The sequence below is a fragment of the Sphaeramia orbicularis genome, chromosome 4 (assembly GCF_902148855.1).
Source record: "Sphaeramia orbicularis chromosome 4, fSphaOr1.1, whole genome shotgun sequence".
Classification (NCBI taxonomy): Eukaryota; Metazoa; Chordata; class Actinopteri; order Kurtiformes; family Apogonidae; genus Sphaeramia; species Sphaeramia orbicularis.
Genome location: NC_043960.1, coordinates 10,532,805 through 10,604,893, shown reverse-complemented (window position 1 = coordinate 10,604,893; position 72,089 = coordinate 10,532,805). Strand labels below are relative to the sequence as shown.

The 72,089-nt window shown below is 36.1% G+C and overlaps 1 long non-coding RNA gene across 1 annotated transcript; it reads left to right on the top strand.

Moving 5' to 3' along the window:
• Nucleotides 1–16,022: 16,022 nt before the first annotated feature.
• LOC115417960 (uncharacterized) lies at nt 16,023–26,644 on the top strand. Its single transcript, XR_003935226.1, has 2 exons — nt 16,023–16,235; nt 26,587–26,644. It is a non-coding gene; the product is annotated as an uncharacterized LOC115417960 (long non-coding RNA).
• The last annotated feature ends 45,445 nt before the right edge of the window (nt 26,645–72,089 follow it).

Genomic DNA, 72,089 nt, shown 5'->3' with positions numbered 1-72,089 from the left:
GGGTTACAAAAAAATGTTTTTTGCAAGTTGTCTAGGTTTTTTCAACTGAATTAGGACCATTTTGCACCGCTAAATCCAAAAATGATATCTGTTTTTCTCAATCAAGTCAGGTTTTTTTTTTTTTGCTAATTTGATTTTGAAAAATTTGATCTTCTCACAAAATATAATAATTAATACCAAAATAAGATTGGTAAGCACACTTTATGAAACTTGTGACTTGATTCCTGTTAGGTACAATGGTGTATTCACCACAAATGTAGCAGAATATGTCAGGCTTATTTTTGCAAGATCTTCTAGTTGAAGCCATTTCATTCACCTGTAATATTAAAAAAAAACATTAATCATAAATTGGCAAAAGTCAAATCTTCAGAACTCATTTATTGCAAGAAATATGAAAGAATTTTGTATCATATGATGTGAAAATGCCCATAAATGTAAGCAAAAATGTTAAAAAGCCAACATGTAGCATAGTTCAGAAAGTTGACCTGATTGAGCAAAATTAATGTGATTTTTGGATTCAGCACACCAAAATTATCCTAAATCAGCTCAAAAAACTTAAACAATAAATTTGTTGTTGACCAGTGTTATCATTGTAAAAAAACCCAGTATCAGTATGTAAACCCAGGAGCAGAAGGGACAGACGAAAACTATCCTTCTTAGTAGGACAGTGGTCACATTTCAGTCTCCTGGTGAAAGCCTTTTCTGTCAGATCAAAAACAGCAGACACTGTGACCCCATGTGTTTCAAAGCCTCGACACAAAAGGAAGAAAGCATTGTGATATCAAAGAACACTGTCTCTGGAGACTGCATTGCCCAGAGAAGAAAGGAAACATCCAAGGACCTCTCACCACACAGTCCAGAATTTCCACAGGATAAATAAATACAGTCTAAATGAATAAATAAAATTACATAAATAATCCATGTTATTTTTTTTTTTTGAAAAGATCCTGTCAAGAATCGTTATATGGCAATGGTGAATTGTTTGTGTTGGATTTACTTTGAGAAAAATATCAAAAGTTTGCTGCAGAATCAGTGAAGTACAGTTCAAATAGATATAACTTCATGTTACACAAAGGCAAACAGGGCAGCGTGGTAGTATAAACTACTGATGTTTATTTAAGATCATCTGTATGAATGTGAGTCTTTACATATAGAAGGCTGAGTGTTTGATTAAAAGTTATTCTATTCATATGTTTAGCAGTTCTTCAACAGCTTTTCATTTAATTTGCCTTGAAAAATGTGTAATTTTGTTTAAAAAAAAAAAAAAAATACTGGATCTTCATCAGTCTTATCTTTATCAGATTAGGAATGAACGCATTTTTTCAGACATAACATACACAATAGATGCCAAAAAAAAAGGGTCTGGTAAAAAAGAAATGGGTCTTTCCATGAAACTGGGTTTATTTTGCTATCTGGCACTTTTCCTGCTTTTTAAACTGAATAATAAAAGAGAAATTTAGATATATTTCCATCCAGGATGCACCTAAAGATAACCTCAGATAAATGCAAAAAACATTATACTTTTGCTCTGAGCCATCCAGAAAATTAATTAATTTTTAATCAAATATTGGGGCCAAAAACAGGACCAAAATTGGGGCAGGAAAAGCTACCTAGGTGTCAGTGCATTTGATCTGGAAAACATGACTTAAAATGATCTTATATCCCGCTATAAATACAGACTCTGTGTTAAATTTGAGGATCCTAGTGGTTTTTCTAATCCAGACATGCAGGTTTTTCATGAATCTCAGTCTCATTCCAGGTTTTATGTGTAACCCATCGTGTCCACTGGCGTTACATGCAGAACCTACCCAGTTACACACAAATAAATTGCAAGTGATTTTGCAACAGCGGTCATTTTTGTGAAACACTCTGCCTTGCATATTTATTTCATTTCCCAAAATGCACCTGTGCGAGAATAATGAGATATTCGAAAAAAAATAGTAGTAGTGTTTTGTCACATAAAAAATAATCAACAGTCCTTTAAGCCAGTTCTTAACCCATGCCCTCCCTTCATTTACATTAAGTTTCATGAAAATCAGTGAATCTGTGCAGTCATTTTTCTGTAATCCTGCTGAAAAAACAACCAATACAAGTGGTTGCATTGGCTCCTTTGCGTTAAAATAAATATTTGCAGCTGAGTTGAGTGCTGCGTTTAGGCTTTACAGTTTCACATCTTGTAGGAAACCAAACAAGGAGAGCAACATGAGGCCTAGCAGATAGTTTGGCAAAAATATAGTTATGTAAGGGAGCAAAAATAATAACAACAAAACATCTACGTATGATGTTTCTACAGGAAAGAAAAGGAAACAAGTGGTTCCACGCACAACAAACCCCGCCCCTCACACCTATTTTAGCTCATTATGGCATCGATCCAGCTGATGTCATCGTGTCTATGCATGTGCTGATATCAGTATATCAATTGCCTCTATATATGTGTCAAGTTTGAAGTAAATTGAAGCAAAATTGATGTTTCTATAGACATGTGAAATTTTGCCCATTGTAAGTAAATGGGAGAAAAAAAAAATTTAAACAATAATAATAATACATCACACTTATATAGCGCCTTTTTGGACACACAAAGATGCTTCACAATCAAACAAAACAAAAAGAACACCAAAAAAAAGAGGCTCAAGAAAATGCAAGTTTGAACAGTTGAGTTTTGACTAGTGATTTGAAGTTTTGTATTGAGTCTGAGTTCCTGATGTGAGGATTTTTAATTCATAAAAAACTAGAACTTTGACCTACTTTTCCTAAAATGTAATCACATCTATTCTGGGTCACTGGCAATCTATAAACCCAGTTTGGTATGAATTCAACCAATAGTTTCACTGCTACAGACATGTGAATTTTTGCCCATTATAAGTAAATGGGGGGAAAAAAAATGAATTTAAAAATTCATAGAAAATTTTAACTTTGACCTGTTTTTCCCAAAATGAAACTGCATCTATTCTGGGTCACTGGCAATCTATAAACCCAATTTGGTATGAATTCAACCAATAGTTTTGCTGCTACAGATGTGTGAAATTCTGCCCATTAGAAATAAATTGGAAAAAAAATATTTGAAAAATTCATAAAAAATTTTAACTTTGACATACTTTCCCCAAAATGTAATTACATTTATTCTGGGTCACTGGCAATCAATCTATAACCTATTTTTGGTATGAATTCACCCAATAGTTTTGCTGCTACAGACATTTCAAATTTCATCCATTATAAGTAAATGGAGAATTTTTTTTTTTTTTTTTTAATTCATAAAAAAATTGAACTTTGACCCACTGTTCCCAAAATGTAATGCAATCTATTCTGGGTCACTGGCAACCTATAAACCAAATTTGGTATGAATTCACCCCATAGTTTTGCTGCTACAGACATTTCAAATTTCACTCATTATAAATAAATGGAGATTTTTTTTTTTAATTCATAAAATATTTGAACTTTGACCCACTGTTCTCAAAATGCAATGAGATCTATTCTGGGTCACTGGCAACCTATAAACCAAATTTGGTATGAATTCAACCAATAGCTTTGCTGCTAGAGTGTTAAAAAACAAACAAACAAACTGAACCTAAACAATACCCCCTTCCCTCCCCTTTGGGGGTGGGGTAAAAATCCATTTGTACAATATCTGTATCTGAGCAGTATCTGTTGTTAACTGAATTATAAATGTATGTTTCTTATGTCAAGTTGCACACCTCCTGTATCCAGTTACCTCACCTCTTGCATCAACACTGCTGCGTGTCATGCATAATGTTTGACTTGTCAGACAACACAGGTCATTTCAAGCATCAAACAAACCGCCGAAAAAACAGTCTCCAAATGGATGCCGGGACAGTGGACATACTGTTGAGTGCATGGTACGTAATGGGGAGGTGCAGATATGTTGCTATAATGTACATCCATGGGAAAAAACGACAAGTACCCCCATAATTAACGCCAGCAGCTCCGGAGCCGCCTGCAGATCGGCAGCGGAGTGCACCTCTCCAAGCCCCTTGACTCCCAGACAAATTGACTGTCATCAGCAGTGACATTGTGCTGTGGCATTCCCATCACAGGTCGTCCTCTCGCCTGCACTCTCCTTTACGTCCTGCGGTTGCACTGAGAGTCGTGCCCATCTACTTCCATTTGACTAGCAGAGATGGAGTTTGACAGACTCCTTGGCTCCCACCATTCGGCCTTCCAGCGTGTCCTCCTCCATCTGCCTCTCGCTCTATGACTGGCGCCCTCAGTCAGTCGTGAAGGAACTCAAACAAACAACAAAAGGCAGACAAGCTGTAAGTTAGACTCAAGGACAAGAGGGCTGCTCTGACTTTATGTAATGTGCTGAAGTTTCAAGAAGAAAAACAAAGGAGTTAGGAAGCAGGGTGTGTTTCAAACAAGAGGCTGAGCTGAATGTCAATTCACTTCAAAGGGAGAAATAAAAAAAGACACCGGGCTATGTTTCACGGCGCCTTTACACAAAGGCTTTAGCACCTTTACGCACCGACTTCCAAAAAGCAAGGAGACACCTTGGCAGTTATCAGCGAGACGCAGGGGCCATTAAGCTGACAGTGTTTTCAAGGGAGGTTTAACCGGCTCATCAGAGAGCATTTGAGTTTGTCAGGGATGTTAAGATAGAACATGCACCTGCTTAAATAAATGCACTTCGTAGCCCGTCATTTTAGACACAATCCAAGGCTTTTTCTAAACTATTCTTTTTCAAAGTGTTTTCTGTGTGCGGCATCAGTCAAGAACCAGAAGTCTCTGCTGATACTGTAAAATAGCCCTCTTTAACTTATCCCAATATTTTTGACTCACATATAAACATTTGGCAACAGATGAAAGGGGTTTAATCTACGCCTCAAGCTTCTCTCTCTAGGAAAGCTCCCATATGCCTACTCTGACTTGGACAGAATTTATGGCTTTTAAAGAGGTGAATTTGTGGTCAACTAGAAACAACTCTAGGGTACAACATTTTGCAGAAATATGAAACTGCATCTAAGTTTGTCAGATTCAGACGCCATTCTCATCCTTTTTATCCAGTGGTGACAATACAGTGACGTCATCCTTATTTATCATTATTTTGCATAGAGGTGGGTGAGAGATGAATCAGACTGATCTCATGAAATCGCGTTGTATGTCACACCAGTTCTTATGCTATTTGGTGTGCTATACGTATGCATTTTCATCCTTTTGCATGTTATTCAACACCATTTTAGTCATTTTATATGATTTTTTTTTTTCATGTTAGCAGAAGCAATAGGGTCTTTTAGTCTTTTAGTCTGCATTGATATTTATTGATTATTTATTGTTGATTATTTAAATGCATTTACTCATAGTTGCATTCAATGATCCTGTATTTGTGCGCTGATTTATTTATGTTTGTCACATTGCCCTTTGGATGTGGGCTGATGTTTGTGGTACGCTGCAAATGAATTGCCCGCATGGGATAAATAAAGTTTTCTGAATCTGAATCTGAATTTGATCGCATGTCAATGTATGCCAAGATCTCCAGTTTACATATCCATAACCGAGTGTTTTTTCAACCTTGGGACCGGGACCCCATGTAGGGTCGCCTGGAATTCAAACGGGGTCACCTGAAATTTCTAGTAATTGATAAAAAATAGAAAAAAACAACTTTACTAATAACAAATATATGGTGAGTTGACAGAAACAATCCCAATCCATAAAAGACATGACAAACTGTGAAGCTGAAACTGAAGCACTGTGGTTCTGTTTATCTGTCAAATGTTCATTGTGGTCGGTTTCAGATGCTGCAGCTCTTTCATAATTCGTAGTTTGAGTTCTTGGTTGTTCAGTATTAATTGTCAGCCTTGTAAATCCAAGCTGGACTGACTGTACATATCCTGACCAAGGAAAATAAGTAACCTCAACCTGGCTTTTCTGCCTCCGTCTGTAATAAAATACATAATATAGCCTAAATGTCGTCTAAAATGAACCTTTATTTGCAACATAGTATTGCAAATTATTACATGATCAAAAACAAATTAATTTTAGCAAAAAAAACCTTGCCATTTTGCCTTTTTTTTAATGTTAAAATGGGGTCACGAGCCAAAAAAGGTTGGGAACCATTGCCATAACCCCTAACCCTAACCCCTACCCGTTAATCGCTATTTGACGTGGCGTGAACATACCTCTGGAAAGCTTATAATGCGTACAGACAACGCGCCAATTAAAAGTGGCATTTTATCTGTACGCAATTCATGATATCACGTTGGATGAATAGTGACCATTTAATAAAGGGAAAAACACCAACAACACCAGCATTTATGTTAATTCAGGCGAACCATTCACCACAATGCAGTATCCTAAGAACTGAGGCAGACAGAAACGGAAAGAACAGACTATAAATAAAACAGTAATGAATCTCCAAGACTCGATTTTGGTTTTGTTTCCATCTCCGCATCTGCGGCAGAAGCTCTTTCCGCAGTTACATTTTTGCCTCTGTGATGTGATGCTTGATGACCTGAAGAAAATCCTCCAGGAGCCAGAAGTTGCCCCCTTATGGTCCATTTGCGCCGACAATTTGTGCTGTTGGTTTCATCATCTGCCTCTGCTCTCCGCTTCATTCTGCCTCCTTCCCTCTCATTCTCCCACTTTTCTTTTGCGAATATAATTACACAAATCCTTTATGTTTTATTGACTACCAAGCCACGCTGCTGTACAGTCAAATAACAACTTCTTTGTGAATAATTTTTTTTTAAAAGAATCGCACTATCAAAAGAAGGAACAGTGTATCAGAATATGTGCTTATTTTCAGAGAATAACAGTCCATAGTTTCATTTTGCATCATTTAATTTAACCTTGTAAAGCCTGAACCATTAAATTATTGACAGAACATTCCAGTTCTTTGAAATTGGTCCTTTTGAACAACCAAATACTTTTTTTTTTTTTTTTTTCAAATATCAATTTCCATGTATGAGTTTCAATTTTGTACCATATTTGACACATTGGGTCTCAATGCTCAATGTCCCATCAAGTCCACATATCTTTGTCAGTATTAACCTTGTAAAGCCTGAACCATTAAATTACTGACGGAAAATTCCACTTCTTTAGCCTTGTTATGTTCTGGTGCACCTTTTTTCCCCTTTGTCTTTTGTGTTCTTGTTTTTTTTTTAATATGATTCTTAATTTACTGTGCTAAATAATCATTGCTCCCTCCTCATTGCTATTTTTGCCTTTATAGCATTTTTATATTATATTCTGTATATAGTGTGTTTTTTGGTAAACAGCCAATTAGTTTCCCACCAACACAGAGATTATAAATTGGAGACTGGCACTAGGCTCGCCCTCTCTCTACCTCACCTCCTGCTCCAGCTGGTCCTTCTGAAGAACCAAAAAAAATTGTTCTTCAAATATCAATTTCCATGTATGATTTTCAATTTTGTATCATATTTGATACATCAGGTCTCAATGCTCAAATATCCTTTTTGAACAAAGAAAAACATAATGTAACACAAATATGTTTAAGAAATTGGTAATTCCTTTTCAAAATTAGCAAAGTTCTGCCTCCTGCCTCATTAATGACAATCTTGTAGTGTCACTGGAAAGGCCTCTGGTGAACGAATTCCTCCCCCTTGGTGGATTATCTGTGTATTGCATGTATCTAATCGTGTACATTAGGTTTTTCAAGAAAAAAATATCACACTGATCATGTAGAGGGCTTCAAAACTCATGTATCAAATATGATACGTTCAGTGCTATAGGGTTAAAGTTAATTTTATAAGTCAAGGAAGGCAGTTTTACGAGTTACGCGCAATTTTAGAGAAATGTAATTTCCTCAGCTTTGAGAATTTTAGATTATTCAAAAGCATATGTCTCATTTGTAAAACACTATATGGATTAGCCCCACCTCCTCTAGGAGATTTTATCAGACAGAAAAAACACCAGCGTTATAAAGTTAATTTGTCATGCTACGGTCAAGAAGAGCCATGTTTTATCTCTGATAGCGCCACACAATATGTTTGACACAATCAAAAAGCATGGAAATGGATGGTACAAGATGCAAGTGTGTTACAGTTTCATTAACATGGCAGTGTGTGTAGGTGTGTGTGTGTGTGTGTGTGTGTGTGTGTGTGTGTGTGTGTGTGTGTGTGTGTGTGTGTGTGATTAAAGAACAAAGCGAGGCAGGGTACTTCTTTGAGGTGACTTACAACACAAACAACACACACACCCCGTGGACCGTCAATGATCAGGGGACCTGCCATATCACACAAACTCATGATCAATGTTCTATTTAACATGTCTGGTTTCAGTCCAAATCAATGGAAGACAGGTGATCCCTGACCTAGACACAGCAGTTTGTTTTCTCGGCTGAATGAATTTAACCCTCTTTTGCAATTATACCTCACTGTGAACTTGGAGCTTCCACACGGGGCAGATATAAACCCCAGAAATGCTTTGTGTCTCTGGGTTGACTATTGATTTCAGGCTCCAGTTAATGAGGGCTGTTAAATAATGCAGCCACAGCAGTGCCATGTACACAGCTTTACACACACTCACACACTCTTTACATTACTGCCCCTCTCTCATATTTTGTTCAGTCTCCTGTCTTTTCTATTTTCAACTCTGCTTTCTCTCATCTTTCATGTTGAATTTGCATCATCATTTATTCTTCTGATATCTGAGCATCTATACCATAGGAAGTCTGCAGAAGGGCAAACCCGCTGCACCCCCCCTTCCCTCCAATCTCACCACCTCTGATCCACCGTCTCTAAGACTGGTGTGAGATTCAAAGGCGCCCCTTACTTCCAGAGATGAGATACCTGTGCCGCAATAATGGGAGAACAAGAGCACCAATTTAGCAGCGTCGTCCACCTCTTGTATCAGATTGGATCTGTTTCTGCAGGCTTATTATCTGTTTTTGTCTTTTCAGGCTGTTGGGAGCTTTTTTCCCTGAAGGTGTGGGTGTAGAACAAAGTGGAGAACTCAGGCTTGTGTAATTAATACAGCTTAATAGTTCTTGGCTTAGCTACCTTTCTTAAAACTGCAATTAAAGTCTAGCTCTTAAAAAACTCTAGGCGTAGCAACAAGGAAATAGTATCGAAATTTAAGCAAGTTATCCATATTGCAATCAAGACAGATGTGGAATTCTTATATCTTTAATTGATCTCACTCTTGAAATAAGGAAATTAATCTTGTTTTTTTGCTGTGATTTTCTGCAAGTCACTGTTAATGCTTGTAACTTGTGGATGAATCTCCTTCCTGTCATGTTTGTCGGTTCATTTCATGTTTTATTTTGTAAATTTGTCCTTTTAATTTATTTTCTGTCCTCATGTCTCTTCCCCACTCATTAGTTTCACCTGTGTCTTGTATGTTCATCAGCCCTGTTGTGTCTCACCTGTGTTACCCCACCTTTGACCTTGTTTCCACCCATACTCACCTGTTTCCTGTTCAATAGAGGGTATGCACATATGTCACTTTCCCCCTGGGCCACGCCCCTCTAAGTCAGACTGATTGGCAAAAACCAACCTGCTCAACATGACGGAGTATAGCAGTAAACACAGCCAGACCGGGAAAAATGTGGAATATAACATGACATTAAAGACAATTGGACTGGGCATGGATCCATACAAGCTACCAAACAACAAGTGGTCTACGAACATTGACATGTGGCCGGAAATCATCTATCCTGACATTTATATGTTCCTGATTTCAACGCTGGGAAAATCCACAATGCAAAGCCTGAAAACATACAAAAGCCAAAGAGTTGTTGACATCCCCATCATCGTTAATTAGAGGATTACAGCTGGTGAGTGCTTTCAATTCAACATACTATTGTTTTTGAGGTTTTATGTCAGTGCAGATGTATTTTCTTGGCGGTGATTGCCAAGGTAAAGGCCCAGCAGTAGTGCTCACAGTTCACTACTGATTTACTAGAGTTGAACCCTTAGTATTGACCCAAGTGAGTGGATGATCTACTGGTACTTTGGATATTTAAGTAGAGTTAACATCAAATACTTGATCCAACACAGATACAACAGCTTTGTGCTAGAGTACCCCCTTATTTGGAAAACTAGGTTAGCCTCAGTTTAAGCTAGTTTACAAATCATGTAGAGCACAAGGTTCAGAATCACACAACTGAAGACAAAAACGTTTCAGTTATGAAATATAGAACTAAATGACAGATGCTAACATTAAGAGCTTTACTAAGAAGGAATGTTCGCTAAAACAATATGTAATTTAAGGTATGATTTTACACAAGAATACAGCATAAATTAACGTTACCTGACACGAAATGGCAACCACAAATCCAGGTTTCGTTGCCTGGATTCCAGTTATTTCTACGAACTGCAGCGATCCATCTGCTTCTTCTGTCTTTTGCTTTAGGTAGCCGCTTTAACGATAGCTCCGAGTGCTTTTGAAACCTATTTGTGCAATCAATGGCACAAGAGCTCTTCCCCATTTTTAGATTGTTCTAAAGTTTTCGCAGTTTTCAAGCCAAAGCCGCTACTCATCTCCCCCTTCCTGCCACTCAGTGGGTGTAATTTCGGTGACTTCCGCAAGCGGTGACGTCACGTGCATACCCTCTATAATCACACAGTCTACATATACCACTCACTTTACTGTTGTTCTCTGTCACTTTGTCACATTGTGCTCATGGTCCTCATGATCCTTGTGTTGCTTTGTGGTTTCTGTTGTACTGGCTGTTATCTTTGTCAATTTAGTTTTGTTTGATTGATGGATTCTTTTTGCATCTGAGTCTGTGTCAGATGCAGTATTGGCTGATAGAGCCAATACTGGGGTTTATTCATGGGTGCTTCTATAAAACTGAGTTCATTTTGGTACCTGGCACTTGGCCAGCTTTTTAGACCCAATAATGAAAGATTTCCCCCCATTATGTACCTAATGATGACCTCAAATGCCAAAAAATTATACTCTTGCTCTGAGCCATCCCAAAATTAATGAATCTGTAAAAAAAAAAAATAAAAAAATATTGGGGCCAAAAATAGAACCAAAACTGGGACATGAAAAGCTACCTAGGTGTCAGTGCATTTGATCTGGAAAACATGGCTTGAAATGGTCTTATATCCCACTATAAATTCAGATACTGTGTCAAATTTGAGGATCCTAGTGGTTTTTCTGATCCAGACATGTGGGTTTTTCATGAATCTGAAGTCTCATTCCAGGTTTTGCGTGTAACCATCATGTTCGTTTGCATTACGAGGGCTGTTCAATAAGTTCTTGGCCGCACCCAGAAATACTGGTTGTTATAATACAGGATGTTACATTCTTTCGTGATGGGATAGTGATGCTTGAACATCGATGGACCAAGTGCATTGCTGTAAATGGAGATTATGTTGAAAAATAAAATATAAATTATCAGTCTGTGTTGTTCTGTTCTGGGTGAGGCCATGAACTTATTGAACGGCCCTCGTACATGTGGAACATGCCCATTTAAACACAAATAAATTGTGAATGATTTTGGAACAGTGGTCATTTTTGTGAAACACTCTGTTTTGCATAATTAGTTCAAGTCCCGAAATGTACCTGCGTGAGAGATTTTTTTTTTTTTAAATAGTAGCGCGTATATTTTGTGTCCTTTTGACCGTTACATGCAAATTAAAAATAATATAAAAATGTGCTTTTATCTGAAAAATAGTTTCTCTTTCATCTCAGTAAAAGTGCAAAGTGCTTCCAAACTTGCTTCATAACATTAGTCTACATCTGGTTTGAATTTTCAGCCCCAATGTCCTGTTTTTAGGGACCAGTTTCATAGAAGCACCCTCATTCATATGCATTCATGGCGGGGTACACCCTGGATCTGTCGCTAGTTCATCACAGGGCTGACGTATACACATGATTCACATTTGAACCTATGTCAACCTGTATAGTACAGATGGTATATGCATCTCAGTTTCCTAAAAATGGGGAATCTCAAATCATTTCTGTACAAAAGGGGATCATAATCCTTCTCCATACTGCACACCATTAGTGATGCCCCATTTTAGATCATGTATACATGTAGCCAGGGGTTTATTGAAACAGATATTTCCCAATCTCTGTTTTCAATGATAATGTCGTATATTATCAGAAAAGTTTTCATCTACACAAACCCATATAAATACACCATAGAGTGCTATCATGGGGTTATGGCTAGGATGGACAAAGGTCGCACACATGACATTGATGCATTTATGTTGCATACTGTGATGCACGGCAGCTGAAGACTTCGTTTCCCCCTGAATAAGCATCAACAAAATCTCCACTTTGGGCATAGTTTTCAGAAGTAATCATTGTCAGTGACCTAAACTGGAGTTTTCATGTGAATGAAAGGCAAAAACACATGAGAAAATATGTTTTTCTAGACATATGTATACATGGCATTTTGATTCTCTCACCACATCAACCCTGTCTTTTTTTTAGTCGACCTCCAAAGTACCTTTTGTTTGTTTTGTGTGGTCCTTGAACCAGGGCCCCTCCCTGCACTGACTCATGCAAGATTCTGCCGGGCAACAACTAGGAGATAGGCTAACGTCAGGATGCTTTCAATTCCTGCTCAGTAAAATGGGAATATTTTGTGTATAACTGAATGGAAGTCTGTCTTCATTAGCGAGTGACAAAGACTATGATCAAAATACATATTTAAGAGAAAATTGAAATGGTAATTGGGGTAGACCCGGGACACGCTGTAGGGATTATATCACTTAGCAGGCCTTTAAACCCCTTAGAGTCCACCCCACACACACACATACACACACACACACACACACACACTATCCCCAGGAGGATTTAGAGGAGGTGGTCGGGGAGAGGGGAGTCTGGGTGTCTTTGCTTAGGCTGCTGCCCCCTGTGATCAGGACCCAAATAAGGGGAGGAGGATGAATGGATCAAATAGTAACTGGGCATCATTAGGCATGCCCCTTTGCCAAATTGTGGCATTAACATTATGACTCCTCCATCTGGATAAAAGATTGAAAGAGCCAGTTCTTTCACAGGAAGCCCCTGACTTGAATACCTTCTTTTCCATGTATATTGGTATATTTCTGATTTTGCAGCCTTCTTTAAAAAACAAAACAAACGTGATATCCACGCTGTATTTTCCTCAATGAGATCACTTTTAAAATAGAGAAACATACTTGACGAAGAATGCAAATGTAAGAAAGCAAGGCCTTTTTACTATCTTAAAATGTCTGTTTTTTTGCAGTTCTGCAAAACATTGAAGTTTCAACAGTTTAAAAGCACTGCTTTTTTTGGTGCTAATTTTACATTTTTGATGGTTTGACCTAAATGTAAAAAAAAAAGAAGAAATTTAAAAGTATTTAGAGCACAGACCTCTGCCAAGGTCAACCCCCCCCCAGTAACAACATTTCCTGAAAATCTCATCAATCCTTCCATAACTTTGAGTTATCTTGCTAACAGACAAACCCCGATGAAAACATAACCTCCTTGGCGGAGGTAAAAATCAAACCTTAAAGGGAGGGTAGGAGATCCTGAAAAAAACAGTTCAAGCAAGCTACATTTTGAAAATCCACAGTTCAAAAGTCCAAACCCCTTTCTTCTGGATTGTACTCGCAGAGGGGGGAGGAACAGATAGCAGTTGAGTTTGATAGACATATCACCATTCAATCATTCTGATGGGCCGGTTAAAATGATTGGACGGTGTTTTTCAGTCCTGTCCCTTCTACATTTGACTAAATTTCTTAATTTTTGTGTTAGAGCATTTAATTACTTGTTTGCAGTCGGGGTATGATGGGGATTTTAAGCAATATAGTAAAAAGAAAGTGCTCCAGGAAAACATCTCCTACCCCACCTTTAATATCACTCAAACACACTATTTCTGATGAGGTCATAAACGTAGACATGTACTTTGTTTGGGCTTTAAATAGCAAGAGGAACATACAAATCCCTCTGTACCTGTTATGAGAGATTTGTTAGTCAGGAACTCGGTGGAATTTTGCTTACGTAGGAGGTGATGAGGTCTGTGGTAGCTTCAGCTAGGTCCCTGACAGATGCTTTGCAATGCAAATCACATCATTATGACAAAATGTGAGATTATTCTTGGATGTTTGTCGGCACAAGGGAGCTGTATTAAAAAGCTTCTAATGTCATTTTATTCCAGTGGGATGCACAAACTACACACACAGGCAAAATCTAATGCAGATAACTGTGAAAGTGCACACATAAAAAAAATAAAACCACAGTCCAAAAACATCAGATTAATTCGCTCACAGATGGCCTTGATATTTCTCTTCCCTGTCTTTAGATGGTAATTAGAGATTTTTAATTGACATTTTGCTTGAAATTGCATTTGACAAGCGGCAGTAAGATAGCAGGTACTGAGAAAAGATGAGAGGATGCTAATTGTAAGCCTGCTCATGTATTTGATCATGGTACATGCGAGGGAGGCAGGCAGAGGTTAGGTTTCTCTGCAAAAGCTGCATATTCTGTCCTCGCTGCTTCTTTCATCTTATAAAGCATGGTATCTTCTCGTCTCTACTCTCTGTCGACTGCCTGTGACAGCTGGGTAGAACGTATGGAGAACAGTTACTGGGGGTACATTATAGATGCTCTCACGCTTCACTGTTTCTTCCATTAAATCTACTCATGAATCAAATTAGCTTTCTTTTCTCGTCTGTCACTTTTTTCAAAGCCCACCGAAGGCGCTGGTCTCATACTGAGGCCTTGATAAAATTCCATAACAGACAGAATAAATGGAGTTTTACACAAATGGAATAAACAATAATAGTAATACTTAAAAAAAAAAAAAAAAAGCTCAGCTTAATCAGCATCTACTGTGGCTCCTAGAAAACTCATTTGCATAAAGAAATATGCTTTTCCACTTTATTGGGTCCTAATTGTCTATTTCTCTGACTGGATGGCTGCCTCTGGATAATGATGCCAATGCCATCCTCCATATGGGGACAGTCGGAAAGAGATAGAGGGGGGACACGAGGAAAGAAGTAAAGAAACTAAAACTACCATTCAGTTCTGTTCACACCTCCCCCACCAACCCCAACATCTCTCCCTTGACAGCTGAAAAACAAAGTGCATCCTGGATCCAGTCTATGAGGAGGAGAGACGAAATGGAATAAATATAGAATAATACATAACGGATTGGACATCACAGGTCTTTACTTTGAAGATGACTACAGAGACCTCGTATGCAGCTGCATGAATTCTTCCAACTCCAAAAAGAAATGAGGAAGTATGATCTATGACATGTGTCAACTGAAGCAAAACAACGCCGTGTGCATCCCACCATACAGGAAGCAGTCGATGCATCTTTTTATGCTTTTGAATTTAACCCTATAACGCCAAATGTATCATATTTGATACATGAGTTTTGAAGCCCTCCGCATGATCACTATGATACTTTTTGTCCTGAAAAACCTGATGTATACAATTACATACATGCAATACACTGATATTCCACCAGGGGGAGGAATTCATCCACCAGAGGCCTTTCCAGTGACACTACAAGATTGTCATTAATGAGGAAGGAGGCAGAACTTTGCTAATTTTGAAAAGGAATAACCAATTTCTTAGACATGTTTGTGTTATATTATGTTTTTGCTGCTTCTTGTCATGGGGTCAGAGGTCAAACTAAATAACAATTTTAGTTTTTTGAGTGTGTTTAAAGGTTGAGTTCGTGTTTGGGGAAAAAAGAGAAATAATTATATATACTCATTTCAGCACTGCAAAAACCACAAAGCTTGCACAGCTTGACATTTGCACAGTACCGTACATGACAAATATAGTAAGGAACTTTTTTTTTTCTATTTTTTTTACCAGTTACCTGTGGTGGAAAACATATCCTTGACATCAGAGCAGGCAAATAAAGTCAGTAAATTGGCATAAAAACAGCAAATGGATGAATCACAGACATGGGGAATTAATTCCAAAACACCAGAGGTCTACAGTTATACTAGTGCCATGTGAATAGAGTTTCAGATAACAAAAGTATTCTAGTGGTTAACCCTATAACGCCAAATGTATCATATTTGTTACATGACTTTTGAAACCCTCTGCATGATCAGTGTGATTTTTTTTTTTTTTTTTTTTGTCTTGTAAAACCTGATGTATACAATAAAATACATGCAATACACAGATAATCCACCAGGGGGGAGGAATTCATTCACCAGAGGCCTTTCCAGTGACACTACAAGATTGTCATTAATGAGGAAGGAGGCAGAACTTTGCCAGTTTTGAAAAGGTATTACCAATTTGTGAGACATGTTTGTAATATATTATGTTTTTGTTTGTTCAAAAATAATATTTGAGCATTGAGACCTGATGTATCATATGATACAAAATTGAAACTCATATATGGAAACTGATATATGAAAACTTTTTTTTTTTTTTTTTTTGGTTGTTCAGAAGGACCAATAAAAGCTCCAGTTTCAAAGAACTGGAATTTTCTGTCAATGATGTAATGGTTCAGGCTTTACAGGGTTAAAGACTCGTTCTACAACATCTCGAGACGCTTTATTTTCATGTCTAATGTCTGGCTTAACCCATAGAATCTCAATGCTACTTTTGCAGTAGTTCACAAATGATTTTTTTTTCTCTCTAATAAACCTTTCTTAATTGGTTTATCATTTATTTTAATATTATCCTCTACAGTTTGAATTTTTCACTGTAAATCATGTATTTTTCTATATTTTTTAAATATATATTTTATTGTTTTTCCATTTTAATGAACATATGATCATAAACACAACAATATAAACACTCCAAACAAACAAAAAACCCATCTAACCCCCCTCCTCCCCCCCTCAATAAGATCTACAGTGAATAAAATAAAATATTGATGATGATAATATCAGTATGTGCATTACATATTGTCCATACACACATTTCAGTGAACATTAATATGCATACAGACACATATATCAAATGCATCATAAGTCCATAATTCAGTCATCCTCTTAATTTCTATTTCACAATACTAATACTCTTTGCATATTTTCCTACATTTAATTTAGATATTCATGAAAATTCTGAGTTAATTCAAAGATTATATCAAAACACAGAAAACTGATGAAAAAGTGAGTTTTTCAGCAAAGGTATCATGAACTGAATGTCAAAATGAGCGTCCCCAACCACTGTCATTTATCAAACTCCATGGGTTTTACTGGTGAATCAAGGTTTTAGAGAATGATGGTGTTTCCACGGTAACTACAGGGCCTCTGTCATCTTTTCATGGTCATCAGATATGACCTATTTGGACGTTCTGACTGCATTTTACACCAATTATTTACATGTATCGATAGGATTAGTGGATCAACAGGTATTAAAAAGTTTAGATCAGTAGATACTTTTGGTCGCAGGTTGACATTTGGGTCTTTATGGGTTAAATCCAACTGAAACTAAAAATGTCCTCCATTCTTTTTCATGTCCAGTAGTCCGTTAAATCACCCTCATACAAGTATTTTTCATTAAAATTTGATGTAAAGGGAGTAGTAATGCTCAGAGCGGTTAAAACTAAAACAGCATGGTGCAAATCCAAAGGGCAACTGAAGTCTACTGAATTTAAAGTTTTTCTGTTTCCTCATGGTGATGCCTATTGTACAGCACATAAAGAGCAATCACACTGAAGATTAATTCAGTGATTTACTCTCAAATTGATACTTACTGTATTTAATAAATTAATTCAAATCAAGGTCATAACTGTATAAATGTCATTAAATTAATAAATACCTTTACTGAAGAAACAATGGAATTAAAGTAACCTGGGGCACATGAGCACAATCAGCTCTAAATGAATTTCCCATTGAGTTTTCAAGTGTCTAGTCGGAATATTTAATTTTCTGACTTACTTTTGTTTTAATGTATTTAAGGAGAAATTACCCTGACCTATGAAATGAAATTATCAGAAAAATATTAGAAAGGAAAAAATCTGAAATTTGTGTGATAATTATAAAATGGCAAAGATACAATAGGTCCATGATTAGAGGAGCGACCTTCATGTTTAGACGTCATAAAACACACCTAGTTCTCATTCCACCACTTTACATGTGATGATAATGAGCAGAGATAGTGGATGGAGTTGATAAGTAAAGTTATAAATATTAAATGAAGGAGAAAAAAAATAATTAAGATAGCTACCATTAGTGTCAGCCAACAAAGATTAGCTCCCACTGCATCTGTCAAACCAGATTTTTAAGGATTACCCTGATACAGAATAAGGCTTTCATGATGTATTTCACATCTTCACGTCACTGCACTGCTGAGAATGAAGTGATGCACTGTTGTGAACAACGGATGGGAGACATTTAAAATCTCACCTTATTGCAGGTAAAACACTGAAAAATTCCATTAATAGCTGTACTCTAGTGAAATAAATGAATTTAGCCCCTTCTGCACCCTGGTGCCTCATGCAAGAAATCATAGTGAAGGGACATAATAAGTTGAGTTTTTGGTACCCAGTAATGAGTTTTAAGGCACCATGATGTCAGAAATAACAGCTGGATAATGGACTCTATGCACAGCTCCACTACTTCCTGAACTTCAGGTGGGTTCTTTATTTCCTGTCTTTCATTATTGGACACACTGATTAATCCAGGTGCACCTAATTAACCCTTTCATGCACACTGGTCACTACAGTGGACAGCTGTTCAAAAGTGTTCTTTTGTATATTCATAGATTTGGTTGTTTTAGTTCCATATCAGCCAACACAGTGGACGCTTATGCATCATCCAATACACTGGCATTCATACCATTACTGTAACTTTGCTGGTCTAGATAAACCTGATCTGCAGTAAGATGTTTGAGAGTAAAAAAACTGTCAGTTATTACAAGACTGTAATTAACAAGTTTTTGGTTTTTTTTTTTTGCATATTATCTCCATGCAGGTATGTTAAAATGTGAGAAAACATCAGATTAGCAGCATTAAAAATGTTTTTATTTCATAGTTTTGACACAGTATATCAGTAAATACATGTTTCTTTGGTTCTAAAACTAAATGTATGGTGTCCAGCTGAGTGGACATTTTTGTAACTCCATAAAAATAGGCTAACAAAAATCAATAGAATTATTATTTTTATGCCTAAACAGGGATAAAAACACTCAGGAAAAAAAATAATGATTAAGGTTCTCATAATTCATGCATGAAAGGGTTAATGTTAAACTCTGACCATATTTTCAGGGGAAAAACACCTAAAAAGACATACCCAAAGTAAATGAAGAATTACTTCACAATAATAAGGTTCATATGGATGTTCTTGGTGTCTATGGACATTTAGAGACCTCACAGAATCTATTCCCATTGTCTAAAATATTGTATCTATTACTATGCCTGAGTAAACTGTAACAAACTAAAAGAGAAATTGGAATTTTTTTTATCCTCGCCTGTTTTTTTTCGGCTGGATTGATGATGATATGCATAAATTAGTTGTTGGTGTCAGAGATTTTTAATAGCGTATATTTCACCCCACAAAGATTAAAAATCATGTTTGAACATTAAAGGTTGCACTAAAATACACTTTTGATGTACTTTTATTGACATTAGGGTCTAAACTTTGAGCAAAAGTTGAAAAAAACATTCATTGTCCTGATTTATTATATTTTTATAGTAGATGAATATTAATATAATTTTTTCAGCCCACAGGCGGGCTGATAGGGCTAAAGGGGTTTAATCAGTAGTCACAACAAGAAGTAGCAGACACACCTGGATTAATCAGTGTGCCCAATAATGAAAGACAGGAAATAAAGGACCCACCTGAAGTTCAGGAAGTAGTGGAGCTGTGCATGGTAGTGATGGGACTTTTGGCTCTTTGAAGGGAACCGTTCAATCAGGAGCCGTTCACTGAAAAGAGCCGTTCAAAAGACTGACTCTTTTATGTTTTTTGCATTATTTTGAAACACCATTGTTTTAATAACTAAATAGGCTACATGCGATGATTGAAATTACATTTTAAAAGTGTTTAATTGGCACGGCAGTAAATATCTTACCGTAAAAAAGAATAGTTAGTTCAAATGTGTGGGCTAAATACATGGCATGAGAGGTGACATTAGGCAAATGCTGGAATTTGACAAAAAAACATCACGGTAAATTATGTGAACTAGTCTGTAGCCTAAAAATGAAGAAGAAAATAAAACATTTTCTTATGAAATAACATTTTATTCTCCTCAAAACAAGAACAATAAATGTGTGTAAGCATATGGAAAAAATTGCACAAAACACAACAGTGATTAATCACTGCAATTACTTAAATACGTGAACTATAGGCAAGGCAAGTTTATTTGTATAGCACATTTCAGCAACAAGGCAATTCAAGGTGCTTCACACAGGATATTGAAATATGACAGGGAAAAAGAAACACATTTAAAATATGATAAAAGAAACATGTAAAAGGTGATTAAAAACAGCAAGTAAGAAAACAACACATATAACCCAAAAATATAGAAACACACACATATTAAAGTAAGAGTCGCAGTGCAGAGTTTCAAAAGAGAATATAACATTTAAAAAGTAAAAAGCCTTTAGGTCAAAGGCAGCAGTGAACAGGTGAGTCTTTAACCTTGACTTAAAAGAACTCAGACTCTCAGCAGACCTGATATTTTCTGGTAGTTTGTTCCAGATATTCAGAGCATTGAAACTGAACGCTGATTCTCCATGTTGAGTTCTGACTTTGGTGCAGTTCTCAAGTTGCATGCCCATCTTTTCTTTCTGAAAAGTGCATCCAAATACTACTCCTTTTTCTTTGGCTCATTACTCACAGGTGGTCACTCACTCACTCTCAAACTTTTCTCCGGTTTCGACCAGTCTTCCAGCTCTGCCTTCTCGAGTATGCTCACCTCATGCTTGAAACTGTTGTTTTTTTTGCTAACTTCTTGCGCAAGCACTGTTTTTTTTTTTTCTGCTCAAACATTCTCCTCCTGCCCAGTGCCTCCCCAGTGACACTAAATTGACAGGCAATCAGACACTCCCTCCTTAAAAAAAAAAATGAATGGCTCTTTACAAAGACTCGGTTCCCATCGTTCATTTCAAAGAGCTATTCAGAAGATTGGATTCATTCGTGAACATCACATCACTAGTGCATGGAGTCCATTAGTGTAAGGTAAGAAGCTAACTATCATTAGCTTGTTTAACACAATAGTTGATAGCATTTTCATTTAAGTCATGCAAGTTAAGCATTTGTGAATCATTTGAGACTGTAAATATTGTACACTACGTAAAGATGAAAGTCCAGTGAGTCGTTTCAGTCATGTATAATCGCTGTTTGATAATATAGCTAGCTAACATTATATAGCTAACAGTAACATTAGTGTTAGTGCAGAGCAGTTGAAGGAGTTTCTATTTGGTTTTCTGCTCAATGAATTTCATCCTCGGGGTGGGGGGGGCAACCAATCAATGTAAATAACAGACAGGTTGTGACTGAGTTTTCTTACACCTATATCCTACATTATTGGCACTAACGTTCACCTGAACCAAACTGTCAGCAGGGGGGTGAATGTGACAAACTCATGGGGCCCAGCATTTGTGGGGGGCCCATAGAGCAGTGGAGGGGGTCCAGTGGATACAGGTTAGAAGTTGTGAAAATTTCGTGTAAGATCCGCTGTATAAGAGAGGAACAGAATCTGAGAGCTGGATGTTAAGAGTATGTCAAGTTTCACACCAGCATTAGTTACATTAGTCCCCCCCCCCCCTTTTTCATTTAACAAATCGCACGCTCGTTATATGCTTTAAAGTTTGTTTACAATTTACATTCTTTTCTGTCTACATCTGTGTTTTATAACTTATTACAGAAATATGATATTCTTACCTTGACTATATCTGATAAACCCAGAGGCGATTTCACATAGACTGCAAGGGAAGCCCGGCTTCCCCTAAAATTATGAAAATTAAATGGTTAAATATGTTCGGTTGTGTTGACATTTTATTGACTACAAATGTGTTGGAACACGTTCATCTCAAAGATTAGTTTGTTCAGAATCAGCTTTATCACAAATCAACAGGTGCGATGTTGTTCACTTCTCATCCATTCCAGTTGAGCTGTTTTCTCATACATCTCTGCTCAGTGCATTTGTCCGTAGACGCCGGGCGTCTCTGGGCTTCAATGGGACTGAGTGGAACAGTTTTTTTCATTGCCTCAAAACTGGACGGTAATTGGATAAATGCCACGATGTTGTCCCGCCCCCGGACGCCAGGCGTCTCTGGGGGTGAATGGAGCTGTGGGCGGAGCTCAGCCGGGCTGGACGCCAGAATCCCATGTGCTGATTGGAGGATCAGTCGAAAGGCTGAATCTCCTCCTTCACTGACACAGTTCAGTTTAATACTGCTGCGCATTCTGCTGTGAAATCAGAGAAACCACTACGAAATGACTCGTTCATTTCTTGCACTGTAAATAAAACACACTCATTGGACTTCCTTGTTTCAATTTAACATAATTTCAGCGATTTCTTGTTTCAGTTACATAATTTAATCATTTCTTGTTCGAGTTTAATATTGTTTTGTAGATAGTTAAATCAATCAAACTGTCGGCTAGGTCGGAGTGAAAGGAGCATCTCTTGTTTAAAAAGGCTGAAGTCCTACACTCGCTACACAATGGGCCAAGGCAATCTAAGCAGTCTAGCTCTGCTGGACATTGAGAGGACACTGGTCCAGTCCCTGGAAAAGACACCTACTTGGTATGATAAGGTCACTGACCATTTTCTTAAAAAGGAACGGAGGGCCGAATGTATGTTTAAATAACTTGACAATTTTTATATTCTTTTTGATGTAAGCCGACAATGAGCTTCCCCTGTCTGAAAGACGAGCAGCCGCCACTGGATAAACCATATAGCTTACTGATCATGTAGTTCCAGTAAAACAATGAAAATATATTTAGTTTTGTGCTTTTCTATATATTGCACTCTGTTATGGAAGGTAATTTAGGCCAATAATTTGTTTGATGCCCATGTAGTATCTGAAATACATTCACTAACATGTTCACAAACAAATTACAGCTTATCCAACATACTAGCGTGTTGACCCATGAGAATCCATGGGTTCTAGATGTGGTAGTTTTTATGCTGTTGTGTATTTGTGAATACTGTACTGCATTTGTCTAGCAGTCACCGCCAAAGCGTTGTGGCCATTGCAACATAATTGTAAGGCTAATGTATGCCAAATTTAGTAATATCTCCCAAAATATTGGTCCTATCAACTTACTGTTTTCACTACTGTCTTCCGTGACCAAAAACACATACGGTTGTCAAACTGCAGCAGTCAGCTCGTTCTGGATTTGTGTGAATACCCGGACACACACACAGAGGCCACTTGGCTTTTATAATATAGATTGTTACAAACTCTTACATTCTCAGTCTGTACATACATAAACTAGTCGCTAATCTTCAGCAGTAGAGTGGCTTTTAGCTTCAGTAAAGAAAAAGTAACATCCTCTAAAGCTAACATATATTGCTGTCAGACTTACAGGTTCCATCATAGATAAAATCAACAGTCATATACACTTGATAAACTTCCAGTGAAACGCTCTTTATATCCTTTTCACCTCAGCTTCCTTCTCTTTGCCAAAGCACACCCTTAGCGGCTTTCCGAGTCTATCCTAGGGTTAGTTGGCTTGAATACACAGACTTTGATGGATCCTGGTTAAAACGCATCAAAATCTCTTGCTAAGTGTGAGATCATGTGGGGTGATCCATATTCTGCCAAATAAAGAAAAAAATAATTTCATCATGATTTCAAGCTGTTTGAGGCAGTTGAGATGAGCTTTACTGATGTTCCAAGGTGCTTAACAGCCTTATTACTTTGACCACGAGTTGAGATCAAACACCTTTTCATCTCTCATTGGTTTTGATTATAGATTTAGAATTCAAAACTTGTTCAGCACCTAATATATCCGTACTTATAGAGATTATTTGAAGAGCTATATCATGCATATAAATGTGAACGTGTTATTTTCCCATATTATTTCAACTGAGGCAAAAAACCATGCATGAACCATTTTATATTCCCAGTAATTAAGTGATCTTACAAGGTGCACAATAATAAATTCCATGTTAATTTTACAGTCATTTAGCATGTTCTGAAATGACATAAAAATTCAACATGTCTTTGATTATTTATTAAAATCAATTCAAGCTCCATGTTTCCAAAGCGAAAACAGAGCGAGAGAAATTATTTAAAGCCCATTTCTACAAGTGCAGTTTGACCTCTGACCTCTTCATAGATGGGTCTGGGTTGAAATCTTCATGAGCAGACCCTCACACAGCACCTTTTAAAGATTTTTTTCTTTTTTTTCTTTTTTAAACGGAAGCAACAAACAGCTGAGCATCCACTGAGAGTAAATCCATCCTGAGAGGAATTTACCTGCTGTGAGCCGAGTCAAACAGCGGAGAATATATTTCATCCGTGTGCATCTGCTAATCTGTCAAGAAGACATTAGCATTTAAATAAAGTTTTACAGCTGTGTTGAGGAAGATATTATAGATGATAGATGTGGCTTATTTTATCAAGAACACAGCAGGAAGGGTGGGCTACTTCTCATCAGAAGAGACACGGAAAGCTATTGTTAGTGACAGGGTGTGTGTGTGTGTGTGCAGGAGTCAATTACATTATAGTGCAGAGTGTTAAACAGGCATTTTTGAAGAATTTCATCAACAAAACAAAGATAGAGCTGGAGTCTTATCTGTCAAATTTCATGTCAAAATGGCGTTGTTGGCATGACTATAGTTCTATTCACAGCCCTAAACAACTGAATTAATTGCAGCGGTCATCTGATTTAAATCCTTTGCAAATCAGACAAGTCTATAATTAATTAAGTCAAAATTCAGTCATCTGTCAGACTTCATTCAGACAAATTCACCAATTACTGGAAAAACTGGGTTGATTTTTGTAACACCATTAAGAGCTGATTTTACTTTATAATAGGAACGTACATATATGTATACGTATATGTACATGGGTCTATATATACAGGGTGGGGAAGCAAAATTTACAATATTTTGAGGCAGGGATTGAAAGACAGTGTATGAACAATTACTTTCTTGAAAGTCATGAGAATTTATTTGCCACAAGAAAATTGACATAATAGAAAATGTTTTTATTCTATGTGTCCTCCTTTTTTCTCAGTAACTGCCTTCACACGCTTCCTGAAACTTGCGCAAGTGTTCCTCAAATATTCGGGTGACGACTTCTCCCATTCTTCTTTAATAGTATCTTCCAGACTTTCTCGTAATAGTTTTGCTCATAGTCATTCTCTTCTTTCCATTATAAACAGTCTTTATGGACACTCCAACTATTATTGAAATCTCCTTTGGTGTGACGAGTGCATTCAGCAAATCACACACTCTTTGACGTTTGCTTTCCTGATTACTCATATGGGCAAAAGTTTCCGAAAAGGTATAGATAATAGTGTTAGGTATGATTATGACATCAATATATCTTTGGTTTCAAAACAATTGACGCAGCGCCTGCTGACAAAAAACAACTAAATGTTCATTGTAAATTTTGCTTCCCCACCCTGTAGACCCATGTAAACCCTTGGTTCATGCTACACATTTGTAACGCATGTAGACTCAAGGATCTCAGGAAGAGACTGTTGTTCAAAAATTTTTCATATTTGTTCCACCGGAAGTGTACCTTCGCGAAATTAGGAAACGTCTACATGATGCAAAGGACAAAGACGGTGTCTCTTTATCTGCTCAGGAGCCCAATAGAATCTAAAGAGCTAGGGTAAAAACCCAAACTGCTGGGAGATGGGGGTTCACTTACATTTTAAAAAGGACTTACCACTTGAAGTCGGTGTCAGGGGAACACAACAGGAGAATGAAGAAAAATTCACCAAGAGAAGGGTTGAGTTTTTAAAAGGTTAGTCCAGAATCTGGTTTATTAAAAACAGCAGAAGTTTAAAAAAATCAAAACTTGTGAATTATCAGAGAAGGTAGTTTACCACTAGCTTCTCTATAAAACACACACTTGTCAAAAAACAAGGAAAAAGGAGCACACACATTTCGTTACAGAGGGAAAAAGCAAAACAGCCCGCTTATGTACGTCAATAAGAGTTTCCTTCATTACTTTTCATAGTCTTTAGTGACTGCTGGAGACTCCCATTATTCAATGACGTTATTTGTCGTAGGTTTACTGGTAGTTACTGGGCAGAACATGTCAGTCACTCCATAAGCTAATTCTAAGAAAAGCACAGGCTTTTGCATGTGCACCGCTTTTGCTTAGCACCTGCACTGTTAGGCTAGCATGTCTTAACCACAAAAATCCATGCATAAAAACTGCAAATACATGAAACACAGACGTGGGGAATTAATTCCAAAATGCCAGAGGTCTACAGTTATACTAGTGCCATGTGAATAGAGTTTAAGATAATAAAAGTATTTCAGTGATTAACCTTATAACGCTGAATGAATCATATTTGATACATGAGTTTTGAAGCCCTCTACATGATCAGTGTGATATTTTTTTTGTCTTGAAAAACCTGATGTATACAATTAGATACATGTAATACACAGATAATCCACCAGGGGGGAGAAATTGGTTCACCAGAGGCCTTTCCAATGACACTACAAGACTGTCATGAATGAGGAAAGAGGCCGAACTTTGCCAGTTTTGAAAAGGAATAACCAGTTTGTTCGACATGTTTGTGTTACATTATGTTTCTGTTTGTTCAAAAATAATATTTGAGCATTTAGACCTGATGTATCAAATATGATACAAAATTGAAACTCATACATGGAAATTGATATTTAAGAACATTTTTTTTTGGTTGTTCAGAAGGACCAATAAAGGTTCCACTTTCAAAGACCACAAATTTTCTGTCAATGATTTAATTGTTCAGGCTTTTCAGGGTTAAGAGTGCATAGCCGTTGCACTTAAGTTAGCTTATGTATTTTTGTGTATGCATCATGTACAGCAAATGGTAAGTTACACTGTGATTTTGTCAAAACCCTTGAATGAAATATATTTTTTTATGTTTTTTTTTTTTTTTTCATTATTTAAAAAAAAAACAAGAATTTACTTTTTTTTGTTATGATGTTCACAGTGTAATACAGATTGATGAGACTCAAATCTTAGTTGGTACGAGTCCTTTCTATTTCATCTTTAATGTGCAAAGAAAAAAAGCACAGGAAATAAGGCCAGAGATATAAAATTGAAAGAGTACCAGAGCAGGGTTAATCCTCAGGGACAGAAAATGATAAGAGTGGGGGAGATGAAGGAGTTGGAGGCTGATGCTTGTGGTTGAACTGTTCGGAGAGAAGGTTGTAATGGCCTGCTATTAACTTGGAGATGTTGGTGCTGCTGAAATATAGACCAGAATAGTAGTCTACTTATAAACACTATTAACGAAGCCTGGAAGAAGTGGAAAACAACACAGGAATGATCGAAGGAATGGTGTATAATGGAAGGAAGTGTGATTATAGTGTTAATGGGTAGTGAAATGATGAGAAGAAGGGAGTAAAACATGCAAATGAAGATAAAAAAAGAGAGAAGGAATGATGAAAAATGGATTCAAGGGGAATAAATGAAGATTCTACTATTCTTATTACATTGCCGGGGTTGTAATTTATTCATCATGGTATTAAAACGTATGTTAATTCAATGTGTTTTGTCACGGTCATGTCTGTAGTTTGGCTCTGTTCGTATTACTAAGCATATTTTTGGAAGTATTAGAATATTAATTTATTATCTGACACAAAAGGCGTCGTTTTAAGAGGGGACCAAAAATAAGGCAGAGACAGCAAAATACTGTGAAGGGAAAGGGAACTGTTTTATGTGCAAGAGGGAAAGTAATGCATAAAAGAATAACTCACATTAAGTTACAAGGACATCCATGATTCTCTGCAGCGGGTTTGCATGTTTGTACAAGATGAGTCATTTTTCTCTTCAGGGACAGGTCATGTTCAGCACGGAACCCCCACCGGCACCATCTAACACACAAGCACAAACAAACTAGAAACATGCACCGAATATGCTTCTAAAAAGTCTGTAACAGTCAAACAAGTCTCACAGAAAGACAAACAAAAAAAAGCCGAGTTACTGTAGAAGGAAAGAAAAATGAGTCATTTTCACCAAAGCTATTATTTCAGGGCTGAGCATGAGATTGCCTCCGACTGTGATCTATGAGACAAAGTCCTGACTCTCTTACTTTGAGATGTGATATCCCCCGGGACATTTATTAACAGCCTGCTGTCACTCGTGTATTACAACAGATGTGGCGGTATTGCTATGTTAATGTTGTATTTTGGAAAGAATGAGTCACTGTAGTATCAGCATAAAATATATTGCGTATTATACAGGCTTGGGAAAAAACTGAAATTATTTATTATGATTATGTCTGTAACATCCTACTGATTATTTCCCGTCTTGGTGCCAGTCTTATTTGAAATGCTTACCTGTCTTGGTGTTTCATTTCCTGTCATAATTTGTCTCTTTTTCATTTGATTTAATGTATTTATGGTGTTGTTCAGGTTGTAATGCATTCCCTGATTCCTTTTTGTTATTTTTCTTATATTTTTCTTGTACCTGTGTTTTCAGGCTCCTGATTTGTTGCCTACATAAAAAAAAAAAAAAAGTCTATACATTTATTAGTAGGAAATATGAAAGGTATTAAAATATATAGTAGCAGTAATAACAAATATGTATAGAAAAATGTATGTAAAAGACATACACTTCCTGTTATTTTCAAAACATCCGGTCTTGTCTCGGACATTCTGAAGGACAACTTTTGGAATGGGTATCCTCTCCACTCCAGATGTAACTTAATTATTACGGAAACAAAAGTAAACGTGAGATGGGGGTGGGATTTAATAAGTTTTCCTCTTCCCACTGCTTTTTGAGCAGTACATATTGAATTTATTTTATCACTAGTGTACATGGCGATTGCTATATTGTCTAGATCACCTTTATTTATTAATGTATTTGCTCTAATATTAGTTCCTTGTACACATAAAAATGTTTTGTCTTTTCTTCTGCTCGAAACAAATGGTATGAATGAAAATGAAGTGTCTTTGCTAACTTTTCGCTGCTACATGCCATGTTTGTTTATCTTTTTCCTTAGGCTCAGGCTGTTGCTGCATAACTTCCGTTTATATAGATTTTTTTTTTTTTTTTTTTTTTACACATGCGCAGATGTAAAAGAACGAAAGAAATCAGATTAACCTGTATACACACATGAAGACATCAGAGTATTGGAGAGAAATCTAGATGTGTTAATCCGATTTCTCATAATTAGAAAACTGCTGTTATCGGATAAAGCCTGTCAGATTATCCTGTGTACATGATCACTTGAATAATCTGATATCTCTAGAAATCAGATAATGATCAGAGAATTAGTGTGCTCATTGTTTTATGGTTCTCTCATTATAACAGATATCAGACTGTACAGATGAAAATGATAAATAACATATGTATCATATATATGATATATAAATAACGCTAATTATGCTAACGTGAAACAAAATCGAAACTTAACATACTTTCAACGTCCAACTCCCAACTTCTGTGTCTCTCTTATACAGCGGATCTTAGACGAAATTTTCACAACTTCTAACCTGTATCCACTAGACCCCCTCCACTGCACTACGGGCCCCCCACAAATGCTGGGCCCCATGAATTTGTCATGTTTAACCCTCCTTAACAGCGTCCCAGCTGATATATGACACATATTTTGTCGTTTTGTCTCTGTACACTACCACAGCGGAACTAAAAGTAAATAATCAAGGTGTAAATGAAGTGTGGACACTGGAAATTTCATTATTAAGTAATTCATATGTAGTAGGTCACAGCTGAAAATATGTGAATCCTGTTCAATGTGCAGAATAATGCTGCATTCCAGAGTCCTGGAAGGTCATATATATGTCACTCTGAGTTAACTACGTCCCACCTCAAAGTACTCCAGGTGATCCATGTTGAACATCATCAACAAATATGAAGATCGCAAATCTCAGCTCCTATTTGCTTTGATACTGAAGAGGCATTTTGACTGTGGACAGTACTGTGTTCTCATATACACAAACGACATGGAGGAGGCGAAATGACGGATGAGCTAATTATATACTCACAGTCAATGAAAACTTTGAGACCATATTTTTCAACATAATTTTTATTTTGAAACCCTAAACTGGAATTTTTTCATATGAATCATTTGTTTAGGATATTGGCATACAGAAACAAAAATCTAAAGTTTCAAGAATAATTTCAAAACAAAAAACTTAACAAAAGAAAATGGCACCTGCCAAACACAAAGTCACAATAGTAGTGGTCCTGGTCGGGAGCTGTCACTCTCTCTCGCCCTGGACGCGGTCTATCGTCAACAGAGCCTGTGGTGTTGTGGCGTTCAACCAGGTTTGCGATTGTGGGTTGGGAACAGCCCATACATACGCCTGGCTATATCACTGTAGCTCAAACCAGCCTCCACCATACCCAGTGCCCAGAGACATTGTTCACGTGATAGACGTGGCATGATGCCGTTCACTGGACTAACAATGGTGGCCTTTACATAGGCCTTCAAAACCAATCCTCAAATTGTGCAGATACCCACTGAGTATTGCTCAGTGTGTATTTGGTCCACTTTTACAAAGAGACCAACCCATGTGCAATGAACCGTGACAACATGACAACTCATCATTTTCTCAACTACCCAAGCACTAAGTCACCAATAAATCCACAATAAATAATTACAACCCCCCTACAAGTAGAAATATGCAGACATTTCTACCTCAAAGTTTCTATTGACTGTCAGTATACCTTGTAAAGTTTCTTTTCATTGCAGACTCACACACTGTGCGCTGCCATTGTTGTGTTGACATCACATTGTAGTTTGCGGTGAGGTCAGGGTACTTTGATCTGGCCCCACTTTACAACTAGGACTTCTGTCTTGGACAGGCGTTCCAATGCATTTTACCGGGTTGGACGTCAGAAATTTCCCATCTCCCAAGACTCTGGAATGCAGCATAAGAGATGGAACAACCACCAATGTGCAGCATGAAGGAGTCTGACATTTGATTGAAAAAAAAATCATGTCATATAGACAGAATGTGGTAGTAGGGTTTAACGATATTTGAGTTTCTCACAAGTGAAACACCTCTGTAAATGTGTGTGTGTGTGTGTGTGTGTGCGCGCGTGTGTGTGTATGCATCCATGAAGCTGATCTTTGCGTTTCTTTCTTCATTTCTTATTCTGCCTTCATCCACCCATGTTACACCATGATAAATAGCCATTAGGGATGCACTGATACCGATAACAGTATTGTGTCCGATACTCAGCATGTGTACTTGTACTCGTACTCGTAAATGTACTCCGATACAACCGCACCAGTACCACTTATGGCAGTGTGACATTCGCAGTTAAGTGCAGCAAGTACGCGATGGAGGAGTAATGTCAGTAGTGTGGAGATTTTTCAAAATAAATGATGGTGACAAAAGTAACGTTAAAGACACAGACGAATACGGACGGAGCGTTCTGTCCATCCCCTGTGTACATTCCATCCATTTTCCAGGTGCTTGCAGATGCGTACCCAGATGGAAAATACCACCGAGAACTGTGGAGGTAGAGGATCTGTTCAAAGAGCGACTGAGTTAGAGAGAAACTACTGACAGATTTATGACAACTACCCTCATCAATATCAACGTTAGTATCACATTAGTTTTACCTCTATCGTCTCCATGTTTATTATTACTGACTTTCTTCTTCTTCTTCTCAAAAAACGTTACTTTTCTTCGTGGTATTCGGCCAGCATGGTTAGTTAAGAACAGCGCCCCCTGGTGGATAATTGAGAAATGCTCATTCCAACACATTAACCCTTTCATGCATGAATTATGAGAACCTTAGTCAATATTTTTTTCTTGAGTGTTTTTATTCCTCTTTAGGCATGAAAAAAAAAATGTGATTGAATTTTTTTTTTTATGAACCTATTTTTCGTGGAGTTCCAAAAATGTCCACTCAGCTGGACACCATGCGTTTAATTTCTGAAGCAAAGAAACATGTATTTAAAACTCATCAGAAAGTGATATACTGTGTGAAAACTATGAAATAAAAACATTTTTAATGCCGCTAGTCTGATGTTTTCTCACATTTTATCATACTCAAATACTAGTTATTACTCATTGCATGGAGATAATATCCACTGAGACCCAGGAAATTGACAATTTTAGCTTTTTTACACAAAAAAATTGTCTTGATAGGAAATTGCATAATGCAACAGATTTTGTAGATACATTTTTAAAATAATTTTTATTTATTTTTTAATGGAATGTCCTTTGCAATGGACAGCATTTTAGTTAAACTGTCAAACTTTTGTCCCCTATAGAGGACACAATGTATTGCTGGGTCTCAGGAGGATATGCAAAAAAAAAAAACTTTTTGTTTAAGAAAACTGTTAATTACAGTCTCATAACAATTAGCAATTGATTTCCACTCAAACATGTCACTGCAGATCAGGTTTATCTAGAACAGCAAAGTTACAGTAATGGTTTGAATTACAGTGTATGTGATGATGCATAAGTGTCCACTGTGTTGGCTGATATGGAACTAAAACAACAAAACCCATGAATATACAAGAGAACAGCTGGAGAAGAACTGTCCACTGGAGTGACCACTATGCATGAAGGGGTTAAATGTCAGTAGCAGCACTTTGTTCCAGTCAGACTAATGACAACGACAATAAAGCGCATTTTCAAAAGTAACTAAGAACTTTAATGGGATTATTAAGTACTCATATCGGTACTCGTGTCGGCAAGTACTCAAATGTAAGTACTTGTACTTGTACTCAGTCTGGAAAAAAGTGGTATCGGTGCATCCCTAATGGACATCATCACCTTTAACCCTTTCCTGCATGAATTATGAGAACCTTTGTCGAGATTTTTTTCTTGAGTGTTTTTATTCCTCCTTAGGCATGAAGAAAAATTGCGCTTGAGTTTTTTTTTTTTGTTTTTTTTTTTTCATGTAGTTACAAAAATGTCCATGCATTTAATTTTTGAAGTAAAGGATTATGTGTTTACAACCCAATATCAGAAAGTGAGATAAAAACAATGAAATAAAAACATTTTAATCCTGCTAATCTGATGTTTTCTCACATTTTAATATAGTCTAATGCTAGTTATTACTCACTTTATGTAGACAATATGCAAAAAAACCAAAAAAAACTATGTCTTACAAATAACAATTGATTTACACTCAAACATGTTAGTGCAGATCAGGTTTATCATTACTGTAACCGAAGTTACAGTAATAGTATGAATGTCAGTGTATGGGATGATGCATAAGCGTCCACTGTATTGGCTGATATGGAACTAAAACAACAAAAACCCATGAATATACAAGAGAACAGCTGGAGAAGAACTGTCCACTGTAGTGACCACTATGAATGAAAGGGTTAAACAGTGACACGTCCAGGGTGTACCCCACCTTCACCCATATTGTAGCTGGGATAGGCTCCAGCACCCCCACAACCATCTTAAGGATAAAGCAGTTCAGAAGATAAGTGACTTTTAAATATTCCAAGTCTGCTCACAGCTGGACAATGGAAACGGACAACTATCTATCACATGTTTCATATAATACATATGTTAATGCATATTTAATTTCCCCTCTATGAGACGCTGTGAATACAGTTGTTAAATGTTAATTTGACTGGAGGCCTGCGAGGAGAGAAAAATAGTCGTCTTCTGAGTGGTGAATGGACCTATGGCTCTATTTATATTTAGATTAGTTGGTTCTGCTTTAGGTGGTGAGGGTGCATCCATCACAGTAAGCCATTGTTGGGTGTCTAAATAAACATTTGTTATGGTTGGGGTGATGGTGATTTTGCGGTTTAGAGGTCACGCAGGAAGAATGTGTTGACATTATTTGATAGACAGACAGGGAGCTATGGGGACGGATGCTTTTGTTGCAGTTGTCAAAAAAAAAAAAAAATCGTATAGGGCACATTAGCATCTGCATGAGTCCTGCCACACATTCTGACGACAGCAGACTCATAATTGAAAACATATGCGAGAGCGCATAGTTCGATGTGTTTAACCACACACATAACACGCCTAGAGTCAATTTACTCAGTCTGTTAAGTTCTTAGTTTGTCTCTTCACCATCCCTCATTTCCCTCTAATCATCTTCTCCTCACTACATCCCACCAGCACGAGCACTTTAAATAAAAACGTGTGTAAAGATGGAGGCGGCGTGTATATTTTTGCCCTACGTTCGGCCACTGTAACAAGGGAATAATAATAACGGCGCTCACTCAGGCCTGTCTAACACTGTTGTTATTAGCCCTCTCCTCTCAATTACCAGCCACTAGTCACGAGGGTGTATAGACTTTGACACACACACATGCATATTCACTCATGCGGATAGAGATGCAAAAAATAAAACAAGGGATACAGACGCTAGAAGATGAGAATATTTCAAGACTGGGAAATTGGGACGGGAGGGTAATCAGCGTCCAATAAAGTCAAATGTGATGACAAAACCTCAGTCTTCACTTTGGTTATGAGCGGTACCCGTGCCTGCTGACAGGATATATGGGAAATTATGCAAATTACATTCATGCGGTGTTTCACAGTTGATTGACAGGCTCTCTAACGGGCAATTAGCATGTGTTGGTTTCTCATTGGCCAGAACCGAGTGACTGTCTGGTGACAAGGGAAATGGATACAGCCTCCTGGCTCTCAGACATTTAATCACATCTCTCTATTTGTGTCGCTCTCTCTGCCTTTTTTTTTTTTTTTTTTTTTTTTTATACCCCCTCACTCTCTTGTGTTTATGCTGCTTTTTCACTTTCCTTTTCTACTGTCTTGTTTCACCTCCTGTTCTTACTCCATCGCTGAAGAGCTGAAAACAGGACAAGTTAAGTTTTGCCTTGAGGAATCAGCCAGAAACAGAAAACTAAAACTGGAAGAAAGAAGTGTGTTCAGAGTATGTTAGTGTTGTAGCCAGAGGTTTTGCATTCTACTTTAATAAAGTTGGAGGATTGTCAAACTCAAAAACACCAGAGGATATACTGACTTTCAGTACTCGGTACGCAAGGAAAACTCTACATTATGTGAACTCTCTTCGTCATGTAACAATACTTTCATTTTGTGATTTTTCTGCTGCATTTTGTGATGCCATAGTTTCAGTCACAGGCATAGTTTTTAGGATTTTTGTTCCATCACAAAGGTCTCATGCTCTGGTAGACTGAATAACTGTTACGGATAAAATACTATATATTACACTGGTCAACAACAAATTTATTGTTTAAGTTTTTTGAGCTGATTTAGGATAATTTTGGTGTGCTGAATCCAAAAATCACATTAATTTTGCTCAATCAGGTCAACTTTCTGAACTATGCTACATATTGGCTTTTTAACATTTTTGCTTACATTTATGGGCATTTTCACATCATATGATACAAAATTCTTTCATATTTCTTGCAATAAACGAGTTCTGAAGATTTTACTTTTGCCAATTTATGATTAATGTTTTTTTTTAATATTACAGGTGAATGAAATGGCTTTGACTGGAAGATCTTGCAAAAATAACCCTGACGTATTCTGCTACATCTGCGGTGAATACACCATTGTACCTAACAGGAATCAAGTGATCAAATGATTTTTTTTCTCTTAAAACTTATTTTGGGTGAGAACTATATAAACAAATCAACTGATAAAGCCACAAAAATGTAATCAATTTTGTGAGAAGATCAAATTTTTCAAAATCAAATTAGCAAAAAAACCTGACCTGATTGAGAAAAACAGATGTCATTTTTGGATTTAGCGGTGCAAAATGGTCCTAATTCAGTTGAAAAAACCTAGACAACTTGCAAAAAACGTTTTTTTGTAACCCAGTGTTATAGGTCTAATTTATGTGCCCCTAAAATCATCCCACAACACATTCAGTCATGGAAAAAATTATTAGACCACCCTTGTTTTCTTCAATTTTTTTGGTCATTTCAGAAATTTCACTTCATGATTAATTTACTTTTATCTCTGTTGACAGTTTTAATGCAACTGCACGACATTCATTTTAATAAGCAGAAAAGGGATCTGTCATAACCTATAAAGACCCAGCGCTACTTTTGTGTCAGTTCCCAAACTATATTTTCTCTATACTAACCTGTCTTAAGTGATTTATCACCATTTATTGTAATATTATCATTTGTATTTTGTATTTCACCAATACAAATCAGGTATTTTCCTATATTTAATTTACTGACCATGAAGATGTTCATGAAGCTCAGATTAAAGTTGCCGGTTATTGTATCAAAAACAGAGAAAACTGAAAGAAAAAGTTACTTTTTTGGGTAAACATACTGTCATGGAAAGAAATGATTAGACCACCCTTGGTTTCTTCAATTTTTTGGTCATTTTAATGCCTGGTACAACTAAAGGTACATGTGTTTAGACAAATATAATGATAACAACAAAAATAGCTCATAATAGATTTGTGATTACTTTTCAGAAATTTCACTTGATGATTAATTTACTTTTATCTCTGTTGAAAGTTTTAATGCAACTGCACGACATTCATTTTAATAAGCAGAAACGGGATCTGTCATAACCTATAAAGACCCAGCGCTACTTTTGTGTCAGTTCCCAAATTATATTTTCTCTATACTAACCTGTCTGAAGTGATTTATCACCATTTATTGTAATATTATCATTTGTATTTTGTATTTCACCAATACAAATCAGGTATTTTCCTATATTTAATTTACTGACCATGAAGATGTTCATAGACGCTCAGATTAAAGTTGCCGGTTATTGTATCAAAAACAGAGAAAACTGAAAGAAAAAGGGACTTTTTTGGGTAAACATACTGTCATGGAAAGAAATGATTAGCCCACCCCTTGTTTTCTTCAATTTCTTGTTCATTTTAATGCCTGGTACAACTAAAGGTACATGTGTTTAGACAAATATAATGATAACAACAAAAATAGCTCATAATAGATTTGTGATTACTTTGCAAAAATTTCACTTCATGATTAATTTACTTTTATCTCTGTTGACAGTTTTAATGCAACTGCACGACATTCATTTTAATAAGCAGAAAAGGGATCTGTCATAACCTATAAAGACCCAGCGCTACTTTTGTGTCAGTTCCCAAACTATATTTTCTCTATACTAACCTGTCTGAAGTGATTTATCACCATTTATTGTAATATTATCATTTGTATTTTGTATTTCACCAATACAAATCAGGTATTTTCCTATATTTAATTTACTGACCATGAAGATGTTCATAGAAGCTCAGATTAAAGTTGCCGGTTATTGTATCAAAAACAGAGAAAACTGAAAGAAAAAGGGACTTTTTTGGGTAAACATACTGTCATGGAAAGAAATGATTAGCCCACCCCTTGTTTTCTTCAATTTCTTGTTCATTTTAATGCCTGGTACAACTAAAGGTACATTTGTTTGGACAAATATAATGATAACAAAAATAGCTCATAAGAGATTTGTGATTACTTTTCAGAAATTTTACTTTCATGATTAATTTACTTTTATCTCTGTTAAAAGTTTTAATGCAACTGCACGATGTTCATTTTAATAAGCGGAAAAGGGATCTGTCATAACCTATAAAGACCCAGCGCTACTTTTGTGTCAGTTCCCAAATTACATTTTCTCTATACTAACCTGTCTGAAGTGATTTATCACCATTTATTGTAATATTATCATTTGTATTTTGTATTTCACCAATACAAATCAGGTATTTTCCTATATTTAATTTACTGACCATGAAGATGTTCATAGACGCTCAGATTAAAGTTGCCGGTTATTGTATCAAAAACAGAGAAAACTGAAAGAAAAAGGGACTTTTTTGGGTAAACATACTGTCATGGAAAGAAATGATTAGCCCACCCCTTGTTTTCTTCAATTTCTTGTTCATTTTAATGCCTGGTACAACTAAAGGTACATGTGTTTAGACAAATATAATGATAACAACAAAAATAGCTCATAATAGATTTGTGATTACTTTGCAAAAATTTCACTTCATGATTAATTTACTTTTATCTCTGTTGACAGTTTTAATGCAACTGCACGACATTCATTTTAATAAGCAGAAAAGGGATCTGTCATAACCTATAAAGACCCAGCGCTACTTTTGTGTCAGTTCCCAAACTATATTTTCTCTATACTAACCTGTCTGAAGTGATTTATCACCATTTATTGTAATATTATCATTTGTATTTTGTATTTCACCAATACAAATCAGGTATTTTCCTATATTTAATTTACTGACCATGAAGATGTTCATAGAAGCTCAGATTAAAGTTGCCGGTTATTGTATCAAAAACAGAGAAAACTGAAAGAAAAAGGGACTTTTTTGGGTAAACATACTGTCATGGAAAGAAATGATTAGCCCACCCCTTGTTTTCTTCAATTTCTTGTTCATTTTAATGCCTGGTACAACTAAAGGTACATTTGTTTGGACAAATATAATGATAACAAAAATAGCTCATAAGAGATTTGTGATTACTTTTCAGAAATTTTACTTTCATGATTAATTTACTTTTATCTCTGTTAAAAGTTTTAATGCAACTGCACGATGTTCATTTTAATAAGCGGAAAAGGGATCTGTCATAACCTATAAAGACCCAGCGCTACTTTTGTGTCAGTTCCCAAATTACATTTTCTCTATACTAACCTGTCTTAAGTGATTTATCACCATTTATTATAATATTATCATTTGTATTTTGCATTTTATCAATATAAATCAGGTATTTTATTATATTTAATTTACTGACCATGAAGATGTTCATAGAAGCTCAGATTAAAGTTGCCGGTTATTGTATCAAAAACAGAGAAAACTGAAAGAAAAAGGGACTTTTTTGGGTAAACATACTGTCATGGAAAGAAATGATTAGCCCACCCCTTGTTTTCTTCAATTTCTTGTTCATTTTAATGCCTGGTACAACTAAAGGTACATTTGTTTGGACAAATATAATGATAACAAAAATAGCTCATAAGAGATTTGTGATTACTTTTCAGAAATTTTACTTTCATGATTAATTTACTTTTATCTCTGTTAAAAGTTTTAATGCAACTGCACGATGTTCATTTTAATAAGCGGAAAAGGGATCTGTCATAACCTATAAAGACCCAGCGCTACTTTTGTGTCAGTTCCCAAATTACATTTTCTCTATACTAACCTGTCTTAAGTGATTTATCACCATTTATTATAATATTATCATTTGTATTTTGCATTTTATCAATATAAATCAGGTATTTTATTATATTTAATTTACTGACCATGAAGATGTTCATCGAAGCTCAGATTAAAGTTGATAGTTTTTGAATCAAAAACAGAGAAAACTGAAAGAAAAAGTTACTTTTTTGAGTAAACATACTGTCATGGAAAGAAATTATTAGACCACCCTTGGTTTCTTCAATTTCTTGTTCATTTTGATGCCTGGTACAACTAAAGGTACATTTGTTTGGACAAATATAATGATAACAAAAATAGCTCATAAGAGATTTGTGATTACTTTTCAGAAATTTTACTTTCATGATTAATTTACTTTTATCTCTGTTAAAAGTTTTAATGCAACTGCACGATGTTCATTTTAATAAGCGGAAAAGGGATCTGTCATAACCTATAAAGACCCAGCGCTACTTTTGTGTCAGTTCCCAAATTACATTTTCTCTATACTAACCCGTCTTAAGTGATTTATCACCATTTATTACAATATTATCATTTGTATTTTGCATTTTATCAATATAAATCAGGTATTTTCCTATATTTAATTTACTGATCATGAAGATGTTCATAGAAGCTCAGATTAAAGTTGATAGTTTTTGAATCAAAAACAGAGAAAACTGAAAAAAAAAAAAAAAAGACTATTTTGAGTCAATATACTGTCATGGGAAAAAAATTTTTTGACCAACCTTGTTTTCTTCCATTTCTTGTTCATTTTAATGCCTGGTACAACTGAAGGTACATGTATTTGGACAAACATAATGATAACAACAAAAATAGCACGTAAGAGATTTGTGATCACTTTTCAGATATTTTACTTAATGATTAATTTACTTTTATCTCTGTTAAAAGCTTTAATGCAACTGCACGATGTTCATTTTAATAAGCGGAAAAGGGATCTGTCATAACCTATAAAGACCCAGCGCTACTTTTGCGTCAGTTCCCAAATTACATTTTCTCTATACTAACCTGTCTTAAGTGATTTATCACCATTTATTATAATATTATCATTTGTATTTTGCATTTTATCAATATAAATCAGATATTTTCCTATATTTAATTTACTGACCATGAAGATGTTCATAGAAGCTCAGATTAAAGTTGACAGTTTTTGAATCAAAAACAGAGAAAACTGAAAGAAAAAATGACATTTTCGGGTAAATATACTGTCACAGAAAAAAAATATTAGACCACCCTTGTTTTCTTCAATTTTTTGGTCATTTTAATGCCTTGTACAACTAAAGGTACATTTGTATTAACACATATAATGATAACAACAAACATAGCTCATAAGAGTTTAATTTCAGAGCTGATATCAAGACATTTTCCATGTTTTCTTGATAATAACCAAAATTACTTCAGTTCTTACATCAATATCTATGGCACTGCACTGACAAAAACAGTACTTTTAGCCATTCCATGTTTTCTTTTGTCTGTTTTAGTCACATGATACACACAGGTGTTAGTACTTGACTGCATAACCATTGTTTTTGATGACTTTTGATGGTCTAATAATTTTTTCCGCAACTGTATGTGTGACATGTTTGAGTGTGTAAAACAGATGTGAACGTCCAGAGGGTTATACATAAATGAAAATGGTTTGACTTATTGATGTGATGAGGTGTCGCATGCACATTTAGATTAAATTTTGTGTTTTCCATGGCACAAACGGGTTATTCATTCAAAATTATTCATTCATTTTCTGTTGCCGTTTAACCCTCTAGAGGGTTGTAAGGGGGGCTGTCGCTGACATTGGGAAAAGGCGGGTACATCCTGTTCGTGTTCATCACAGGGCTGACATGCAGAGACAAACAACCATTCACTGTCATGTTCACACATACAGACAGTTTACAGTGAGCAGTTATACTATAGAAGGGGGATGTCTTTGTTCTGTAGAGGACGGAGAACCTGGAGAGGGAGAACATGCAATGCCGTGGAAAAGGCTGGAACCCAGGACCGTCTTACTCTGACCAAGGTTATTATCGTTAACGTAAACTAACAAAATGACGAAAACTAGAATTGAAAAAACATTTACATTAACTGAAATAAATAAAAACTATAATTAAAAGAAAAAAAATGACTAACTGAAACTGTATTGTGTGCTTATAAAACTAACTAAAACAAATAAAAATTATGGATAAAATTCCCTTTGTTTTCATCTTTGTCAATGTCTGATTGATATGAAATTGATTTATTTCGTTTGAGCAATTTTAGCTGGTGGCACCATACGGCACTTCGATGTCCATCACTTCTCATCACTTGTTGTTTAGAGTCGTCTTCTCGTCACCACTCTACCTGGAAACATGGAGACTAAGTTGGGGAAAGCAGAGTCCTCTATGGGATTTATGGGAATATGACGGTGAGGAAGATTAAAGATATTAAAAAACTAAAACAAGTACTAAAACTCAAGTAAAATTAAGCATTTAGAAAAAAACAAAACTAATAAAAACTAGCAAACCTGCTGAAAAACTAATTAAAACTAACTGAATTAGAGAAAAAAAAGTCAAAACTAAATAAAACTAAACTATAATGAAAAAATCCAAAACTTTTATAACTAGAGCTGCATCTGATTAATCGATTAGGTGCTTGAAGCGGATGCAAAAACATACGATTCGATTAATCGACTCAAATTGATTGAAGAGAAATATTCTATTGCAGTTTTCCTGAAGCTTCTTTGTGCGTCACAATAAGCGTCCGTGTGAAACACAACAGTGGAACCAGTGTTTAACAGCAGACAAATGAAGGAAACAAAGCTCTGATTCAGCAGAACTGTGGTTGAATGATTTTTTTGGATCACTTTGAGTCAATTAATCAGTTGCTGCTCTAAATATAACCTTGGCTCTGACACACTTTAATACTGCACCACCTACTACTACTGCTACTACTATTAGTACTTTTGTGTCAGTTCCCAAATGAATTTTTCTTTCTATTTAACCTTTAAGTGATTCATCACCATTTATTATAATATTATCCTTTGTATTTTGCATTATTTCAGAGAAAATCAGGCATTTTCCTATGTTTATTTTACTGATCATATACTTTAATCATCATTCTGATATTACATTTGAGGGTTATTATATGAAAAATAGAGAAAACTTAAAAAAAAGTGACTTTTCCAGTAAAATATATCATTTACTGAATGTAAAAAGAAGCATCTGCAACAACTGGCATTTATCAAACTGCATGAGTTTTACTGGTGAATGAATGTTGTAGAGGATGACGGTGTTTCCACGTTCACTATGGAGCCTCTGAACGTCCAAATGGGTCATATCTGATGACCATGAAAAGATGAATAATTGCATTTTATACCAATTATTTACATGAATTTATAGGATTTGTGGATTATCAGGTGTTAAACGTTTTACATCAGTAGATGATTTGAGTCACCGGTGGTTGTTTGTGTCTTTATGGGTTCACATTATTAAAATCAGCCTGTTTTGCTAAATTTGTCAGAATACTTCAAATTAAGTGTTTGTTCTCTCCTGAAAATCTGAGCATCCCTTATCTCTTGTGTTGATGTGACTCCCTACCGGCTGAAACCTGGACACATAACTCGAACTTAACACATAATAGCCTAAATCTTGTAATATAGTCTTATATGTTGCAGTAGAAGGTTATTATTGTTATTGAAGGTTATTATTGTTATTAATTATATAAGGAGAAGGGGTGGGAGTTTATAAGTTGTACTTCTTCTCACTCCTTTTCGAATATGTAATATATGTCTTATGTTTAAGTGTTTTATTTACTTTCTTCTGTTTGACATTCATGTTTGAAGTAAATACATCAATCAATCAATCAGATCATACAGTAGACATTTTTAAAGCGTGTATTACATCATTGAACACATCATTTTGTATGTACACTACATTATATGAAATAAATAAAATATAAATTTAGATCAGTTATTAACACAACAGAAAAGAAAGAATCAGCATGTAATAATCAAAAGGTCTTTGCCAAGTTCTAAAATTATTTAAATCTAGCCTCAAGTGTAATGCAACGCACAACAGAATTCACTGTAGCATTATTTATTTAACAAAAAAATTAATGAATAATTTCCTGATGTGTAAACCAGATAATTCGAAGAGAGTGTAATACTGTAGTTTAATCTGTTTTTAGTCCAATACCTCGGATATTTTTCTAACCACATTTTTTTCTGTGTTCTATCCACATTGCCCTTTTTTTATAGGACACTAATTACTAATTAGTAGTTCTTTTTGTGTTCTTCAATCTGTGGTCACTATGGATAATACTGGATGTATCAGATTCAGAGGCTTTAATCATGAAGGTGAAGCAGCAAAAACAAGTTCAGTTATAAACTTAAATTACCTTAAGTGTTGGCTGTGGTTGTAGAAGTGAATTCTTTACATAATGTGGATTTGTCCATAACGACAGTCTGCTCCGTTTCCCAAAGGTATCGGTGCTGACCTCAATCTACTGCAGGTCATACACTGATTTATACACCTGGATTTGATGTTTAAGGTGCAGTTTCATTACACAAAGCAATAACAGACATGAGCAAAATGGGATGTGACGCCATCATTTTCCAATCTCCATTTTCACTGTTCACAAAACGAAATTAAAAAAAAAAAAAAATCCTTACTTTAAAGCCCATTCTCTGTTTTTTTTTTAATTATTATTTTTTAACCTAAAATGTAGTTTATGTGTGTAAAAAAAGGCCTAAACATGGAGAAGAATATCAGTTTTCCAAAAATATCCTCATTAGTATTGACGCAGCATGAATATTCTCATAAAGCAGTAATAACATCAATGTTTTTACTCATTTATCCTGGAAATAACCCAAATTTGGGGACGTCATGTCAAAAGCCAACCCAGAAAAACCCAATAGGGCCACCAAGACTGTTAAAAGATTCAATACAAAGTTTGTTTATTACAAAAATACAGAAGCGTATAGCATTCACACAAAAAAATAATTTCGGCTCTGTTTTCCTGAATTAATGAGATAATTATCTCATAATTACGAGAAAAAATAAGTAAAAAAAAAAAAAAAAACGGCGCTGTTTTTCTGAATTTACGAGATACTGTTTTCTGAAGAAGAAAAAAAATTTGCTCTGTTTTTTTGAGTTTACGAGATACTGTTTTGATTGAAAGCTATCCGGGGAGGGGTGAACCAGGACACCAAAACAGAGCCGATTTTTTTTTTTTTTTCAGAAAACAGTATCTTATTAATTCAGAAATACAGTGCCTATTTTTTTTTTTAAACTTATTTTTTCTCGTAATTATGAGATAATTAGCTCATTATTTCAGAAAAACAGAGCCGAAATTATTTTTTTGTGTGAATGCAATACGCTTCCGTGCAAAAAGCAGGTGATTTTCACAAAAAGTTGCGGAGTGGGTCTAAGTAAAATAACTTATTAATAATGCAGTGTTTTTACTTAATATGTTGTTACTCTCCAGAACCCCTAGATTTTTCACAATACATCCAAGGGCATGTCTTCATTGGCCCCAGTACCCAAAATTTTATGTAAAAATAAACCCACTGGGCTATTTGAAGTCGGCGTAAAAACCTCTGTGCATAAATACACTTGAGCCAGTGTGTGCAGGATCGACAAGCCAAAAAAATTATTCAGTGCTTAATAGTTTAAGCTCTGAATAAATTATCATGCATAAATTATTTTCTTTATAGGATCTCACAGTTAAATATTATATACTAGGTAAATTATTAATCGCAGAAATGTAAAAGTGTACAGCTGACTTCTTTACACATAGAAAAGCCCAAGGGAAACAGACAGAAAAAAGAAATTTAGAAAGACAAGCAGGGAAAAAAAGGAAACAGTGGGAAAGTCTGAGTCAAAATGGTCTTGCCTGTTGCGTTCTCGGCCATAATTTATTCATATCAACTATCGAGTCAAGATCCTGTTTAACAGCTAAGTATCTAGTGTGAGTGGTTAAGCTAATTTGTTGCAAATGTGCTGTGAAAAAACATCTTAACCAGCGGAAGTGCAGCACACACATGTATTTTATGGCGGCTTCTGTCCTCATCTATCTTCCTGACAGATTACTGGCCCCAGGCTGGATTGTAATACACTGACATTATACTGGTGACAAGTAGAAAATCTGAATTAGCATAATTAGTAATAACCTGGATAAACCTCGCATCGACTGAAACTGAAGTACCTCTTAAATGCAAATAACTGGCTTCACAAGGAGCCAAATGCATGTGATTATTAGGACCTGAACTGCTGGGATGGATATGGAAATGATCCCATATTATTGAGCATAAAATGTATCTGCAAAATCAAGTATTCACTTTGCATTCCACCTTAAAGAAAATGTAAATAACAGCAAGCAAATGTGTGTCTTGAATAGGAAAATAATCAACTGAACCCTCCATTCTATTTGACTTCCTTTGTGCTGTAGTGTACTGTATCTTTAAAATACCTGTAGTCTCCAGAATACCACACAGTAAAAAACAGAGTGTCAATTTAACTCATAGAGAGTTGAATTTAACTCTGTTTCAGTTAACATTTGGCCCCACTCAAAATTAGAGTAAATTTTACTCTATATCCAGTGTCAAATTTTCAGAATTAATTCTACAGAATTCAGTGTCAAAATTAACAATGAAATGTGTAAAAACATTTAACCATGTAAAGCCTGAACCATTAAATTATTGACAGAAAATTCCAGTTCTTCGAAACTGGAGCCTTTATTGGGCCTTCGGAACTACCAAAATAATGTATTTTTCAAATATCAATTTCCATGTATGAGTTTCAATTTTGTATCATATTTGATACATCGGGTCTCAATGCTCAAATATTACTATTTTTGAATAAACAAAAACATAATAGAACACAAACATGTCTAACGCATTGGTAATTCCTTTTCAAAATTGGCAAAGTTATGGTTAGTGCCTCCGTCCTCATCAATGACAGTCTTGTAGTGTCACCGGAAAGGCCTCTGGTGAACAAATTCCTCCCCCCTGGTGGATTATCTGTGTATTGCATGTATCTCATTGTATACATCAGGTTTTTCAAGACAAAAAATATCACACTGCTCATGTAGAGGGCTTCAAACTCATGAATCAAATATGATACATTTGGCGTTACATGGTTAACACTGTGGTGTTTTCACACTGTTAAGAGCAACATGATTACACTTTATAGAGCTATTTTTACTCCAAATTTGGTTTAAAATTGACTCTATATTATTTTGTATTGTATATTTCTGCAGTGTTATTTTCTTCATCAATTTGCACCCTACACTAAAATTGAAACAATGTAGAATTGTAGGGGTTCCAGAGGTGGGGGTCATGAAGGGTGTAAGATTGCTCTATAGGATTTAAATACTCTAGGACATGTTTCCTTTTGAAGAGCAAAGTCATCCCTACTCTTAATTCAATCATAACTTCACAGTAACAATCAGGTTTGGCATTGTTCTGCCTACAGGTTTGACTAATGGTGTCACATTAATAAAACTAGAAGCACTCGGAGAGCGCAGACCTCCGCCAAGGCTGATCAGTGGCCCCCCCTGTGGGTCCCCCCCACGCCAAGGAGGTTATGTTTTTGCCAGGGTTTGTTTGTTTGTTTGTTTGTTTGTTTGTTTGTCTGTCTGTTTGTCTGTCCGTTAGTGTGCAACATAACTCAAAAAGTTATGGACAGATTTTGATGAAATTTTCAGGGTTTGTTGGAAATGGGGCCCTCCGTGGGCCCCCCCACCCCCGATCACCACCAACATTTAATCATTTCTTCCTTATCCCATTTCCAACAAACCCTGAAAATTTCATCAAAATCTGTCCATAACTTTTTGAGTTATGTTGCACACTAACGGACAGACAAACAAACAAACAAACCCTGGCAAAAACATAACCTCCTTGGCGGAGGTAAAAATAAACATAAAAAGTAGGGATGTCCGATATTGGCTTTTTTGCCAAAAACCGATATGCCGATATTGTCCAACGCTTAATTTCCGATTCCGATATCTACCGATACCACTGCCGATATATGTGGGATATTAAACTAATTTTAGGTAAAATCACATATCTCCTTCATGGAATTAACACATCATGCTTAATTTTATTGTGATGCCCCATTGGATGCATTCTCAAATGCAACAAGGCTTTCAAAATGTGAACACTGTCTGTGCAAAGAATACATACTTCAACTTAAGTTGTGGAAAAAATGCCATATTTATTTATTTTCTCTCCCTCCCTCCCTCCATGAGTCTATTACAGTGTGGCAACTCTACTGTACAATTTTGAAAACTGCACATTTCTTTCAGCTACAAACAATGCTTCATTTACACGTCGGTAAATGCCAGCGAAATCAAGGCATTATTTTATTGGTTTTAATGATAGGCAAAAAAAAAAACGATAACGGTATTCACCGATATTACATTTTTATGCCAGTATCGGGCCGATAATATCGGTGGCCTGATATTATCGGACATCCCTAATAAAAAGTCAATAAACACTGTAAAACAGACACATTAACCTAAATAAACATTAACACAAAACCCCCACTGAACCCCTGCACATAAAATAGAACACAATGAATAAAATGTCCAGTACCCACAAGGCAATGCGGCAGACTGGCACTAATCATCACAATGTAGAGTTGAATTTTACGCTGTATCTGTGCAGAACTTTACACTGACTTTTAACTCTATTGTTGAAGCTGGTTTACTCTCCATAGAGCTAAAAATACTCAAATACACTAAAATAGATTGATTGAAATATTGACACTGCATTTTTTACTGTGTAGTTTCCATATTGGAGAATGTTTTTAATTTTTTTGTTTCTGTGCCTTCTTTGGGGGGTAAGTGGAATTTTACACCAAAGACCCCATGCTTATATTCCCACCTCCATCAGATCTGTAGGATCTCTGCAGGCGTTGCAGTCAAATCCCTCACAGCAAGAGCAAACATTTGGGCTGATAGACAATTCCAGACTCGCATCCCTGTGTCTAAACTTGTACCCCCCCATATCATTTCAGCAACACACTCGCTCAGAGGACAACTCTGGCTCTGATCACTTCACGCTGTTGCACACGCAGTACGTGGAACTTTTGGGTTTACTTTTATTTTGCGAAGCAGCCAATGACAAAGCAGAGGAGAATTGAAACATAGCAGCCCTTCTACACTTTGTATGAAAAATGTAGCCTATAACACAATGAGATGTCCAGATTTTAAACAGTCTGATCTAGTTTTTGTGTTTCCACCTGGTATTTTTAATCTGGCATGATCATCCACTTTGAAATCAGTGAAATTATAGTGGAAAAATCATAATATGATGCTGTTGGCAACATTATCTGTAATAGCAAAAGCACATACAGTACAGGCCAAAAGTTTGGACACACCTTCTCATTCTTTGCATTTTCTTTATTTTCATGACTATTTACATTGTAGATTCTCACTGAAGGCATCAGAACTATGAATGAACACATGTGGAATTATGTACTTAACAAAAAAGTGTGAAATAACTGAAAACATATCTTATGTTCTAGTTTCTTCAAAGTAGCCACCCTTAGCTCTGATGACTGTTTTGCACACTCTTGGCATTCTCTTGATGAGCTTCAAGAGGTAGTCACCTGAAATGGTTTCCTAACAGTCTTGAAGAAGTTCCCAGAGATGCTTAGCACTTGTTGGCCCTTTTGCCTTCACTCTGCGGTCCAGCTCACCCCAAACCATCTCAACTGGGTTCAGGTCCGGTGACTGTGGAGGCCAGGTCATCTGGCGCAGCACTCCATCACTCTCCTTCTTGGTCAAATATCCCTCACACAGCCTGGAGGTGTGTTTGGGGTCATTGTCCTGTTGAAACATAAATGATGGTCCAACTAAACGCAAACCGGATGGAATGGCATGTCACTTCAGGATGCTGTGGTAGCCATGCTGATTCAGGTTGCCTTTAATCTTGAATAAATCCCCAACAGCGTCACCAGCAAAGCACCCCCACACCATCACACCTCCCCCTCCATGCTTCACGGTGGGAACCAGGCATGTAGCATCCATCCGTTCACCTTTTCTGCGTCGCACAAAGACACGGCGGTTGGATCCAAAGATCTCAAATTTGGACTCATCAGACCAAAGCACAGATTTCCACTGGTCTAATGTCCATTCCTTGGGTTTCTTGGCCCAAATAAATCTCTTCTGTTTGTTGCCTCTCCTGAGCAGTGGTTTCCTAGCAGCTATTTGACCATGAAGGCCTGATTCACGCAGTCTCCTCTTAACAGTTGTTGTAGAGATGTGTCTGCTGCTCGAGCTCTGTGTGGTATTCATCTGGTCTCTAATCTGAGCTGCTGTTAATTTGCGATTTCTGAGGCTGGTGACTCAGATGAACTTATCTTCAGCATCAGAGGTGACTCTTGGTCTTCCTTTCCTGGGGCGGTCCTCATGTGAGCCAGTTTCGTTGTAGCGCTTGATGGTTTTTGCGACTGCACTTGGGGACACATTCAAAGTTTTTGAAATTTTCTAGACTGACTGACCTTCATTTCTTAAAGTAATGATGGCCACTCGTTTGTCTTTACTTAGCTGATTGGTTCTCGCCATAATATGCATTCTAACAGTTGTCCAATAGGGCTGTCAGCTGTGCATCAACCTGACTTCTGCACAACACAACTGATGGTCCCAACCCCATCAATAAGGCAAGAAATTCCACTAAGTAACCCTGACAAGGCACAGCTATGAAGTGAAAACCATTTCAGGTGACTACCTCTTGATGCTCATCAAGAGAATGCCAAGGGTGTGCAAGGCAGTCATCAGAGCTAAGGGTGGCTACTTTGAAGAAACTAGAATATAAGAGATATTTTCAGTTATTTCACACTTTTTTGTTAAGTACATAATTCCACAAGTGTTCATTCATAGTTTTGATGCCTTCAGTGAGAATCTACAATGTAAATAGTCATGAAAATAAAGAAAATGCGAAGAATGAGAAGGTGTGTCCAAACTTTTGGCCTGTACTGTATGCTACTGCATTTTTTTTAAAACAAAGAGCACAAAAAATACCTGTTCTGTCCTCCATAGTAGAACTTTATGTAGCCCTACACATTTAGGAACAGATATGTGGTTCTGCCCAAAGTTGAGAAACATAAAAGTAATGTAAATGTAATGGATAACATAAGAAGTTACTTTTCATAGAAGGCAAAAGTTTCTTTCCCAACACTGCCCATGACATGCAAATCAATAGCACCCGCATATTTTTAAAGCGAGCAAGCAAATTTGCGCCTGTTATTTGCGATCTTTGTAAATCAGGCCCCTAAAGACCTAAATAGCCACTGACGAGCAAAACTATTATCTGATCTACTATATGTAATAACTTTTGATCCACCAATTCTATTAATACATTTCTATAATTCAGGTAAAATGCAGTTTCCCAGCTTTTAATGGTCATCAGATATGACCCACTCTAATGTTCCATAATGTTCTTCTGCAACGTTGATTCACCAGTAAAAACCCATAAAGTTTTAAATATGACAGTGGTAGACACTTAATACTTTATGTTCAGTAAATTATATATTTTGTTGGGAAAAAGTCACATTTTCTTCAGTTTTCTCTGTTTTGATATGATAACCTAACACCTTACATGATCAGAAAATTAAGTACAGGAAAAATAAATTATTTTTACTGAAAAATGCAGAGGATATTATTATGTAGAAATACTGTCTTTGAAATGTTTGTTTCTGTACATCAAAGTTCTGTCAAAACTACAGATAGTCAAAGAATTATCTTATTAATAACAAATCTGAGAACTATGATGTTTGTTAATGTAGGTTATACTGTGTAGGTGTCTCCTACCAAGATGATGGCAATGTTGTATGAGTGTGTGCTCTGCTTTGTATCAGAGATCTGTTAAATAACAAACCTGATCAGGGTCAAAGACAAACCACTTATATTTTGAAGTGTATGCATAAAAAGGAGCAGAGTATGGAGGTGGTTTCAGTCCTAGGCAGTGATGTAGTGGTTCCTGGAGAAGTGGGTATACTCTCAATTTTTGCCCTTTTTTTAAGTAGTCCAGAAAAATGCTGTTTAAGAAACAATGACATGTAACTATACTCTATTCTATTTTTATTTTATTTTTATTTTACCTTTATTTAACCAGGAAAACCTCATTGAGATTAAGAATCTCTTTTTCAAGAGTGTCCTGGCCAAGACAGGCAGCAGTACATTAAGTAGTTACAGACAGACTTCCATACATAAAACAAATACATAAAAAGCACATAGACAAGTCAAACCTTCCAAAGTCAACTCAAAAAGTGCTCATGAAATGTAGACAAAAGTGCGTCAGGTAAAACATCTGCAGCCAGATGTCTCCCTCTCTAAGTCACACAGCATCCTCTTAAAAGTGTCCAACGAAACCAGATCCTTCAGTTTCAGGTCTTTTTGTAGTTCATTCCAGGGGAATGGGGCCGCATACCTGAAGGCCTTTTTCCCCTGTTCAGTTCAAACTTTAGGAACAGACAACAAGAAAAGATCCTGAGAACGCAGATTATAAGAGTCTGTGGTTCTCCGACTGATGTAGGTCTGAAGGTAGGATGGGAGCAGACCTAGAACAGACTTATAAATTAAAATACGCCAGTGACTCAGTCTGCGAGCCGACAAAGAAGACCATCCTACACGATCATCAAGCAGACAATGATGGATAAGAGATTTAGAATTGCTGATGAACCTCAGAGCTCCATGATACACACTGTTCAGTGAGTATTTAGTTTACCCAAAACTCCATCAGTAGTATTTGCTCACTATTATAAAATTATCATGACTTGATCAGGAGCAGTTTGTAGGTATTACTGGTCACACAAGCAGCTGCACAAATGGAAATGTATTCAACATGAGGCAAACATCGGATAATGTTAGCCTTTCATAATGTTAGCCTTTCATAACGTTAACCTTTCATAACATTAGCCTACTCACAGTTTAATTTTTGGTGACAAAATCTCTTCTCTGAATGTGCAGTCATATGAACAGTAGTTTAAAACAGTGATTCATTCTGAAACCACCTTAAAGCTTATCTCAGAATTATGTTTTCCATAAAAGTAGGTTCTCCCGAAAAAGTAGGTTCTCCTGACATGTGTCATTCATTTGAAAGACGTCTATTCTGCCTTTCTTGTTCGCATTTCCAATAATCACGCACCTTTCAACAAGATGTGCAGTGACCTGTCAATCAACTGGGGTGGCACTGGTTCCAGAGGTGTCCAATCAGGTTCCAGAGATGGCCAGCGCTAAGTAGAGCCCTGGCTCTGGTGCTAAGTTAGCAATATTTTTCTCGGCATCACCTGCCCTACTCGGCCTCTGATTGGTTCAACAGTCCTCATTGCTAAAGTTAACCAATCTAATCAGTGAAGGTACCAAGTACTAGCCAATTAGAGGCAGAGTAGGGCGGGTCATTGCTTCACCATCCTAGGAGAAAACATGGGCAATTTGGCAGATATGACTGAATGGTGGTGGATTTAGAAGTGGGTATACCCAATGCTGGCTGAAAAATAAGTAGGTATACGCCGTATACCGCCATATATCCTGGACTACACCAGTGGTCCCAGGCTAACTGAGAAACAGTAATGTAAAAAAAAAAAAAAAATGACAAAAAGAAGGAAAACATGGGTATGAAGTAACAAAAAGAATCAACAATTTGCCTTGATAGAAGTCTGAATGTCCTTTTAGTTCTTCATGTCTTTTCAACCATCTGTTTTTTCCTGTTACCGACTGTACAAATGACTGCTCAACTCCATATCTCATTGGACGGAGGAGTGTCTGACACATAATTTGAATCATTTACTTTCAGAGGGAAGCCCTAAATCTGGCACTAAACTCTACATTTGACTATGCAGGACAAAAAAAAAAAAAACAGGATTGAGAGTGAAAGTGAGTGACCTGATACAGACAGAAATACAGGGTTGTTCGCCAGGGAGAGATGGGCCAAAGCTTAAGCCGATTTAGGACTTGTTGAGGTTGGAAAAGGATCCATAGCGCTGGTGCCTACATATCTGAGAGGGTAGAGCCAGAGCAGATGGAGAAATAAAATGAGATAGAGAAAATCAATCCTATCAGACAGTGGAGGTGGTCATGTCATTTCAAATAAAGATCACAGTGGGCGCTCGGCAGTTCTGCTCCCGGCCTGTTTCTCTTATTCCTCCTTAGTTATGTGTCATATACTTTTTTTTTTTTCTCATATTCATGTATAGTAGGTGTGTTTATCCTTGAAAACATCTCTCAGAATTATTGAAAAATGAAGAAAGTCAGACTAAAATAAAAAATTAATAAATAAAAAAAACAGGGCTATTCAGAAACTGATTTGTGATTACTTTTCAAAAATTTCTCTTCATGATTAATTTATTTTTATCTCTGTTAGAGTCTTAACGCAACTGCACGACATTCATTTTAATAAGCTGAAAAGGGATCCGTCATAACTCATAAAGACCCAGCGATACTTTTGTCAGTTCCCAAATTACATTTTCTATATATCTAACCTTTCTTATGTTTTTTATCACTCTTTATTATAATATTATCATTTATATTTTGCATGTTATCAGTATAAATCAGATCATATGAAAATATTCCTATATTTTATTTAATGATCGTCAAGATGTTCCTTAAAAGCTCAGATTAAAGTTGACGGTTATATCAATAACAGAGAAAACTGAAAGAAAAAGGCACTTTTTTGGGTAAATATACAGTCGCGGGAAATGTAATGATTCTTCCCTTTTGTGACTTGTGACGCCACAGTTTGAGTCACAGGTATAGTTTTTATGATTTTTGTTCCATCACAGAGGTCTCATGCTCTGGTAGATTTAATCACTGTTATGGATAAAATACTATATATTATAGGTCTAATTTATGTGCCCCTAAAATCATTCCCAAGCACACACAGTCACAGAAAAAATTATTAGACCACCCTTGTTTTATTCAATTTTTTTGTCATTTTAATGCCTGGTACAACTAAAGGTACATTTGTTTGGACAAATATAATGATAACAACAATAAAAGCTTATAAGAGTTTAATTTCAGAGCTGATATCTATTTATTTTTCATGGTTTCTTGATAATAACCAAAATCACTTCAGTTCTTACATCAATATCTATGGCATTGTACTGACAAAAACAGTGCTTTTAGGCATTCTATGTTTTCTTTTCTGTTTGTTTTAGTTACATGATACACACAGGAGTTAGTATTTGATTGCATAACCATTGTTTCTGACGACTTTTGATGGTCTAATAATTTTTTTCCGTGGCTGTATCATTAACTGAACAGAAACCAAGCATTTCTATTCATATTCTAGAAGATGATGGTGTTTCCATGGTAACTACAGAGCCTCTGAACATCCAAATGGGTCATATCTGATGACCAGGAAAAGATGAATAACTGCATTTTATACCAATTATTTACATGTATTGATAGAATTAGTGAATCAACAGGTATTAAACAGTTTAGATCAGTAGATGGTTTTGGTGGATTTTGGGGTCTTTATGGGTTAAGGATGGCACTACGTTTTCTAGGTAGCTTTAAAAGATAAAATACTGTACTGCTGTGTCTGTTCAGTCCTCCTCCTTCTCTCTTTGTCCTCAAATGTTTCTGTATTGTTCTGTCTGACTACATGTGTTGCTGCTGTCACTGCCAGGTCTTACTTGAAAAAGCAAACCCGATCTCTGTGGAACTAACCAGGACAAAGATCCATTTAAGCTACAAAAGCAAACCTCTCACACAGACACACAACATGAGGCACATACTCCCCGGAAAATAACTGTGTGTGCTTCTCCTTACTGTTGTGTGCTGATAACAAAAACTATAACCGTCAAATAGGCTACAGTTCACTCCCATTGGCTGCAACGCTTGTAAACTTGAACATAGAAATGGTAAGTATTAATACTGAGATCATATAATTGACATAAATATTCATCAGAATTGTCTGATTTATCAAAAGATTTCCCATTTTTGCTTTTCCTTACAAAGACAAAAAGTGTCTTATCCATCCCAACATTAAAGTCATGGATGTCAGTGTGTCTAAATGCATTAGATGCGGAGATTTCAGTAATAAAGAGGATAACAGAAGTTGCATTTTGCACTCACCTTGCTATTTAACCCTGTAAAGTCCAAACCATTAAATCACTGACAGAAAATTCCACTTCTTTGAAACTAGAGCCTTTATTGGTCCTTCTGTACAACCAAAACATTTTTTTTTCAACTATCAATTTCCATGTATGAGTTTCAATTTTGTATCATATTTGATACATTGGATTTCAATGCCCAAATATTATTTTTGAACAAACAAAAACATAATATAATACAAACATATCTAACAAATTGGTAATTCCTTTTCAAAATTGGCAAAGTTCTGTCTCCTTCCTCATTAATGATAATCTTGTCTTGTCACTGGAAAGGCCTCTGATGAATGAATCCCTCCCCCCTGGTGGATTATCTGTGTATTGCATGTATCTAATTGTATACATCAGGTTAAGGAGTGTAAGAAAATATCGGTTCTGCAATATATCGCGATATTTCCTTTCATGATACTGTATCGATATTAAAAAGTACTGTATCGATATTTTTTAGGTATTTATTCAAATGCAGATGCTGCGAGGTTCATTTTTGTTTTTTGTTTATATTTTATTTTTTATTATTTAACACTATTTCAGTAAATAGTGATTATTTGAAGCATCCTAAAAGCACTTTTTACTTTCTGAGAGAGGCAGATGTTAGTTCATTTGTTGGCATTGCAGAAACCTAATGCTATGATGTTAGTTATGATCTAATAGAATATGAACATTTGAGCAGGATCTTAATCTGCAATGTCTGTAGAACATAATTTATGCTTTAACACAGGAACATTTTGTAATATATAGCATCAAATCCTGTTGTGATCAAATAAAAATGTGTTTAGTATTTATGCATATTTCAGGTGTGATTCAATTCTTCAAGGAAATAACCATTTAAAAAAAAGAAACAAACAAAAAATTGCCTTTTTAACAGTATCATGATATATAATGTGATATATTGTATTGTGATCCTAGTATTGTGATTTGTATCGTATCACCAGATTCTTGCCAATACACATCCCTAATCAGGTTTTTCAAGAAAAAAAAAAATCACACTGATCATGTAGAGGGCTTCAAAACTTATGTATCAAATATGATACGTTTGGCATAATATGGTTAAATGGCATGCAAAACAGAGATAAAAATAGAATAAGACTAAATAAAGTGGTAATAAAAGATAAACTATAATAGAATGTAAAGATATAAATCAAACCTATTTACAATAATAGCAGTAGTGCAATACAGTAAAGGTGATGGAAGGTGAGGAGGTGCATAATGGAACAGAAGAACAGCAAATAAGACAATAGTTCAATGTGTAATAATCTGAAGAACTTGAGAGCCAGTACCAGGATTTTCACAGAATCATCAATAATTACCTACATACTTTAAAGAAAAAATACATGAATGAGCAAAAACACACAAGGAATTCACACATTAAAACACAAAAATCCTGCAAAACCACATGAATTTCACATGTTCAAAAACATATGTGGTTATATGTAGAAAATCACATTTCTTATAAGGGAAGAATCAGTGAACAGGCTGTTCAGATGATATAGGTAACATAAAAAGTGTTTGCTAACTCGGATTCTAAGCCAAAGGACCGGCTCCCAGCAAAAAAACAGACTCGAGCACAAACTTCACGTAAGCAGATGAACATGTACAAATCTTACATATTGAACCTTTAGGCATTTCCCAGAGAGCGCACACACAAAGATCTGTCTCCAGAGTGCACCACACCTCTCTGCTTTTGGAATATTCAGAGTATTTCTTAGAAACAGAATGTAGGTCTCCTCTCACACATTCCACTACATGAACCTGTTGTTTCAGATGAAGTCTTTTTATGATGAACATACGTAGAAATGACAAAAAGGATGTTGTAATGTATATACACATGTAAAGTTACTAAAGACAAACATGAGAAAGAAAAGGCCTTTCTCAGGCCTTTTCCACATATTCTAAATGTGACGCACAAACAGGTGTGTTATTCCCAGTGCACTGTCACTGGAGGGCTTCAGGGTAAATCTGGTCTTTTCTGAATACAAACAGCAGTAGATCTTCTCCAGTGTGGGGGTTGATGTTTCATCTCTTCACTTTTCTTCTCGTATGAATTCAACCTGAGCGCAGTCAGCCTTCTGGCAATCCAAGTCCCAAACATATTTGAGAAAACAGACAACATGCATTCAGGGCTTGATGAGTAGAAAACAAGTCAAGTGGTGATTTCTGAATTTTTGGACACAATACAAACCAAAATAAGTGGTGAGAGGCACAACAGACCCCACCCCTCGCACAAACTGTAGCTTATTTTGGAATCAACCCAGCTGATGTCATCATGTCTATGCATGGGCTGATGTTAGCATAGACACAGACAGTATAGACAAATTTCATCCATTATAAGTAAATGGGGGAAAAAAAGATTTTAAAAATTCATAAAAAATTTTAACTTTGACCTACTTTTCCCAAAACGTAATCACATCTATTGTGGGTCACTGGTAATATATAAACCCAGTTTGGTGTGAATTCAACCAATAGTTTTGCTGCTAAAGTGTTAACAAACAAACAAAGAACCAACCGAACCAACAAAAACAAGTGGTGCCAGGCACAACAAACCCCGCCCCTCACATATATCTTGTTTATTAAAGTAAATGGGAAGATTTTAAAATTAATAAAAATATTTTACTTTGACCTACTGTTCTCAAAATGTAATGAGATCCATTCTGGGTCAGTGGCAATCTATAAAATCAGTTTGGTATGAATTCAACCAATACTTTTAGACATTTGAAATTTCACCCATTATAAGTAAATGGGGGGGGGGGGGTTAAAAATTCATACAAAATTTTACCTTTGACTTACTTTCCCCAAAATGTAATGATTATTATGGGTCAGTGGCAATCTATAAACCAACTTTTATTTATTTTTTAAAGATTTTTTATTGATTTTCCATTTTAATGAACACACAATCACAAACAACAACATAACACTTCACACAAACAAAAAACCCTTCTAACCCCCCTCCTCCCACCCTCAATAAGATCTATGGTGAATAAAATAAAATATTGATGACAACACTGGTCAACAACAACTTTATTGTTTAAGTTTTTTGAGCTGATTTAGGATCATTTTGGTGTGCTGAATCCAAAAATCACATTAATTTTGCTCAATCAGGTCAACTTTCTGAACTATGCTACATATTGGCTTTTTAACATTTTTGCTTACATTTATGGGCATTTTCACATCATATGATACAAAATTCTTTCATATTTCTTGCAATAAACGAGTTCTGAAGATTTTACTTTTGCCAATTTATGATTAATGTTTTTTTTTTATATTACAGGTGAATGAAATGGCTTCGACTAGAAGATCTTGCAAAAATAAGCCTGATGTATTCTGCTACATCTGCGGTGAATACACCATTGTACCTAACAGGAATCAAGTCACAAGTTTCATAAAGTGTGCTTACCAATCTTATTTTGGTATTAATTATTATATTTTGTGAGAAGATCAAATTTTTCAAAATCAAATTAACAAAAAAACCTGACCTAATTGAGAAAAACAGATGTCATTTTTGGATTTAGCGGTGCAAAATGGTCCTAATTCAGTTGAAAAAACCTAGACAACTTGCAAAAAGCTTTTTTTTTGTAACCCAGTGTAATAAGTTAATAAGATAAGATAATAAGATGAGAATAAGATTCTGTTGGGTTTCTGTAAATTGGCTTAGAGTCTGGTTTTGACCAACTCTATATATAAAGTGTCATGAGATAACTTTTTTTGTTGTGATCTAGTGCTATATAAATAAAATTTGATTGATTGAGTGATTTGATTGGTTTTCCCCTGTAAGTCGTTTTGGAAAAAAGCATCTGCCAAATGCATAAACATAAACATAATATCAGTATGTGCATTGCATATTGACCATACACACATTTCATTGAACATTAATATGCATACAGACACATATATCCAATGCGTCGTAAGTCCATAATTTGGTCATCCTCTTCATTTCTATTTCTATTTCACAATACTAATACTCAAGCCACGGAACTAGTAATAAGCTGTTTTGAGATCATAAAGGTAGTTGCAACAGTCTTTATCCAGTTCTAGGCAATCTATAAACCATATTTGGTATGAATTCAACCAATAGTTTTGCTGCTAATGTTAACAAACAAACAAATTGAACCAAAAACAATACTTGCCTACTCTTCAGGGGGCATGGTAATAATCTTCTAAATAGCTTATAGTGATCGGTGAAAGAGACAATGAGGATATTTGTTTTAACTGAGTCGGTGTACCTTTCTCATGAGTGTTAAAAACAGTGTCCAATACAAGAATGATTAAGAAAAGCAAGACTTACTGAGGACTGGGGTAGAGACTGGACTGAAGGTTACAAAAGATTCTTCATCTCCACTGCAGTCACTATATAATACCTTAATCTGACAGACCGATGACTGTTTACTTTTGTTTTTGTTTGGTTTTCTTTTTTTTCTTGAGTTGATGGAAAAAAGAGTCAAATGTATCTCTCTGAAATGAAAGAACTGGATTTAAATTGATGATGCTTAATAAGAAAAACATACAAAAAACATACAGTATTTCAATGAAGAATTCTCAACCAGTTTTCAACCAGAAAGTGTTGAAACAAAGAAAAATACTACCTGCAGTGAACGTCAGCGTACACATTTTCTTCGATAGCTTCTCAGAAACATCACATTTATTCATTTAATCTTAACAGTAATTTAAAATCAAACACACACACAAGCTCATGGTGTAGTTTGGAAAGAAAATGTAAAAAATACATCTGAGATATAGATTTAGAAGTTGTCTGCATATAACAAAATGTTCTGCCCCAGTTTCCCTAGACTGCAAAGTTGAATAAAATAGACGAAATAAGAGAGCACTTGCTTGGTATTATTAGAAAAGAAATGTATTTGTTATTGGTCTTGAAAAAGAAAAGAAAATGTATCTAAGATTTATCATTAGCACACTTTATTTGTATGCAGAGTAAAAGCAGATGCATTTCCAAAGTTCTCTGTCTCTGCCAGAACGCGAGTACCACTGAAATCTTATATCACATCTATTTGTTTCTGGTTATAAAATGTTTTCTTTGAGTTATTTTAGATGAAAATCAACCCATTCCGCTCTTCAGAGGAGCAAAGGTAAAGTGAGAGAAGTGGTAGTGCTTGAAAACTGGCGTGCTTACCTCTCCATATACACGATATAACAGATATAAAAGGTTCTAACTGAGGAGGCATAAACGACGAAGAGAAAAACAGGCATGTGGTAGTGTGTGTGTGTGTGTGTGTGTGTGTGTGTGTGTGTGTGTGTGTTACTGTGCAGATAAAGAAGGTGTGTGTCCATGCAAAGTTAGGGGTCATCCCGTCAGTCTGCAGCTCAGTTAAATGTCACTCTTTGACGAGTAGAGACGTGGCTGATGTGTCCTTTGTGGCTGTCACTCTGATGTGACAAGCAAAGATCGCAATCTTGTTTACTCATCGACCTATACGTCTCTTGCAGTGTGTATATTACTGAGTGTTTGTGTGGGTAAAGCACTCTCTCCTTCCCCCATAAGTCTTTTGCCATCACTATGAAGTCTAGTCAGGAAAAAAAAATTAATGGAAAAACTAAAAAATATAGCTTTTTTACAATTCAGCTTGATGCCTCCGTAGGCAACATGTCTGAACACTCTTTGTAGTTTCTCTGGGGCACAATGAAGGTAGTCATATTTCCATGGTGTATAGAATGACACAACACAACAAATAAAAGCTGCAGGGGACAATAAAGATGTGACAAGGGACAAGGTCATCATACTAACCTCAGGGCTCAACTACATATGTCAGTCACTCACTCGTGCTGTCAAGAGTAAAACCATCATTTATGGGCAAAAAGGGGTCAAACAACACAAAGATGCAAATGTTTCAGGTTGGATGCGTGTTTGTAGGAGTGAGGGAGGTGAGAAAATAAGCCTGATGTATGAACTACGAATGGATTAAATGTGCAACTAATGCAGTGTTTTTCAACCTTGGGGTCAGGTCACCTGGAATTCAAAAAATGGGGTGGCCTGAAATTTCTAGTAATTGAATTAAAAAAAAAACAAAACTTACTCATAAAAATACATGGTGAGTTGAAAGAGACAATCCCAATACATGAAACACCTGACAAACTCTGAAGCTGAAACTGAAGCACTATGGTACTGTTATCTGTCAAAATGTTCATTGTGGTCAGTTTCAGATGCTGCAGCTCTTTCATAATTCATAGTTTGAGTTATTGTTTGTTTAGTATTATTTGTCAGCCTTGTAAATCCAAGCTGGGCCTGACTGTACATGTCCTGACCAAGGAAAATACAATTATCATATATAATAAATAAATAAATAAGCAAGCGCAGTAATCACAACCTGGCTTGTCTACCTCCTCCATAATGATATACATTATATAGACTAAATGTCGCCTAAAATTAATATTTATTTGCAACATAGTATAGCAAACTATTACACGATCAAAAATAAATTAATTTTAGCAAAAAATTGTCTCCGTTTTGAATGTCTGGGGTCGCTGGAAATTTGTAATATTAAAATGGGGTCACGAGCCACCAAAGAAAACAGGAAATGAGCACTTAGACATCTATTACACTAGTCTACAATTTTTTAGAAATGATTTGCTTCAGACATTAAATGTGCTAAATGTTACGTATTTTAATAAGATTAATTGGAAAATAAATGACAAAAGTGCCGGTTTGCTGATGTTTTCAAGGTATATGATTAAGTGTTATTACACATATATATTGGTTTATGTACATTTATATAACAGTTTTATAAATCTTCCACTACATAGAACCTGTAAAGTGAATGTATTCTAATGTGCAGACAGTGTTTTGAAGTAGATCTTGTAGCTCAGAGACAAATATTCCTTTTGAGTCAAACCTATTCTCTCGTTAATTCTTGAGTTTCACATTTTGACCCAAGGCTGTATCTTGGAAAGTTCAGCCAACCAGCATTTTTGACTTGATTTTTCTTTATCAGTGACTCTCATGTGGTAAAATTTCATTACTTTTATTCTGGAAGCATTTTCCTTGTAGACCAGTGTTACAGATGCTGTCTTCAGTTATTCCCATTATTGGAGGTAATTCCAGTCAAATCCAAGTTCCAAAGATTCTTGATCAGATGTAACCATTTTTAGAACATTGAAGGTTGTTGTGACGTGAACTAGACTATTTTGATTGTATTATTAGTGTTTCATACCCAGCAAGGACATCCAACACAAGCAAAGCCAAACTATCCACAGATTTAAACTGTTATATAAACATACGGTCTGGTCCCAGTATAAAGATAGAGGGTCTTAATACTTATGTTACATCAGTATTCTGTCTTATAATGTTAATGTGTGTTTGTTGTTCCTCATCTAGTTGATATGTGTTGTCCCTTACCTTCTGGTGTTGTTCTTACCATTGCTGGTATGTGCTGCCTTTTACCATTAGTGGTATTGTAGTTTTTCCTACCATTGTTGGTATGTAATTATTATAATGTAAGTTAATGGTTAACTGTTACCCGTGGTAACACCACCACCAATTTATTTTGTTTCTATTTGTCACACACATTTTGGTTCTATAATGTAAATACTGTTGAATGAGTTTATTCTAATTTGGTATAGGCCTATTTTGTTCATCGTTCTGGCTTGAAGTCTAAGGACAGGTGTGAGTATTTAAAACGTTAGTATGTGAAGTTATTTGATGATGAGAATGGGATTAGAAAGTTTTTCTTCTTCCCACTCCTTTTCGAGCATAGGTGATTGATTTGGGGATTTTGAATTTGCATGTATTCTGTAAATGCTCGAAATAATTAAAAAATAAATAAATAAATAAAATATCCCATCCAAACTAATGTAGATATTATGCAAAACAGATATTTGTCTCTTTATCTGGACCTCTCATCCACACATAACTGGTGTTTTAGATTTTAAAAACATTTTCCAAAGTGTAGATTTTCCAGATTTGTTTGTGTGTATTGGTATCAACGTGGAAATGATGGTGTCACACTCCATTTTGCAAGTCCAGGCGTATAAATCAGTGTATGACCTGAAGTACACTCGAGGTCAGCACGGATACCTTTGGAACACAGATCGGACCAGTGTTATGGACAAATCCACATCATGTAAAGAATACACTTCCACAACTCATACTTAAGGAAACGCAAATTTACAACTGACCCTGTTGTTGCTGCTTCAACCTTCATGGACAGATTAAATCCTCTGCATCTGCTATGATCCACAAAAACAATGGTTTGTTTGAGTGTTTGCACCATATTGTAGTCATTATTGTTTTGTCATGTGGAGATATTTTGTACAAACAAAGATCGTGTGGGCAGGATTTTTTAAAAAGCAAAGAAGAAAATCTCCTGTTCGAAAAATGTCTGTGTTAGCGTGGGACAGGGCATCAGTTTGTCGAATTGTCAGAGGCTGGTGTTAGAATTTTGTGCTACATGGTGCATACTCTTCTCAGATTTTAAGGTCAGTAGCTCAAATCTGACAAAGAAGCCCAGCATTACTATCAGCTGTTTCGCTGGTAAATGCTGTCTTGTTAGTCTTAGAGGCGACACCAGTTTCTCTAAACATGAGAATTGCACCAGGATTTCCTGTAATGTTTCAATAAATACCAGAAATCCAGCTGTTGTAAAAAAAAATATATATATATATATATATATATATATATATATATATATATGATATATGATATATAAATGAGGACATAATGATATATATAAGATATATATATATATATATATACATATATATATATATATATATATAGATATATATATATATCATTATGTCCTCATTCATATTTAAGATGCTACAGATTATGTCTAAACACAAAAAAAGAAGTACAGAGTAAAAACAAGACCAAGGGTCCTGTAGTCCAACGGCATATTTAAAGACATTAGTTGACATTCGTTTGTGCTTTCAAGGTCACTCAAAGTCAAGGTCATGGCACCAAATGAAAGCCCATATGTGATCCCCTATCTACTGCAATAGTAATTATATCAATATCTTCAAGTGTTTTGATGTTATAGCACTTTAAAATGTTTCCCATTATAAACCAATGGGGATTTTAAAGAATTAAAATCAATGTTTCTCAATTCTTTGAACAAACTTGGTAGACCTTGCCCAAGGAACCTCTGCAGTGAATTTCAATTGATTCTGGCTGACGGTTTGGAGAAGAATTTTCTAGAAATCTGGATATAAATGACCTTGGGTTTGACCTTTCAAGGTCACTCAAGGTCAAAGGTTATGACACCAAATGAAAGCCCATATGTGACTTCCTATCTAATACCACTAGTAATATATACTGACAGTCAATAGAAACTTTGAGGTAGAAATGTCTGCATATTTCTACTTGTAGGGGGGTTGTATTATTTTATTGTGGATTTATTGATGACTTAGTGATCGGGTAGTTGAGATAATGATGAGCTGTCATGTTGTCACGGTTCATTGCACATGGGTTGGTCTTTGTAAAAAGTGGACCAAATACACATTGAGCAATATTCGGGTGGGTATCTGCATAATTTGAGGATTGGTTTTGAAGGCCTATATAAAGGCCCAAAAAGGCCACCATTGTTAGTCCAGTGAAAGCATCATGCCACGTCTATCACGTGAACAACGTCTCCGGGCACTGGGTATGGTGGAGGCCAGTTTGAGCTACAGTGATATATCCAGGCCTATGTATGGGCTGTTCCCAACCAACAATCACAAACCTGGTTGAACGCCACAACACCACAGGCTCTGTTGACCATGGACCGAGAGAGAGAGCGAGAATGACATCGAAGCAAACGGAGGCCATACCCAGTATTGACTGTTTGACTTTGTGTTGGCAAATTTCATTTTCTTTTGGTTAAGTTTTTTGTTATGAAATTATTCTTGAAACTTTGGATTTTTGTTTCTGTATGCCAATATCCTAAACAAATGACTCATATGAAAAAATTCCAGTTTAGGGTTTCAAAATAAAAATAATGTCGAAAAATATGGTCTCAAAGTTTTCATTGACTGTGAGTGTATTAATATGTCAAACTGTTTTCAAGTTACAGTACTTTGAAATGTGTCCCATTATAAACCAATGGGGATTTCTGAATTTTTGAAATTTCAAAAATTCAGAAATCATATTCGCAATTCTTTGAACAAACTTGGTAAACTTTAACCCACAACAAATATCAAGTCATTCTGACTGACAGTTTCAGAGAAAAGATTCTTGAAAAATTGTTACGGATGGACGCCAACTGATACCGATAGTCCATTGGACCCTTCGGGCCATTGGACTAAAAACAGGTGTTACTATTGAGACTATAAACCATCTCATCTCACTGGACATACTTTATAGTTATAACTTGTCTTGCTGTGAACATTTGGTCTGAAGTGGATTTAAGACTTCGGGTCTGCTTGAAAAGACAAAAGCCACTGTGAACATGAGGCCCCGGATGCCACAGTTGATTGCATATGCTTAAATAGCCATTCAACAATATGACCTCCACAGCCTTTTCCATAGTTACTGAATGCGGTCTTTAAATATAAGCACTAAAGCGGAAATGTTGCTTATAAAACACGCCTATGACTGACATCTGTGCCGACAGAATATTGGTATTCTTTGAGTAGTTCTCCTGCTCTGGGCTAAATGACATAAAAGACAACCTTGAACATTGTTTTCTTTGATCTGAATGGGGCGAAAACTTGGTAAACCATCTGCTCTTATCTTTTATATAAACTTCTTCTAATACATGAAAAAAATTCCAAGGGAACTAAAATGTATCATTGAAAACCTTCAGAGAAGATTTTCACTCATCTCATTGATTATTTTTCTTTCCTTTTCATTGGAAAAATCTAAAGGAAGACGGTCTTGACAAAGGTCTAAGATCTGTTGTTACTTTCCATCAGTCAAATTAATTTTTATTTTATGCAAAACAAACGCCACCCATTTGTCTTAACAACTTACAGTGTCAGTAGAATATTAACCCAGTGTATCATTTGAGACCTCTGTTTGGATGGGAACAGACATGTAGTGAGTGTTATAGTTACAGGAATACAGGACAGACCTGTTTGACCAGTCTTTATCTGGCAGTTTTTACTTTCATCCGGTAAGGGTAATCATTTATTTGGGCGTGGATGATGTTGAATCACCATGCTGAAATAATTTCCTCTAAGAAACAATAGAAAGATAAGAACAGTTTGACAGTTTACATGTAACACACCCTACCACCAGCTGGTCTGTATCCAGGTGTCACTGATGTGTCCTCAGTTACATAAACTGTACAAGTTCCTCCAATCTAAATTACAAAAAGTATATGAATGGTGGTCAATGGAAAGAGACTGGTGATTTCTTGATCCCTCTTGAACTGTGCTTCCATTATACATCAGATATTTGTCAGTTTAAAAGATTAATTTTGCAAGCCAGAAATCTTACACTTTCTTGATATGCTAGCTGCTCACTAATGTTTAGACTAGAGCTGTGTGTTTCAACCTGGGGTCGGCTGGAATTCAAATGCCTGAAATTTCTGGTGATTAAAAAAAAAAACTCACTGATAAAAAATATTTGGTGAGTTGAAAGAGACAATCACAATACATATAAACCATGACAATCTCTGAAAGCTGAAATTGAAGCAGTGTGGTACTGTTTATCTTTCAAATGTTCATTGTGGTCAGTTTCAGATGCTGCAGCTCTTTCATAATTCATAGTTTGAGTTATTGTTTGTTCAGTATTAATTGCCAGCCTTGTAAATCCAAGCTGGACTGACTGTACATATCCTGACCAAGGAAAATCAATTCTCACTTTGTGCAGTAATCTACACCTGGCTTTTCTGCCTCCGTCTGAATAATATACATTATATAGACTAAATGTCATCTAAAATTAACATTTATTTGCAACATGGTATAGCAAACTATTACATGGTCAAAAACAAATTAATTTTAGCAAAAAAAAAAGTCTCAGTTTTGAATGTCTGGAGTCACCAGAAATTTGTGATGTTAAAATGGGGTCAAGAGCCAAAAAGGTTGGAAACTACTGGACTGGAGCCTGACTGATTTCAGATTTTTGGGCTGATACTGATATGGGGGGAAGCAAAGAGGGAGCTAGTGTTCACACAATGGACATCTGTTACCAATGGAAAACTTCAGAATTTAAAAAAAAAAAAAAATATTATTATTATTATTGTTGTTATTATTATTATTAATAATCATTCATTCATTTGTTTATTTCGAGCATTTACAGAATACATGCAAATTCAAAATTCCAAAATTCATTCATCTACACTCGAAAAGGAGTGGGAAGGAGAAAACTTATTTAATCCCACCCCCCATTCTCATCATCAAATAACTTAACATAATAATGTTTTAAATACACACTCCTGTCTTTTGACTTTATGCTAGAACAATGAACAAAATAGGCCTATACCAAATTAGAATGAACTCATTTGACAGTATTTACATTATGGAACCAAAATATGTGTGAAAAATAGAAACAAAGTACATTCCTGGTGGTGTTATTGTTATATTGTGGTGTGCATGGCTGCATGTGAACAGAAACATTAGTAGATTATACATTTTCATACAACATGTAAACATTTTATTAGGAATGTGGTATATTTAAGAATAAAGGCAAAAAACTGAATATTATGTAAACATCCTCAGTGTGGAGGAAAACCACTGCTTATCTGTCTGGAGAATGTATTATCTGGCACCATCCCATGCTGCTTTTAGTGTGCCAGGCTGTTTCAAATGCATCCTTTCCTACTGCATCTTTCATGATGAACTAGCCAACTCCTTCTTGACTGTTCATAAGCAGCCGAATTAAAATCTACATATTATTTCAATGAAGAGCTGCACAGAGCAACAGACCCACTGTCCCTCTTTGAAATGATAATTGGGACATGTGGAATAACAGATGCAGGTGAGAAGGAAGGAATGGAGGGAGTTGCAGAGATGTGGCATACATGCGTGCAGAGTGGGAGCTTACATGTACTGGATTTGAGTTATAAAGAGGACAACGACAGAGAGGCAGATGGATGGACTGAATTAACCGATTCAATTTAATGGACAGATGGATGCTGTGAAGAGACTGGTGGAAAACTAAAATACTGGAATGAAGGAATAAAGGGGAAAATCTGGTGAGGAGATGGAAAATGTGTAGAAGGAGAGAGAAAAATGTGACATAAGTTAAACATGTAAAGAAAATATATTTAAAAGAAGTGGCTATGGACACAGTACTGTGGCACGAAATATCAATTTGTCTATTACCACAGAGCCAATCAGCACCCTCGTTATATCATGCCCAGACTGGTAACTTGTATTCTGAAAAGTACCAAGGCAATCATATAGCGAATAGGTCAACCTGGAATACAGCTGACAATTATCTCACTCGGTAACATATCAGACTGCAATGTGGAAGACCTGGGTTCAATTCCCAGTTGGAGAAGCATTTCTTTTTTTTTTCTTTTTTTTTACTAAAGATTTTCAAATGGGGGCGGGGGGCACACGGCACCAGTAGGTAAATCCGACATTGATATAAATCAGCCACTAGGACAACGTTCAGAATGTAGAATTCTACAGGACCACAGCACTTCACTGACACAGAACTGACAGAATTGAGAAGTCACATGGCACATTATCGCATCCATCTAACATGTAGCTCCGCCCACCTTCTCCAGCCTCCAGAGCAAAGAACACTATAAAACAACATATAGCGCAGTGTTTTTCAACCTTGGGGCCAGAACCCCATGTGGGGTTGCCTGGAATTCAAATTGGGTCGCCTGAAATTTCTAGTAATTGATAAAAATAAAAATAAAAACTTACCAAAAGAAATATATATATATATATATATATATATATATATATATATATATATATATATATATATATATATGGTGAGTTGAGAGAGACAATCCCAATCCATAAAAGACATGACAAACTCTGAAGCTGAAACTGAAGCACTGTGGTATTGTTTATCTTTCACATGTTCATTGTGGTCAGTTTCAGATGCTGCAGCTGTTTCATAATTCATAGTTTGAGTTCTTGTTTGTTCAGTATTAACTGTCAGCCTTGTAAATCCAAGCTGGACTGACTGTACATATCCTGACCAAGGAAAATAAAATTCTCACTTATGTTTATGTTTACGCATTTGGCAGACGCTTTTTTCCAAAGCGACTTACAGGGGAAAACCAATTAAATCACTCAATCAATCAAATTTTATTTATATAGCGCCAGATCAAAAAAAAAGTTATCTCTTGACATTTTATATATAGAGTTGGTCAAAACCAGACTCTAAGTCAATTCTACAGAAACCCAACAGAATCCTCCTGGAGCAAACACTTGTGACTGGTGACAGTGGCGAGGAAAAACTTCCCTTAACAGCAGAAACCTCGAGCAGACCCAGACTCCTGGAGGATGGCCGTCTGCCTTGACCAGTTGGGGTTAAAGAGAGAGAGTAGAGAAGGGGAAAAAGAGAGCGATAGAGATAGAGACTGGGGGAGAGGGGGAGAAGGGGGGAGTAGGGGGAGACACATGGAGGCGGTTGAGGATAAGTGAGTGGTGATGATGAGGGCAGGGAAGAGGCCGGACCACCGCAGCAGGTCCAGAGATAATCGTGAAAGAATCTGTGGTTGTCCTGGGAAAAACCTTATTAGAATATTTAAAATGGAATGTTTGAAAGTGCTAGGACAGGAGGTGCTCTCGGAAGAGCTGGGTCTTCAGGAGCTTCTTGAAGATAGGCAGGGATGACTCTGTTCTTGTAGCACTTGGTAGAGCGTTCCACCAACGTGGAACGACCCATGAAAAGAGCCTGGATTGTCTTGTACAAGGTCTGGGGACCACCAGACTACGTTCCCCAGACGAGCGGAGTGGTCGTGGGGTGACATAAGCTTTTATTAGTGCACCTAAGTAGACAGGAGCAGACCCACTGAGAATTTTGTAGGCTAGGATTAAAGATTTGAATTTGATGCGGGCAGCTATGGGTAGCCAGTGTAACTCAATGAGTAAGGGGGTGACATGTGCCCTTTTAGGCTGATTGAAGACCAGACGCGCTGCTGCATTCTGGACCACCACCACTTTGTGCAGTAATCTCCACCTGGCTTTTCTGCCTCCGTCCATAATAACATACATTATATAGACCAAATGTCATCTAAAATTAACATCTATTTGCAGCATAGTTTAGCAAACTAGTATGTGATCCAAAAAAAATTAATTTTAGGAAAAAAATGTCTCAGTTTTGAATGTCTGGGGTCGCCACAAATTTGTGATGTTAAAATGGGGTCATGAGCCAAAAAAGGTTGGGAACCACTGATATAGAGTATTTAGAACAATTATTCCTATTCTGTACTATATACTATCACTAATTTCTTCCATCATTTGCCACAGTACTGTAGGAAAATGCACAAAACAATGCACTGAAGTATAAGCCATATATCACCACAGTACTGTGACAACAAGAGGTTAATGAGTTCATGGAACAGTATCCATGATTGGCTCTAGTACAAATGGAAACGCTTGATTGGTCTGTAGCAATAGACAAACTGATATTTTGTGCCACAGTACTGTGGCAGTAACCATTGCCTTTTTAAGAATTTAAAATGCATAGATGGTGAGGGGTAAATGGATAGCTCTTTCAGACAGACATGATGAGACAGGATGATTTAGGGCCAGTTGTGTTAAGTAAACTCTGAATATATTCACTTCTGCCCTCTTGTCTCTTTTGGTTTTGGAGATAGTGACCATCTGCATACCCAAACCTTGAAGGAGGAATAACAATTTCCTATAATTCGCATATTTTATCATTTAATACATGAAAGTTCACTGAACGTTTATGAATAAAAACAATTTTATACTAAAGTTAGATATGCTGTGCTTTCAGCCTAGAGCTACAACACTGACTGTCAAATAGGGGATTGACTTTGTGACTCATGCAAACTTATATTATTATTGGCTGTTTCTCATTTGGTTTAAGTTGAAGGTAAAACTCCTCTGCTCTGTTATGATAAATACGGATGAAGATGGAAAGATTAGATGCAGTACATATGAATATGCAGAATGTGGTCAGCAATTTTGTTTTTGGTGTCCTTCCTGAATAATGTCTCAAAGGTACTTAACACTTTAAGGTCTTTACAGTTACAATATTATATACCCCACACCACCACCACAAAAAAAAATCCATTGAGCAAGCACTTGACTACAGTAGGAGGAAAAACTTCACTTTACGGGAAGAAACCTTAGAGAGAATAAGGCTCAGGTTGGGTGAACTGAGCCTGTCTTTTCCATTTTAACCAACCAGACTGAGTGGAAAACCAATGAGAGGATCAAAAAAACTACAAACCAACACTGGACAGGTTTCCCAAGAACCAGAAACACCTGAAGGCAGGTAGAGAGTAAAAAGAAGAAAATATCAGACAGTGATGTTCAAATATGTAATGCATGACTGTAGTTGTAAAGATCACAAATCTCTTTAAGAATTTATGTTTTTATTTGTACTTTAGATGTGCTGTCGAGACTTTACAATATCAATACTACATTTCACCCTTTAATAGCAGGGAAAAGTGTGTACATACACTTCTATCTATAATCTTAACCGCATTTTGAAACATAGACATTGCAAAAATTTTACTATGAATCCAACACACTGGTACAACTCTTGGCCATTTTAAGAGAATACTAGAAAAAGAAAAACTTTGGTGTGGATCAGAGCCTTTAACTGAAGTCTGCACTGCATCCAAAAGTGAAACTTAGTCCTTTAACAGATTCAGAGATAGTTTCCCTAGAGTTCACCAGCCTGGAAAAGGGAGGGCAAAACATAAGGAAATATGCATAATATATAGGAAAAGCGATTAAAATGCAGTTAAGAGTTTTTTCAGTTCCTACTCCAAAATGCTGTGATGTGTTTTTTCAAAATAAACACATCACCGCTGAACCCAGATGAACTTCCGTAAGCGGTTTTCTTCCTGCTACTTTACTTTGCCGGCTGAGCTCGACGGTGAAGAAGGTTATGAGCACCTCGATGGGATCCTCAACGTGTTGCCAACTCAGATGAGAGGCTTGAG